Source organism: Lactuca virosa, chromosome 4 (assembly GCF_052849685.1).
Source record: "Lactuca virosa cultivar CGN04683 chromosome 4, Lactuca_virosa_CGN04683_v6, whole genome shotgun sequence".
Classification (NCBI taxonomy): Eukaryota; Viridiplantae; Streptophyta; class Magnoliopsida; order Asterales; family Asteraceae; genus Lactuca; species Lactuca virosa.
This window is the reverse complement of record NC_136429.1, coordinates 272,839,022-272,911,110: the sequence shown is the minus strand read 5'-3', so window position 1 is coordinate 272,911,110 and position 72,089 is coordinate 272,839,022.

Below are 72,089 nucleotides of genomic sequence, written 5' to 3'. Positions count from 1 at the left end.
CCTAGCATAGTAATGTTATCTCTGTACTAGTGTATAGTATGTTCTCTTGTATAGTGACTAGTGTGTATTACATTTCATTATAGTATGTTTGTAATGACTTGTAAATGTACTGACTCTTGTATGCTTTGTTGTACTAGTAATAGTGAGTAGTAATCTCTTAAACTATACCTATTATAGTTTACTAGTAATGTTGTTTGTATGTCTTTTCTACTCAAAGGTACTGAACTGAAGTAAAAGCCTTTATGTCTAAACACATATACATGATATATAACTAAGGTTTCAAAGACATTCGGACAAATAACAGGATACTCTAAGTCCACAACCAAACAAGGACACATGAAATAAAATGAGCTATCAGTCCTAAGCCCTTCAAATCTTACTTTTATAAATATATTTTTATAGACGTGAGCTTGACAATAATATAAGTTTAAAAAGAGTTTGATAAAGGATTTTTAGCATTTAAAAGAGTTGTAAAATGTTTTGAAGTGTTTGAAATCCATAAGTTCAATAATAATTTGAAAGTAATAGAAAATCTTTCTGTATGTTCTAGTTATTAATCACATGTGATTAATATAATAACTAGAATGTTTCAACTTGTATTCCCCCCCCCCATAAAAGCATTTAAAATCATTTCAAAGGTTGATTAAGGGGTATGAACTCACCTACAGTGAGTGGTTTGGATGGAAGTGATGGATAGGATGCTAAGTGTCAAGTGAGGACTTGAGCACACACACGGATCCTATTTAGCATATAATGGCACATATGTGTATCTAATTAGTGATTAAACAACTAGTTAAGCAAGTATAGACACCCTAGGACATGGAAAACACTTTGATTCAAGTGCTAGAAGTACAAAGGGTTGTATCTAAGGGTTGTAGGGCCTCCCATTGGAGTTTACGGCCCAAAGTGTTTACGGCCCATGGGTTTACGGCCCAATGAGTTTACGGCCGTAAACTCATGGTATCATGTTCCATTTTGTGTGTTTAAGGTCCTATGTTCTTCCTTGAGGTGTTCTAGACTTAGATCCAAGGCTTAGGAAGGAGTTGTGGCAACTTTGCACCACTAACTAGGGTTTACGGCCAAGGGAGATTGCCTTGGCCGTAAACACCCTTTTGTTACAGATTTCTTGATGTTAACAAGGTGATTCTAGTATACAACAAGTTAAGGATAGTGTACTTACGTTTTGAAGGCAAAAGGGGGGTGTTTTCGGCCCAAAACACTTAAGTGTTCTTGGTGTTCTTGAGAATCTTGAAGATCTAGACTCAAAAGATGAGATTTGTGGATGAATTCAAGAGTGAATCAAGAAGAAGAGATGTATTAACACATAGAGGGAAGGAATCACTTACATTTTTGAAGTTTGGAAGAAAAAGTCTCAAGATCCTAGAAAGAGAATTCCAAGTTCTTGGGCTTGGAATGGTGGAAATGAGGAAAAGTGACTAAGGACCATATATATAGCATGGTGTTTCCGGCCACCATGGGTTTACGGCCGTAAACTCATGGTTCCTGGCCGTAAACACCTCTTTAGAGGGTTTATGGTTTGCTTGATAGTTTACAACTTCAATGGACACTTCCTACCACTCATTCTTTGGATATACTAGGCTCGGAATGCTCAAATAGACTCAAAATAGTGCTAGAAGTTAGCAGGAACAAGTCTAACTTTGATTGGATTGAATGGTTTGTACAAGATTGAAATTTCGGGTTGTCACATCATCCCCCCGTTAGAGGGAATTTCGTCCCGAAATTAGAGTTTAAGCAACTAAGTTATTACAAATAACTAAGCAAAAATATGAGGATATTTCAATCTCATTTGATCCTCGCGCTCCCAAGTGAATTCCGGTCCTCGCTTGGCGTTCCAGCAAACCTTCACTATTGGGATACGGCTTTGCTTCATTTGCTTGACCTCTCGGTCCATGATCTCTACAGGTTCTTCCACAAAATTGAGGCTCTTGTTGATCTCGATCTCGTCGAGTGGGATTACAAGAGTCTCGTCAGATAGGCACTTTTTCAAGTTCGAGACGTGGAAAGTAGGATGTACGTTACTAAGCTCGTGGGGTAGGTTGAGTTTGTAAGCTATAGGGCCGATTCTAGCGAGAATCTCGAAAGGCCCTATGTATCTTGGATTTAGCTTTCCACGCTTTCCGAAACGTATCAAGCCCTTCCAGGGTGAGACTTTCAAAAGGACTCGGTCTCTCACCTGGAATTCCAAAGGTTTCCTTCGTTTGTCTGCGTAGCTTTTCTGTCGGTCTCTAGAGGCTTTCAGTCGTTTACGAATCTGAACGATCTTCTCTGTCGTTTCTCGAATGGTAGGCTGTACTCATGTCCAGCCTCGTTCCTAAGGAGCTTTGTAGCGACTGCCAGAATGTCGAAGTGAATCTACTATCTCGATCGGAGATAATGGATACAAGGACACCATGCAGTCGTACTATCTCCCGAATGTATGTTCTTGTGAGCTTCTCCATCTTGTCGGTCTCTTTGATGGGTAGGAAGTGCGCGGACTTGGTCAATCTGTCGACGATGACCCAAATGGTATCAAGTCCACCCGTTGTCTTGGGTAACTTGGTTATGAAGTCCATTATGATCGGCTCCCACTTCCACTCTGGTATCTCTGGTTGCTGTAGTAGACCTGAGGGTTTCTGGTATTCGACCTTGACCTTGGCGCAAGTAAGGCATTTACTCACGAAGGTAGAAATTTCAGCTTTCATGTTAGGCCACCAGTATAACTTTTTAAGATCCAGATACATCTTATCTGAACCTGGGTGGACGGAATAACGAGTGTTGTGCGCTTCTGTCATGACCAAGTCTCTGAAGCCACCGTGTTTCGGTGTCCAGATCCGGTCCATGAGATATAACGCTCCGCCACCCTTGAATTCCAAATTCTTATCCATTCCTCGCAGGGATTCACCCGCCATATTTTCAGGTTTCAAGGCTTCGAGCTGAGCCTCCTTAATTTGTGTGGACAGATGCGAATGGATAGTCATAGTTAATGACTTGACTCTTCGACCAGAATATTCTTTCAGACTTAGGGCGTCTGCTACTACGTTGTCTTTACCCGGATGATAACGAATTTCACAATCGTAGTCATTGAGTAATTCGACCCACCGTCGATGTCTCATATTGAGCTCCTTCTGGTTGAATATGTGTTGTAGGCTTTTGTGGTCTATAAAGATAATGCTTTTCGTACCATACAGGTAGTGTCTCCAAATCTTCAGGGAAAACACAACTGCTCCTAATTCGAGATCGTGTGTGGTGTAGTTCACCTCGTGTGTCTTTAGCTGCCTTGAGGCATAGGCGATGACCTTACCTCGTTGCATCAGAACACAGCCGAGCCCCTGGTTGGATGCATCGCAGTATACTACGAAGTCTTCTATCCCTTCGAGGAGGGATAGTATCGGTGCGGTGCATAAGGCTCGCTTCAGCGTTTGAAATGCCTTTTCTTTTTTCTCTTTCCAGTCAAAGGTCACACCTTTCTGGGTCAATGTCGTAAGAGGTTTTGCAATTCGCGAGAAGTTCTGTATGAATGTGTGATAGTAGCCAGCGAGGCCTATAAATTGACGAATTTCTATAGGCGTCTTCGGTGCTGACCAGTTCTCGATGGCTTTAATTTTGGAAGGGTCCACGTGTGTTCCTTCTTCGCTAACCACGTGACCTAAGAATTCGACTCAGCGGATCCAAAATTCGCATTTAGAGAACTTCGCATAGAGCTTCTCCGATCGTAAGGTTCCTAGGACTTGTCGTAGACGATCACTATGTTCCTCCTTACTTCGAGAGTAGATAAGTATGTCATCGATGAAAACGATGACGAACTGATCCAAGTAAGTGTTGGATTAATGTCTAAGTCCATAACTATAATTGGTAAGACTTGACCCGACCCGGCATGGTCCATTTGGGTTGCATGGCATCATGCATTTGGATAGACTATAATGAGAGAAATAACACTTAAGGTTGGTTAATATATTATAAGTTCTAATATATTAATAAGGTTATTTAATTAGTATTGATCAAGAATTAATTTGGAATTAATTAAGTGATCAAAAGGAGACTAATTAATTATATGGGTTGATTGTGTAAATCATTCATTCTTATATATGTGGGCTTGTGATCCAAGATTTCTTATGTTGGACTAAGTCCATGGGGTGACCCATGGATACTCCATGGAGGTTAAAATCCATGGAGCATAAGGAATGGGTAAAGTTATGAGTTACATGGTGTAACCCTAATAGCCACCATATAAAAGAATCCCATGGCTCAAGAAATCGTGCACTAATGTGTGAATATGAGGGCTAGACGATTTCAAGGAGTGTTCCATTTCTCTCAAGTCATTCCATGTGCATTTGGTGTTGTGTGAACCATTTGAGGTGTGACACTTGGGGAACTAGGCACTCAAGCTTCATGGAGACAAGCTACATCAAACAAAGGTATGTATTATATCCATTTGATTACCCAAGTATCAAGTATTGTATGCTAGATAGGGTAATACCTTGGAAAGTTCATAATTTCATGTATAATAGAGAAAACATAGATCCAAGGTATTTAGGGTTGTATGTGCACCATAGGATGTTGTAGTATACTAAAACCCAACAGTGGTATCAGAGCCAAGGCTTGTTTTCTTGTTATACTTGCAAAATTAGCTGAAAAATCGAATTGTATTAGTTTAAAAGTTATGCTAATTAATTGAAAAAAATTTGATGTGAATTATCTTTGTTCATATGAGTTTATTAGATTAATAGAAAAGTTAATTGATTATGTGTTTTCAATCCATTTTAATCTAAGAGTTGATTCTAAAATGTGTTTTTGTAACTTGTCCTCAAGTTATATGAAAAGTCACATTTAAGTTTCATAAAACTCATAAAAAGTTGGCAATGGTTACAAAAATGAAGAGTCTTGTCCTTATTAAATGGTTTTATGACTCCATAACTTGTCCTCAAGTTATGGAGGTTCAAGAGTCACTTCATTAAATGATAAAATGTGTAACCTTAATAAGTTCCATAAGTTACAAAACTAAAGAAAAGTTACATTCTTTTATTAGTTTAAAGTCTTCCATAACTTGTCCTCAAGTTATGGAACTTGAAGAGTTTTTTTTTTAAATTAAAACTACTTTAAACACATAAGTTATGGAAATAATTAGTTTTGAATATTTTCAAAACTTGCCCACAAGTTTTGGAATTTGTAAAGTTTTCCCCATGAATACTTTAATTCCAAGTTAGCCCTTAGAATTTTAAAAGTTAAAATTCAACCCTTATACTTTATAGTATTATAAGTTAATAATAAATATATGTATAAGAGCAAGTCAGCCTTACCGTTACTAGGCCTCATTCACGAAGCCGGTCTATAAGGGGGGTATAAGGTTACTGCCTATAAAATGGCAGTTTAATGGGTGTCCACTCTCACCCACCGCTTCCTTGACTGGTGGAGGGTCGTTAGCCGAACGGGTAGGACAAGGACTATAATTCTCCCTTCATTCAAAGTATTAATGATAAATACTAAGTAACTAAACACTTATAAATTCCCAATCTTAGTTACTTACGAAAATGTGAATAAGGTGCTAATCCATGAAATTACACTTTGCACTTTGTTTAAACCGTTAGTGGAGCGTGTGTGGTTAACCGGCACACTAACCTGGATTTAACAAAGTAGGCAAAGGGTAACTTAATATTTATCATAGTATCGGTGGAGCTCGTGTGGTTAACCGGCACATCGATTGAGGGGTAAATATTAAGGGTACCAAGTATATTTGCATGGTTACTTCACACCTTGTTTTGTGATCCTCGGCATCCCAGTCACAAAACCTGAAGGGCAAACTCGAGATTGAAACATGCCATTGAAAAGTTCAATGAATCTCAAATGATCTAGGAGTTTCAAATCCAATTAAAAACCTAATTACATTATTTCGTTTTTCATGGTGGAAATTGGTAAATCGTCATTTACCTACCTTCAACTATTTTATAACTCGGATTATGGCATCCCTCTTCCAGTTATAATAGTTATAAATAGGTTGTTGGATCCTAGCCTTAATATTTCATATTGGGTGTTATATTAAGGACTTTAGATCAACTATCTTGAATATCTCCCAAAAGATGTCTAGTTCAGACATCTATGATCTTCCCAAATCTCTTGGAACTTTACTTCCTCCACATCCTCCAATTATTCTCCCTAACCCACAAGTTCAAGGTCACTCAAGCCCTAATGGCAAGCATGGTCTATGTGTGATCACATCTTAGAGATGAAGTCACATATTGACAAGCTGGGAGAGTTGGGTGTCAAAGTCTTGAGAAAGTTGGATGTTCAATCACTTTCTAAGTCACATAGTGAGTTCCTTTGGGACTACTATGAAACAGACTATGACATGAACCTTAATGATCATATCTATTTGCTTGGTGCTGCTGAATCAGCAATGATTTGGAACGATAGTAAAGCAAATTTGATTAGAAGATCAACTTCCCAAAAACTTTATGGACAGTGACAATGGTGACACTGGAAATCCAGAAAAAGCATTCTCTTCCCAATGGAAAGGGATTGACCATAGTCAACCCGGTTGACCAAATGGTAAGGAGAAAGGCTAAGTCTGAGATAGTCCCATTACCAAAGGGTCCATATGTTTATTTTGCCAAAGGAAGGGGCGTTGATTGCAAAGCTGCCAAGTTTGCCTAAGGATGTTAAAGTCAATAAGTCTGACTCTACTTCAGGTAGAGCCCATTATCTAACTCTGTTAAGTTTCTATTCTAAGATCCTCATTACATGATGTGAGTTGGTCACATGTTGATGTTTTAAGAATCAAAGAATAGAGAGAAAGATTAAAGGAAGTATATGCTGATTCTGATCGCGTAGGTGGATTTCGATCGCATCAGAATTTTGAAGCTGTTACTTAGGAGTTATGATATATTGCTTAGGAATAGATAACAACAAGTTTTTCCGTATGCATTTGCACTATAAGGATAAGTTTTTTCCGGAAAGTTTTGAAATAAAATAAAAGTTTTTAATTTTATATTTATTTTAAATATCCTTACAAGTGGCAATTGTGAAAAATGGTTGTTTATATGATTCCATTGATAGCAATATTTGAAAAAAAATGGACTTGATTCTTTCGTTTGTGGTAGTGTCATAATTTACCAAATAAGGAAAGATTCTCATTCCCAAGGCTTCAGTTGGATAGAAACTTAGAATCATGCAAGTTGAATAGTATGATGAATGAGAACTTTCAAGCATTGGAAAATTAAGACTTGTTCACATGGATGTGTGAGTCAAGTTAAGGACTAAAGGGATCGAGTACACATTCTTGTGCACTGGTCAAGTCCACCACAAAGCTCGTTAAGACTATTCGTCATGATTTACTAAATTTTAGTAAATATGGTTATACTTACAAGTTTAAGTATAATTCTAAAACATTGGAAAAGTCTCAATGTATGGCAGAACGAATGGGAAGAATCAAATTAGGCAGACAGATAAAAGTTTCTCAAATCTGAAAAGATGGGAGAGTACTTTAGTATCATGTTTTGTGATCATCTTAATGATTAAAGAACCACATCACAATTGGTCTTCTAAGGACATCTTAGTACATTCTTATGACTAAGAAGAGGAGTCATGAATTGTTGAAATGGATAGATCAGGAAGATGAGTCATACTTCGTTCCAAAACAATTCTTAGAGTCATACTCCAAGATTGTAACTTGAGTGACATATCTTAAAGAAAGGTTTAAAACACTTGTCAAATGTAAGAGTAAAAGTGTCCTACTCTTGTACATTTGAAATTGGTAAGTTGTGATGTTTTGGATAAAACAAAGACCAACTAAGGCCAATTGTGTGAAGTGTTTGTCTTGATAAAGAATCTGCACTATCTCTTGAATATTTGGCAAGATAGTCTTATATGTCAAGAGGATATTGGGAGTCTTAAAGATCCTAAAAAGAATTTCAAGAACTAATCAAGAATAAAACCTGAGGTTCTTCACTAGCACACGACTTGAGGTTTATAACCTATCGTGTTCACATATTCTGTGCCCATTCCAGTTAAAGTTGGCTTTGCATAGGAGTTCTGAAAGTTCTCAATTGGTTGCATAACAAACTGGAAGCAATGACAAGCCCTGTACTGCCAGGTGGCAAGAAGTTAAGATTGCATAAGTTCAGTCCATATGAGTTTGGATTTGTCATTATCCTTGTCTTGTGACTATGGTTTTGACGATTCACATGGATAAGAACACATACACCATAAAATCTAAGGGTCATAAGGTTTCTCTCCGATTCATGAAAATGATGGTGAGGAAACACTTCCACCAAGTAGATTTGAAGCAGATGGCAAAAGGTCTAAACAATTGAGACTATGATTACGGCATCCCTTTTTATAGTTCTGAAATTGTTTAGACACACATGCATGCTATCTAAGGAAAGGTGTATGATTTTGATAAAGTTTTATCAAAGCATCTCGTATCAAAGCTAGTGGGATCATAAATGTTATGCTAATAATCATCATGTTAGTGGGAGCATGATAATTATTGTTAGTGTTGCAAGTTAGCAATGTTAATTATAGAAAACAAAAGTTTCAATTCGTGAGGCTGTAGGGATTAAAAAAGTTGTTTTGCTATAATTAAGGGAGAGGATATACTTCATTTCAGTTCTAAAGGCTTAGATTGAGACCTTAATCATCTTTAGTCAAGAATATATATATGAATTTCATGTTGGATTGGTTCAACTTAAGGAAATTCTACATATTGCGTTCTCAAAATTCGATTATGATTATGGCATCCCTCTTCATAGTCAAATTCTGAAAACATGGCAAATAAAAATATTGTAGCAAAAGACTGGTCTGGAATCATGTCTTTATGTGAGACATCATGAATCGTGTACCATTTGCTTTGGGTACAGGATCGATTGCATGGGCTATAATATTTGTCATTTCTAAATTTTTCCAAATGCCCAGAGGCATTAAGAAGGGAAAAGGTCTAGAATTGGATATGACTAAAATGATTAAGCAATTGTCGAGGACAATCTGAGGTTTACCAAAGATTGGTTGCTCAGGGACAGTTGGAAGTATAGTGCTAATTTTGGAAGGACCATATTGACATATTCTGAAAAGAGGCATCTCTTATTCAGAAGTGATAGTCAAAATGAGAATATGGAGTTGTCTCCATAGGTGGAAGTTATCTGTGTAAGATTAGAAAACTTAATGCAAGAAGCATGTCCAAAGCAATGTACTTTGAATATGAGACTTAGTTTCCATGGAGTTGATCTCCATTGGAATACCTTATAATGACTGTTCACAAGTCTTTGTGACTTTGTACATATTCATTACAGGAGGGTCAGTGCATATAAATTTAAAATCTAAACAGATTTCGATAAATGATAGGAATTTGAAATTCTCACGTTTTTCGATAAGGATTTGGGAGTGTGAAATTAGAATCATTGAAATTATGTTCAATTGGTTTATTTCACAAAGTCAGGGTCATAGGCAAACATAGAGTGCATACTTGGTGTATGGCAAAGCTATTGTTTAAGAAAAACATAGTGTACATGCTTGGAGCATGGGACAACTAGTGTTTTTAATTCAGGTATAAAGTTGATAAAACCGAAACAATAAATAATGAGTAATCAGTATGGTGATAAATAAAAGTGTTTATTTATATTCATAGGATTTGATACCATATTTGATTCATTTATTCTTGTGCTTCACTTTGCATGTTTTGACTTCCAAAATAACTAAGTCGCTCTTCCTGAATGATTAAGTTATTCAAACCATACACAGTCGGTCATATGTTGGAAGTAGATATGAATCAAGACTCCCATGGGTTGGTTTGTAGAGGTCCAAGTTGGTGGACAAAGTGGTGCTACAACACTCATGAGTGCTCATAAGTTTTGAGTATTGGATTCAACCCACGCTCATTTGAATCACTTCATGGATTTTATCACGAGTGATCATGAGACGATAATATCTTATATTCTTCAAACCTAGAGATATGAGTTGTTACTATGAGTTGGTTGTACATTGATTGCACGAAAACGCATTCGGTAACTCGATGTTATAAAACGTGCCTTTGTGTATGATTCAACAAGTAGTAGAACAAGCCATATGAGTCGAAGTTTATCCATTCCTTTTACCTTCGGGATAAAAGCGATATTTGTGGGCCCCTCGATGATTTAAAGATGATACATGTGAGTGCTTGGCCAAGCCAGGACTGATTTGATTTGTTCAATCAGTCAGTCATCATGAATCGGAAATCGGGAAACAAGAAATGGACAGAGAGAATGATTGATAATCCATGTCTCAGTCCATATGATATCTAGAATGGAGGAATATATGATCCCTTATCTAATGGACAAGTCATTGACAAAGGTCAGAGTTCATCGACAAGGTCAGAGTTCGACAGAAGCTTTTGAGAGCTATGATTGCTGATCGGTTCCTGAAGTCATACGCAATAATACTTTTAGACTTATCCAAGTGGGAGACTGTTGGATTAATGTCTAAGTCCATAACTATAATTGGTAAGACTTGACCCGACCCGGCATGGTCCATTTGGGTTGCATGGCATCATGCATTTGGATAGACTATAATGAGAGAAATAACACTTAAGGTTGGTTAATATATTATAAATTCTAATATATTAATAAGGTTATTTAACTAGTATTGATCAAGAATTAATTTGGAATTAATTAAGTGATCAAAAGGAGACTAATTAAATATATGGGTTGATTGTGTAAATCATTCATTCTTATATATGTGGGCTTGTGATCCAAGATTTCTTATGTTGGACTAAGTCCATGGGGTGACCGATGGATACTCCATGGAGGTTAAAATCCATGGAGCATAAGGAATGGGTAAAGTTATGAGTTGCATGGTGTAACCCTAATAGCCACCATATAAAAGAATCTCATGGCTCAAGAAATCGTGCACTAATGTGTGAATATGAGGGCTAGACGATTTCAAGGAGTGTTCCATTTCTCTCAAGTCATTCCATGTGCATTTGGTGTTGTGTGAACCATTTGAGGTGTCACACTTGGGGCACTAGGCACTCAAGCTTCATGGAGACAAGCTACATCAAATAAAGGTATGTATTTTATCCATTTGATTACCCAAGTATCAAGTATGGTATGCTAGATAGGGTAATACCTTGGAAAGTTCATAATTGCATGTATAATAGAGAAAACATAGATCCAAGGTATTTAGGGTTGTATGTGCACCATAGGATGTTGTAGTATACTAAAACCCAACAGTAAGGACGGCATACCCTATTCATTAAGTCCATGAATACTGCGGGCGCATTAGTCAATCCGAATGGCATCACTACGAACTCGTAGTATCCGTAACGAGTTCAGAAGGCTGTCTTCGGAACATCCTCCTCAAGCACTCGTAACTGGTGATACCCGGATCTCAGATCAATCTTAGAAAAGTAGCTCGCCCCTTGCAGCTGGTCGAATAAATCGTCTATGTGAGGAAGAGCGTAATGATTTTTGACCATAAGCTTGTTGAGTTCCCTGTAATCAATGCACATGCGGAACGATCCGTCTTTCTTCTTCACGAATAAGGTCGGTGCTCCCCAGGGTGAGAAGCTTGGTCTTATAAAGCCCTTGCTGAGCAGCTCGTTAAGTTGACCGGACAGTTCTTGCATCTCTGCAGGTGCTAGACGATAGAGCGATTTGGCTACGAGGGTAGCCCCTGGAACTAAGTCGATCCTAAATTCGACTTGACGTTGGGGAGGTAAACCCGGTAGTTCTTCCGGAAAAACGTCGGGGAGGTCGCGTACTACGGGGAGGTCTTTTAGGTCATTTGCTTTCTGGTTCACATCAACTATATGAGCAAGGAATGCACAATATTCCTTTCGTAGGTATTTCTGGGCTTGCATGCACGAGATGATACGAAGATTTGTACTAGGTTTGTCTCCGTAGATCAACAGGGTTTCGTTATTTGGTAGGTTTAGACGGATTGCTTTCTCGAAACACAGAATATCGGTGCGATAAAGACTCAACCAGTCCATGCCCACAATGACGTCGAAACTCTTGATTGCCACGGGTATGAGGTCGATTGGAAATGAATGATAATCTAGTGTGAGGGTACAACCTATGTAAATCTCGTTAGAACTCTCTGTCTTTCCGTTAGCCATTTCTACAGCGAGGGTTTCTTTTAGTGCTTGCGGTTCTTGATTAAGTAAGTGTTTAAATTTTTGATTCACGAAGCTCTTCTATGCCCCACTATCAAATAGGATACATGCATATGAGTTATCGAGGAGAAACGTACACGTGACTACTGTGGGGTCTGCTACTGCTTCATTGTGGCCAATAGCAAGTAGTCTCCCTGCTCCTCCCGCATTCCCAGCATTAGGACAGTTTCTTTTGAAGTGCCCTGTCTCGCCACACCCGTAGCAGGCCTGGCTTACTCCTGCACCGGGGACCTGGGTGATGGGTTTGGGTGGTGCTTTGCAAAATCGGATAGTGTGGCCCTTCCGGTCGCAGTTGGTGCAGTGCAGTTCTCTGCAGGGGCCGTTGTGATGGAAATTGCACTTAGTGCACTTGCGTAGGCTCCCTGCATATGGCTTTCCTGGTACAGGGGCAACAGGAATTGTGGCATCACGAACAGCCACAACCTGTTGGTTCCTGGAAGAGAGCTGAGTAGATTTGCCCTTCTTTCGGTCCCAACGCTTTCTCTTGTTGTCGGCCACTTTGGTTGGTGCTGGGACAGCAGTTGTAGTTGTTGTTGGAGGAGAAGGAACCTCGTGATCGATAAGCCTTTGGGCCAATTCCTTGGCACTATCAAAGGTCGCAGGGTTCGATGCTAGAACGTTCCCTCGATACGGGGGCACCAAACCCCAGATGTATCTCTCGATTTTCTTGCTTTCGGTGGGGACCATGTTGGGACATAGTGTCACCAGGTCGCTGAATCTGGCCGTATAAGCCACTATGTCGGAACCCTTCATCTTAAGGTCCCACAGTTCCTCTTCGAGTTTCTGAACTTCGCCCCTTGGGCAGTACTCCTTTTCCACTAGATCCTTAAGTGTCTCCCAACCCATAGCGTTAGCTGCTACCAGTGAGAGTGATTTGACATGCCCATTCCACCATGTCAGGGCCCTTTCGGTGAAGGTGCAGGCAACGAATTTTATCTTGCTTCCTTCAGGACAAGAGCACATCTCAAAGATTGCTTCCGTTCTTTCGATCCATTGTGACAGCGCAATGATCCCTCCGGTTCCATTGAAGTACGCTGTTTTGCAGATGATGAAGTCTTTATTGGTACACTCTCGTGTACGTGGTTGGATTTCACCATGGCTAGAGTTGGTGCCCGTTCCAGCTCCACTAGCACCACCAGAATTTACTTGAGCCATGGCTGCGGTCACAGCTGCGGTCATAGCTGTCTGAAACATCACCGCATCGAACTACGTAGGGGGTGGTGGTGGTGGAGTTTCATTTACAGGCGTGCCTCTGGTCGGACGCTTGCGAGGCGGCATCTTTTACTGAAAGTTGATAGGGATGATGATAGTAGTTAGAATCAATTGTAAGTATGATGAAAGTGACTCATGGACTAAATCGTCATAGTCCAACCATCAGATAGGGACTTAACAATAGAGTAGGGAAACACAAGAGTAACGACTTTCCAATAGATTAGATAACTGCCAATATTACTGGTATTAATGATGTAAATGAGTTCGGGAAAAATGACCTAACAGTAGGTCTTACATCAAACCATAAGGGAAATGTTGACAGCTTAGAAACCCCGTTAAAGTACTTGAAAGATGGGAATATTTTACAGACAAGTGCTACATAGGAACAGAAAAGAAAGGATGTTCCTTAACCCAAAATAAAAGACGAGCCGACATCTTCTACCGGCGACGGGTATCCCTTGGGCGAACCCTCAGATCTGCCAGCTGACGTACAACTTCTTGAAGATGTCGTTCATGCGCCCTCTGACGCACTCGGAGTTCTATGACTCCAGCTCGGGATGTAGTTAGTTGTTGCTGCAGAGCCTCATTGGTTCTCCTAGTCCTTTCCATAGCCTCTTCAAGTTGGCGAATGCGGACCGTGTTAATGCCAGAGTTGGCGTCAACTTCCATCACTCGGTCGATGGCTGCACGACCTTGCTCGACATTCCGAGCAATCCTACAGACCATAATGGGTAGGACTCAGTCAGCTGAGCCTCCCTCGCTTATATTGTAAAAGCTTCGGTATCTGTTGAAAGTTAAGGGCTGACCCTGCTCATCACTCCAACGGTTCAAGTTTGTCGCCCACAAAGGAGTGGGGCCTTGAAATGCTGGTCGGGGGTTGAGGTTTGGGATTGGAGCCTCTTGGGGCAGGTTGTTGACTTCTGGTTCGGAGTCAGAACCATCCGAAAAACCTTGTGCGAGGTGATCATCCAAAGGGATTGGATGATCCTCTTCTGGCTCATCATCGAGCCACCCACCATTGCCTTGGTTGGGAAAATACGGATCGCCGGGGAGATGGAAGCCAGCCATGTTATCTACGCGAGAATAGGGGAAAAGGAATAGTTTAATAGACGTACTAATTATGATAATTATAAGATGGCCCTTACTAGTTACTTCAACATTTGCGTAGTGCATACCAGTTATATGTAACCAAGGCAGGATAGACCTTCGAATAAGTGACCCTAAATCTAAGTCCACAACCAAACAAGGAACAGGAGGTAAAGCAAAGATCACAGATTCTAAGTCTATAACACCCTAGTTACATATAACCTTAGCGTATCCACTCTGCAACTATTGACCTACTAATAAATACCTTTTTAGTTTGCACACAAGTAATTATAGTAACACAAATTACTCCTATAGTATTTTAAGTTTATGTTCTGTTCTAATGTTTTCTTTGTAGTGGTATTGGTAAGTTTTTAGACTTGTTGCAACACCACAACCATTCTTAGGCACATGCTAGTCACTCCTCGGAAAATATAGTTGATCAGGCTATATCCCCCTAGATTTGACTATATGTCTCTAATCCTAATTGTGTTGTTCAACAATCGTAATACTTTTGTTCTGTCGTAGTGACAATGATTTTAGTATGAATGCAGGTAGGTATACTTTGGTTAAATATTTTATTATATAACAGTATAAACTCTTGGTCAGAGTATTTTAATCCTGATGTGTTTATAGTTTGTATATCTTTTATGGGTTGATATACTTGATTCACTATAAACAATGCTCTGATACCAATCTGTCACACCCCAAAACCGGAACGGCGGAAACGTTCTGGGGCGGAGGACGTCATGTACAATATCATAACAATGCAAAATAGTAAACAAGCAACAACATTCATTGCATTAATAGAATAATTTTAATACAAGCGTGTTCTGTATAGTTTATAAGACACCAAAAATATGAGTCAAAATAAAAGATGAGTCTTGAATGTGCTCCATCTTCTCAAAAGCTTCATCGGTACCTGTCTACTGATGACCTGAGAATACAAGTTATTTTGAAAGAGTTTATCAGCATTAAAGCTGGTGAGTTAATAAGTATTTAGTTTCATTGTTTGTATGAAAACGCTTGTAAGTTTGAATAAAATGTTTGTAAGTTTTCAATGTAAATGTTTGTAGTAAGTAATTGTATCTCCTAGAAAATCCTATATTTTCTACTAAGAGTGGCCTTCTACCAAGGCACCAACGTTCTGTATGTTTTTTTCGTGTAAAAGTGTGTATTTTCCCAATTATGACTATCATTAACTAAATATAGTTTAAACATTTATGAATATGTGAGAAGATCACAAAGTAAATGTAATAGGCAAAATAATGTTTTACCTCAGCAGTAACACTGCTGGCTATAAAGTAATAAAATGCAGACTCAAGGTAGTATTAAATGTACAATACACCTCGGGGAGTCTTTTTGCCTTTAATCCTTAGTCGGTTAATTAAAGGTTTAAATGTGAACTCGTATGTACCATGCTGATCGATGACTGAATAAATGATGACCCTCCGGTGTCATATGTAGTGAGGTGACATTTTGTCACCCCTTGGCCTTATCGGCTGGGACTGTAGCTAGCAGTCGGGGTGTGGGAGTGTCTGTCCCGTATAGATCTATACACACAATGCCCGCTCTCCCTCCAGGAGACTCTGGTTACAAAATGATACAACACAGTCTTGTTGTATCCTAAATTAGTATGTCACATTCTAGTTATCGTATTCTTATGTTTGTATAGTAGATCATAGCGTAGTAATGTTATCTCTGTACTAGTGTATAGTATGTTCTCTTGTATAGTGACTAGTGTGTATTACATTTCGTTATAGTATGTTTGTAATGACTTGTAAATGTACTGACACTTGTATGCTTCGTTGTACTAGTAATAGTGAGTAGTAATCTCTTAAACTATACCTATTATAGTTTACTAGTAATGTTGTTTGTATGTCTTTGCTACTCAAAGGTACTGAACTAAAGTAAAAGCCTTTATGTCTATATACATATACATGATATATAACTAAGGTTTCAAAGACATTCGGACAAATAACAAGATACTCTAAGTCCACAACCAAACAAGGAACATGAAATAAAATGAGCTATCAGTCCTAAGCCCTTCAAATCTTACTTATATAAATATATTTGTATAGACGTGACTTTGAAAATAATATAAGTTTAAAAAGAGTTTGATAAAGGATTTTTAGCATTTAAAAGAGTTGTAAAATGTTTTGAAGTGTTTGAAATCCATAAGTTCGATAACAATTTGAAAGTAATAGAAAATCTTTCTGTATGTTCTAGTTATTAATCACATGTGATTAATATAATAACTAGAATGTTTCAACTTGTATTCCCCCCTATAAAAGCATTTAAAATCATTTCAAAGGTTGATTAAGGGGTATGAACTCACCTACAGTGAGTGGTTTGGATGGAAGTGCTGGATAGGATGCTAAGTGTCAAGTGAGGACTTGAGCACACACACGGATCCTATTTAGCATATAATGGCACATATGTGTATCTAATTAGTGATTAAACAACTAGTTAAGCAAGTATAGACACCCTAGGACATGGAAAACACTTTGATTCAAGTGCTAGAAGTACAAAGGGTTGTATCTAAGCGTTGTTGGGCCTCCCATTGGAGTTTACGACCCAAGTGTTTACGGCCCAAAGTGTTTACGACCCATGGGTTTACGGCCCAATGAGTTTACGGCCGTAAACTCATGGTATCATGTTCCATTTTGTGTGTTTAAGGTCCTATGTTCTTCCTTGAGGTGTTCTAGACTTAGATCCAAGGCTTAGGAAGGAGTTGTGGTAACTCTGCACCACAAACTAAGGTTTACGGCCAAGGGAGATTGCCTTGGCCATAAACACCCTTTTGTTCCAGATTTCTTGATGTTAACAAGGTGATTCTAGTATACAACAAGTTAAGGATAGTCTACTTACGTTTTGAAGGCAAATGGGGTGTGTTTTCGGCCCAAAACACTTAAGTGTTCTTGGTGTTCTTGAGGATCTTGAAGATCTAGACTGAAAAGATGAGATTTGTGGATGAATTCAAGAGTGAATCAAGAAGAAGAGATGTATTAACACATAGAGGGAAGGAATCACTAACATTTTTGAAGTTTGGAAGCAAAATTCTCATGATCCTAGAGCAAGAATTCCGAGTTCTTGGGCTTGGAATGGTGGAAATGAAGAAAAGTGACTAAGGACCATATATATAGCATGGTGTTTACGGCCACCATGGGTTTACGGCCGTAAACTCATGGTTCCTGGCCGTAAACACCTCTTTAGAGGGTTTATGGTTTGCTTGATAGTTTACAACTTCAATGGGCACTTCCCACCACTCATTCTTTGGATATACTAGGCTCGGAATGCTCAAATAGACTCAAAATAGTGCTAGAAGTTAGCAGGAACAAGTCTAACTTTGATTGGATTGAATGGTTTGTACAAGATTGAAATTTCGGGTTGTCACATGATCTTACTTATATTGATTACCCAAATGAGTACTAGTGGGACAATAAGTATAAACAATGGGGTCGTAGGGTTTTAGAATATTCAAAAACAATTGGCAAGCTTGTGTTTGTGCATCCATCTTCTGGTGAACTATTCTACCTTCGTATGTTTCTTTCACATCAAAAAGGATGAAAATATTATGAAGATGTTCGTACGGTTGCTGGTTCTCTCCATCAAAATTTTAGAAGTGCATGTAATGCGTTAGGACTGATAGGTAATGACATGGAATGGATGACTGTATTCACAGAGGCATCATTATGGGCAACATCATTTCAGCTCCGGTCTATATTCTTTCATCTATTATTATTTTGTGAGGTTAGTAACCCATTTTCCTTATGGGAAATTGCATGGCGTAAAACGACCGATGACTATATTCATAACATGATAATTGAATTCCCAAAAAAACATTTCCATATAGATGATGAGGTTGTTCAGCAACAGTTGCTGTTTAAATTGGAAAACATGCTCCAGTCTTGTACTCCTTCGAAATCTTTAACTGATTTCAATATGCCCATGTCGTGTGCCTCTGCCCTTGCTATTTTAAAAAACCGTCTCCTGTTTGATGAAACCTATTATGATAAAGATTCTTTAAGAAGAAAATACTTAGAATTGGTTTTTCGGTTAAATGATGATCAGAGAACTATTTTTGAAACTGTTGTTTTTTCAGAAAAAAAACATGTATTAATATTTTTTATGGTCATGTTGGGACCCGAAAGGCGTTTCTATGGACAACACTGCTTTCATACTTCATATCACTTGGGAAGGTGAGTTTCGCCGTTGCCGCCAATGGAATAGCATCTCTTGTATTACCTTTTGGAAGAACTACACACTCTAGATTTAAGATTCCTATAGATATGACAGAAACAACGTCTTGAAACATAAATAAGAAACCACTACTTGGAAATTTATTAAAAGCAACATCAATCATCATATGGGATGAAGCGCCAATGAGTGATAGACTCTTCTTTGAATATTTAGATCGATCTCTAAGAGATTTTTTTTATTGTGACACAAAGCCATTTTTTCACACCCCAAAACCGAAACGGCGGAAACGTTCAGGGGTGGAGGACTGCATGTATAGTATCACAGTAATTGCATCATAGTAATCAAAGTAAACACAACCATTACATTGAATAAGTAAAATATTTACATATGTTTGGTACATAGTTTGTATACAGAAAAAGTATATATATATATATATATATATATATATATATATATATATATATATATATATATATATATATATCCAAAAATGTAAAAGACGAGACACTAAGATTCGTCTTCTCAAAAGCCTGCTGAAGTAACTGTCTACTGATTTCCTGAGAATACAAGCAGTTTTGAAAAGAGTATCAGCATTAAAGCTGGTGAGTTCATAATCATATTTTTGTAATGAAATCCTGTCTAAATTTGTAAAATGTTTACATGTTCTCAAGAAAATCCAATAATTTCTTTACTAAAAGCTTGATAATACTAGTTCCTTTTATGACCACTTAGCTCATAATAGCCACGTATAAACCAATATCGAACAGAGAGTTGATTATGTTGATCTACCCTAAGCCCACAACCAAAGAAGGAACATGAAATGAGGCGGTAACCACACATTCCACAGTCTATCAGATATTCTTCATACATAACCCAGATGCATAAACTAAAGAACCATAGAATTAACTATGAATGTTTGTTACTGTATCCTTTTGTAGTGTATGAAAAAAGTTAGTTTGTACGCTTGGTTACTACCAGATGTATTGTATGGTGTATTCTGTATGAAAACTTTTGTGTAGAACATTCTGTATGAAAAGCCTGGGCTACCACCAGTATGTATAGTAGTTGTATTTCTTAAAGTAAAACCATGTATTCGAATTCCCTGGAATCCTCCATATGTAATGTATGATAGTTCTATTAATGAAAAAATGAAGAAATGAATTTCCATAAACAAATGGTTAGTTTATACTATTGTGATTTTGGTATAACCATGCTTGATATGACCTAGTGACCCCTACGACGTTTTTCAAGTGTTGGGTGTTAGGACATTTGTCACCCCAGGCATGCCTGCCTAACTGTAACTATCAGTTCAGGTGTGGGATTTTCAGCCCCGAATAGATCTGTTCACAAATGTCACGCTCTCCCTCCAGGAGACTCTGGTTATACTGTGTTAGGAATTAGCTCCGTACCCCGAAGGGTACAAATTGAAGTAGTGCCTCACAACCCTGTATTAACTAGTTTACGTGTAGTTTTGTATCGTTCTTTTGTACTTGAAATCGTATGTATATTTTACAGAGTAATAATAATTTATACTTAAATAATTATTTACTGTGGTACTCTTGTATTCAGAAAGTAGTAATGTATACCATAAGCTATATCTGTCATAGTTTAAATGATTGCTAATGTATAATACTGAAATGATAACACTGTGTATTGAAATCCCAAACTATACCTATTATAGTTTGCAAGTGTGTTAATACTCGGTTCATGTATTGTTCTGAAAACTATGCAATTATAGTTGTGAGTTGAAAAATTCCCTTATGCTCGGCATGTTACAAAAGGGATAAAATATCTAAATACTTTATAAAAAGTGGTGATCTTTTGGTTGTATCAATTGAATAAGTTTTAGTCCTTTTGAAATTTTGTGTATAAAGTTCACAAAAAACTATTTGTGCTTGGCTTGTATTCCCCCCTCAAAACATTAAAATAGAGAAAGCGAAGGGGTATGAAGTTACAGTTGGATGCGTGTATGTACCGGACAATGAGACTGGAAATGGGACCCTCGAGTCTGTTGTACGCGTTAAGGTGTTATAAACACTTGTTTTTGGTTAAGGAACGTTACCGAGGCTCGATCGAGGTATAAAAGTGGGTTTGCAGCAAGATTCATGATGGGGCTGATTGCGGCCGTGAAAGGACTACGGCCGTGACATGTTCTCGGCCATTAACGATTCTCTGACTTTGAAGGGTTTACGGTCTTTGAATGGTTTACGGCCTATTCTTGGTGTTCTTGGTGAAATATGAAGATTTGAAGGGTTTACGGTCGTGAACTCAAGAATGAGGAGTGTTTGATTTGATGAAAGGATGAATGTTTGATGCTCCAAAACAAGTTCTAAGGTGGATTGAGTGAAAGATGAAGAGAAAACTTCAGTTTTCGGTTCATGTTTTTAGAGAGAGAGAGAGAGAGTAGTGTTTTCGGCCAGAAGAGTAAAAATGAGGGTGAAACACGTATATATAGGTTGGGTTTATGGTCGGTGGTGGGGTCCACCCAGCCGTTCACGGTTTACGGCCGTGAACACGATTGCGGCCGTGAACACCGGGTTGCTTCGAGACTTGGCTGATTTTCGAAGAAAAACTTCATTTTTCGCACGATTTTAGACCCGACACTTATATAAATTTAATTTATATAATCGACGTTGTTTTCAACCCTTACAAGTTTGACAAAAAGAATAAAATTCAAAATTTTATTTAACGGGATTTGACTTTCGTTGACTGAAAAAGATTCGGGTTGTCACATCATCCCCCCGATAGAGGGAATTTCGTCCCGAAATTCTAAAATGAATACAATTATGGACTAGGGAAAGAGATGTGGATACTTCTGTTTCATCTAGTCGTCGCGCTCCCAAGTGAATTCAGGTTCCCGCTTGGCATTCCAGCAAACCTTCACTATCGGGATGCGACTTTGTTTCGTTCGTTTCACTTCCCTATCCATAATTACGACTGGCTCTTCCACGAAGTTAAGACTCTCATTGACCTCGATTTCATCGAGTGGAATTACATGAGTGTCGTCGGATAGACACTTTTTGAGGTTTGACACGTGGAAGACGGGATATAGTGTTCCATGCTTTCCGAAGCGTATCATGCCTTTCCAGGGTGAGACCTTTAACAGGACGCGGTCACCAACCTGGAACTCCAAAGCTTTTCGTCTTTTGTCGGCGTAGCTCTTTTGTCTATCTCTTGAAGCCTTTAGTCGTTGCCGGATTTTTACGATCTTTTCTGTGGTTTCTCGGATGATTTCTGGGCCAGTGAGAGTGCTATCAGGGACTTGACATTTGGCTAGCTATGTGTCGCCCACCTCAGCCCAACACAGAGGAGATCTGCACTCACGACCATAGAGGGCTTCGAAAGGAGCATCCTTGATGCTAGTGTGATAGCTGTTGTTGTAAGAGAACTCGACCAATGGCAAATGTATATCCCACGACTTACCAAAGTCGATAACGCATACTCTCAGCATGTCTTCTAGGGTTTGAATGGTTCTCTCACTCTGCCCATCGGTCTGTGGATGGTAAGTTGTCCTCATATCCAGCTTAGTTTCAAGAGCCTTCTGCAGAGACTGCCAAAATCTCGAGGTGAATCTGCTATCTCGATCAGAGATAATGGACACAGGCACACCATGCAGTCGAACTATCTCTTGGATGTATATTTGGGTCAGTCTCTCCATCTTGAATGTTTTTTTGATTGGCAGGATGTGGGCAGACTTAGTCAATCTGTCGACGATTACCCAGATGGTGTCATGGCCACTCGGGGTCTTGGGCAGTTTGGTAATGAAGTCCATTGTGATTCGTTCCCACTTCCACTCAGGTATTTCTGGCTGTTGAAGTAGACCTGAGGGCTTTTGATACTCCACCTTCACCTTGGCGCAAGTCAGGCACTTGCCCGCGAAGGTAGCAATTTTTGCTTTCATGTTTGGCCACCAATATAGCTTTTTGAGATCCAGATACATCTTATCTGAACCTGGGTGAACGAAATATCGAGTTTTGTGGGCTTCATTCATGACCACATCTCTGTACCCACCGAACCTTGGTGTCTAAATCCGATTCATGAAATAATGAACCCCGTCACCCTTGATTTCTAAATTCTTTTCCATTCCTCTCAAGGCTTCATCCATCATGTTTTCTGGTTTCGAGGCTTCCAGCTGAGCCTCTCTGATTTGTGCGAACATATGGGCATGGATGGTCATTGTAACTGCCTTCACTCTGCGACCTGAATATTCTTTTCGGCTGAGGGCATCTGCTACTACATTGGCCTTGCCCGGATGATAGCGAATTTTGCACTCGTAATCATTGAGTAGCTCTACCCATCGTCGTTGCCTCATATTAAGTTCCTTTTGGTCAAAGATATGTTGTAGGCTTTTGTGTTCGGTGAAGACAGTGCACTTGGTACCGTAAAGGTAATCTCTCCAGATTTTCAGCGCAAAGACCACTGCTCCCAACTCAAAATCGTGAGTAGTATAACTGACTTTGTGTGCTTTCAGCTGTCTCGAGGAATATGCAATGACTTTCCCTCGCTGCATGAGCACACAGCCTAGCCCCTGATTGGATACATCACAGTAGACCTCGAAGTCCTCCGTCCCTTCTGGAATAGACAAGATATGTACGTTGCATAGGGCCTGCTTCAATGTTTGGAACACAGTGTCTTGATTTTCTCCCCAACTAAAGGTTACACCTTTCTGAGTCAGGGCGTTAAGAGGCTTAGCAATCCTGGAGAAATTCTGGATAAAACTGTGATAGTAACCAGCAAGACCCAAGAATTGACGGATTTCTGTGGGTGTCTTTGGTGCTGACCAATTCTCGATCGCTTTAATTTCGGAAGGGTCCACATGTATGCCTTCTTCTCTAATCACGTGACCGAGTAAAGTTACTTTTCGGATCCAGAATTCGCACTTGGAGAATTTCGCATATAGTTTCTCCTCCCTTAGAGTTCCCAACACTTGTCTCAAATGATGTATGTGATCTTCCTCACTTCGAGAATAAATAAGTATATCATCTATGAATACTATCACGAACTTGTCTAGGAATGAGCGACACACCTGATTCATCAGACCCATGAATACCGCTGGTGCGTTGGTTAGACCAAAGGGCATTACTACAAACTCGTAGTGACCATACCGATTTCAGAAAGCTATTTTCGGAACATCACTCTCTAGGACTCGTAGCTGATGTTACCTTGATCTTAGGTCTATCTTTGAGAAGTAGTTGGCTCCTTGGAGTTGATCGAGGAGGTCGTCGATTCTGGGTAAGGGGTAACGGTTCTTGATAGTAAGCTTGTTCAGTTCGCGATAATCTATGCACATCCGAAAGGACCCATCCTTCTTTTTCACAAATAAGACCGGGGCTCCCCAAGGTGAGGAACATGGTCTGATGAATGCTTTGTTGAGTAGTTCATTGAGCTGGCTGGATAACTCTTGTATTTATGTCGGCGCTAGACAATAAGGGGATTTGGCTACGGGAGTAGCTCGGGGGATTAAGTCGATTCGGAACTCGACTTGGCGCTCGGGAGGAATTCCGGGAAGATCTTCGGGGAAGACATCAGGAAAGTTACAGACTTCGGGGATGCTCTCGAGGTCTTTAACTTCCTATTTTTTGTTAACGACATGAGCTAGGAATGCATGTCACTCCTTTCGCAAATATTTTTGGGCTTTGATGCACGAAATGATACGAAGGTTCGTGTTAAGTTTATCACCATAGATAATGAGGGCTTCGCCAGATGGCAGATGGAGGCGAATGGCTTTTTCATAACAAAGGATAACAACACGATCGGGGCTCAACCAATCCATGTCAATGATGACGTCGAAACTTTTAATGTAAACTGGCATGAGGTCGATTGGAAAAGAATGGTCGTTTAGGGTAAGGGTACAGCCTATGAATACGTCGTTAGTGCTCTCTTTCTTTCCGTTATTCATCTCGACGGTGAATGTTTTGGTTAAAGGTTGGGATTTATGCTTTAGTAGATGTTTAAATGCATGACTAACAAAACTCCTCCCTGCACCACTATCGAAAAGAATACATGCATAAGAGTTGTCGTGTAGGAACGTACCCGCAACTATGGTGGGATCAGTGACTGCTTCCTCTTGGCCCATAGCTAGAACCTTCCCTGTATTGCCTGCAGTTGTTGCTTTGGGGCAATTCCTATGGAAGTGACCGGTCTCTCCACAACTATAGCAGGCTTGGCCTACTCCCGCTCCGGGACCTTTATTGGCTGGTTGTGCTGGAGTCTTGCAAAAACGAGTTGTGTGTCCCTTCTTGCCACAACTGTTGCATTGCAAATCACGTCAGGGTCCGTGATGATGAAAATTTCACTTGTCGCACCTTGGAAGAGTACGAGCATATCTACTGGCAGGTGCTTGGGCGGTAGGAACAGCAGCAGGAGTAGTAGCAGCGTGGACTTCCACTGTTTGTTGTTTCTTGGAAGGTTCCTACGAAGACTTGCCCTTGCGCTTGTTCCAGAACTTTTTCTTACCACCGCTCTCATTTGGTGGTTCAGGAACGGCTGCTACAGTTTCATGATCAACCCCGTGATCTATTAGAGTCTGCGCTAGACACTTGGCGCTGTCAAATGTGAGAGGTTTAGTAGCCAAGACATTCCCTTGAGTTGGGGATGTCAATCCCCATATGTACCTCTCAATTTTCTTGCTTTCCGGGGTGACCATACAGGTACAGAGAAGAGCCAGGTCGCTGAACCTAGTAGTGTATGAAGCAATGTCAGAACCTTTCATCTTCAGGTTCCAGAGCTCGTGCTCCAACTTTTGCATCTCACCACTTGGGCAGTACTCAGCGAGCATCAGTTCCTTCATACTTTCCCAACTCAGAGCATTGGACACTGCAGAGTTAGGGATTTAACTCGGCTGTTCCACCAAGTTAGTGCTCTATCGGTGAAGGTGCAGGCAACAGACTTCACCTTGCTTGCCTCAGGGCACGCACAGATCTAGAAAATGGATTCGATCTTCTCGAACCAGCGAGTTAGGGCAATGACACCTCCATTGCCGTCAAATGATTTGGGTTTCACGTTCATGAAATCTTTGTAGGAACACTCCCTCAGGTGTCCCTGGAACCATCAAGATTAAGGGGATGAGTACCACTACCCGACCCGCCAGTGCCGACATAATTGATCTGCAACATCGCAGCAGCCACAGCTGCTGTAACTGCTGCCTGGAAGATAACGGGATCGAACTGAGGAGGTGGCGGCGGTGGAGGATCGTTGTTCTTTCTGTTGGGACTCTTCTTGTGAGTCATCTTTTTCTAAAAGATACAAGGGGAAAATGACGATAAGACTTCTAAATTGATCAAGAGTCAGATACTTTCGAACAAGATGTATCTTAATCCTACATTGTTAACAGAGATCTACAATAAAGGCTTACTAACATCAACAAGGAATTGCAGGGATTTCATTTGTGAGGATTTGTACTACATGTAACAATTCTGTGTAGTGTTATAGAATTATAAAATACTCTTATAGTATTTTAACTATGTACTTCATTAGTATCGGATTTGGTGAGTTTTAGACTTCTCGCAACACCACAGTCACTCCCAAACACATATTGGTCATATCTTGGGCAAGTATAGTTGATCAGGGTATATTGGCCCCACATATGATTACATAACTATTCAGGTTTAACCATAGTGCCCAACTTGTCCTAAATACTTTTATGTAGTTCTTACTATGTTACAGCTTCTTGTAAAATACTTAAATTTTAAAATTATTCTTTTAGTTTCAGAGGGCTTCGGCCCCTTTAGTGTTTATAGTTGTGTACCATGTAAGGTTTGCAATACTTAGTTCACTATACACAATAGCTCTGATTTCAATCTGTCACACCCCCAAACCAAAACGGCGGAAACGTTCAGGGGTGGAGGATGTCATGTCTAGTATCACAACAATTGCATCATAGTAATCAAAGTAAACACAACCATTACATTGAAAAAGTAAAATATTTACATATGTTTGATACATAGTTTGTAAACAGCAAAGGTATATATATATATATATATATATATATATATATATATATATATATATATATATATATATATATATATATATATATATATATATAAGAGGAGACACTAAGATCCGTCTTCTCAAAAGCCCGCTGAAATACCTGTCTACTGATTTCCTGAGAATACAAGCGGTTTTGAAAAGAGTATCAACATTAAAGCTGGTGAGTTCATAAGCATATTTTTGTAATGAAATCCTGTCTGAATCTGTAAAATGTTTACATGTTCTCTAGAAAATCCAATATTTTCTTTAGTAAAAGCGTTATAATACCAGTTCCTTCTATGACCACTTAGTTCATACTACCCGCGTATAAACCAATATCGAACAGACAGTTGATTATGTGGATATACCCTAAGCACACAACAAGACAAGGAACAGGAAATGAGGCGGAAACCACACATTCCACAGTCTATCGGATATTCTTCATACATAACCCAGATGCATAAACTAAGGAATTATAGAATTAACTATGAATGTTTGTTACAATATCCTGTTGTAGTGTATGAAAAATGTTAGTTTGTATGCTTGGTTACTACGACGTTCTTCAAGTGTCGGATGTTATGACATTTGTCACCCCAGACATGCCTGTCTAACTGTAGCGAGCAGTTCAGGTGTGGGATTGTCAGTCCCGAATAGATCTATTCACAAATCTCACGCTCTCCCTCCAAGAGACACTGGTTATACTATGTTAGGATTTACCTCTGTACCCCGAAGGGTACAAATTGAAGTAGTGCCTCACAACCATGTATTAACTAGTTTACGTGTAGTTTTGTATCGTTCTTTTGTACTTAAAATCGTATGTATACTTTAAAGAGTAATAATAATTTATACTTAAATAATTATTTAGTGTGGTACTCTTCTATTCAGAAAGTAGTAATGTATACCATAAACTATATTTGTCATAGTTTAATTGATTGCTAATGTATAATCCTGAAATGATAACATTGTGTATTGAAATCCTAAATTATACGTATTATAGTTTGCATGTGTGTTAAGTACTCGGTTCATGTATTGTTCTGAAAACTATGCAATTATAGTTGTGAGTTGAAAACTTCCCTTATGCTCAGCATGTTACAAAAGGGATAAAATATCTAAATACTTTATAAAAAGTGGTGATCTTTTGGTCTTATCAATTGAAAAAGTTTTAGTCCTGTTGAAATTTCTAAGTATAAAGTTCACAAAAACTATTTGTGCTTGGCTTGTATTCCCCCTGAAAACGTTAAAATAGAGAAAGCGAAGGGGTATGAACTCACAGTTAGATGCGTGCATGTACCGGACAATGAGACTGGAAATGAGGACCCTTGAGTTTGTTGTACGCGTTGTTAACGGAATCCTAATAATAATTAAACACATATTCGTATTTAAATTAGCAAATCCATTAGTTAAAGTGTTATAAACACTTGTTTTTGGTTAAGGAATGTTACCGAGGCTCGATCGAGGTAGAAAAGTGGGTTTGAAGCCAAGATTGCAGATGGGGCTATTTGATGCGGTGAAAGGACTGCGGCCGTGAACTGTTCTTGGCTGTGAACGGTTCTCTGCCTTTGAAGGGTTTACGGTCTTTGAATGGTTTATGGCCTGTTCTTGATGTTCTTCGTGAAATATTAAGATTTGAAGGGTTTATGGTCGTGAACTCAAGAATGAGGAGTGTTTGATTTGATGAAAGGATGAATGTTTGATGCTCCAAAACAAGTTCTAAGGTGGATTGAGTGAAAGATGAAGAGAAAACTTCAGTTTTCGGTTGATGTTTTTAGAGAGAGAGAGAGAGAGTAGTGTTTTCGGCCAGAAGAGTAAAAATGAGGTTGAAACATGTATATATAGGCTGGGTTCATGGTCGGTGGTGGGGTCCACCCACCCGTTCATGGTTTATGGCCATGAACGGTTTACGGTCGTGAACACGATTGCGGCCGTAAACACCGGCTTGCTTCGATACTTGGCTGATTTTCGAAGATAAACTTGATTTTTCGCACGATTTTAGACCCGACACTTATATAAATTTAATTTATATAATTGAAGTTGTTTTAAACCCTGACAAGTTTGACAAAGACAATAAAATTCGAAATTTTATTTGACGGGATTTAAATTTCGTTGACTGAAAAAGATTCGGGTTGTCACACATTTAGTGGAGCCTCAATATTTCTTGGTGGTGATTTTCGAAAAACACTTACAGTCTGCCCAAAAAGTACACGTGCTCAAACTATTGCTTTGACCTTGCCAAATTCATATTTGTGGCCTTAGTTTAAGATATATAAGCTACAACATAATATGAGGTTAGTGACATCAAACCCTGAAACAGGTGATACATTGCCAACAACAACTTTTGTACAATGGATACTAGATATTAGAAATGGAAAATTTGGTATACCAGATTTAGATGATCCTGAAAACACAAAATGGGTACAGGTACCAGAACCATTGTTAATACCTGCAGGAAAAAATTCACTTCATGATCTTATCCATTTTGTTTATGGAAATGAGCTGCTACAGAACTCATCACTTATTGATCAGTCAGTTAGAGAAGTTGTTTGTCCTACCAACGACAATGCTGATTATGTTAATAACCCCATTACATATATCATAAGTGGTGGTGAAACGGTATACATTAGTATTGACAGTCTCCAACCAAATGGGAAGCACGCGTCAGAATTAGAAGGACTGTATCATGTAGAATACCTAAACCAACTTAGTTTTACAGGCATACCACCTCATATACTCAAACTAAAACTTAACACCCCTATCATGTTTTTTAGCAACAGTAATCAAAAGGAAGGTCTATGTAATGTAACGCGTTTAGTCATTTCCGAATTACTTCCTTCCATCATAGAGGCAACAATAATGACAGGGACATGTATTGGAAAGAGAGTCTATATACCTCAAATAAAGTTCATCCATAAGTCTATTGATCTACCTTTCTCCTTCATACGGAAGTAGTTTCCGATAAAAGTTTCTTATGCCATGACTATAAACAAAAGTCTAGGGCAGTCGTTAAAAAAGGTATTTATTTGTCCCAACCTATTTTCTCCCATGGTTAGCTATATGTATGTCTATCAAGATCATCATCCCCAGATTCCCTTAAAATTCTCATAAACTCTAAAGAACACGGGCTCACCAATCAAACAAAAAATGTGGTTTTCACAGATTTACTTCGTAGAATAAACACTGATCAAGTTGCACTACTGCAAAGAAACGTCTATCATAAGTTCTTATACATAATTACTCTCAAATATTTACTTTCAAAATATTGATAACATGAAATTTATAATACATATACAGTAATAAAGACTACTTACAATACATATACAGTAACACATGGTTTTGACATTATTATTTGTAGGTGAAAAAGTGAAATGACGATCACAATATTTGAGTTAGAGTTTGGTTTCATAGGAGATGCTTTACAACTTCGGATACTACATAGATGGAAACCATGGTATCGTCGACATGAAACCTGGTTCCTTGCTGTAGACAGGCTGGTAGGTATAGATTGTTTTAAATAACATCATAACAGTCACTATAAGAACAACTGCTCATATATATCAACCGTTTTAGGGTGATGCTATACACATTGTGGGATAGAGAACAAATCAAGAGTATATAGAATATGTACTAAACATTGGTGGTTGTTACACAATATCAGAATATACTTATCCTGAGGTAGATCAACATCAAAATTTTTTACAGAGTCACATATACATGGATGTAGGCATCTCTTCTGTAATTGTGTCAATTCCAGAAACAGTTACAATAACTACTACCTTGTTTTGCTTCGCCTCAAAAGCAGAGCTCATCGACCTTGGTGAAAACCCGCCTTACTGCCTAGGTATAGTCTATATACAACAATTACAGTACATATGTGTACTTTGAATTCCTATACTGTAAATATTCCTGTTTTTTCCATACTACTTATAAAAAATGCATATATGATGTTTTCGATTATTCACACAACATATTTTATTGGCGTACTAACAAAATAAGAGATTGCAAGAAACGAAATGGAGAATCATTTGTGTTGTTACTTGTTGCTGATGAAAGGTATATCCAACTTACATATAAAACATGAAAAATACTTCTACTATAACACCTATTAACATGTATTTTATGTGTGAACATCAACGATGATGAGCTTGCAATTAACCTCTCAAAATAATTTATTGACATCCCTGAAAAGTTTTACCGGGAACATCTCATTCCACCACCTGCAACTATGGTGATTTACGTTACAAGCCTACGGACATCAGTAAGAGATGGTAATACTAATGAAAATAAGCTAATACTAACAGCACATACCTTACTTGTTTTCTTATTTAAAATATGTCTAAAATACACTTATATAACTTTTACATATTTGTCAATAACATTCAGGTTCGGCTCATCAAGTGCAACTCACGTCTTTGTCAATCCCCCAATTACAGAAACAACAGCTTTAATGGATAGATAGATAACATATTTAATTACAATCCTCATTATAACAGTCAACCATATTAACCTACAACTCAAAATAAAACATATAGATTCGTTGGTCCTTCAAGACCAACATCTGTTCCATCTGGTATACCAACAACATTGTATACCATCAACAACAAATCTCAAACCAAACTATAGGTTTTCTGTACATTACTCATATATTTTTGTTTGTACTCTATAAAAATATTCAAATACCATACGTTCTATACATATAGGATAAAACCTTCACTGTGAAAGCAACACTAATGAAATTCACTTCGAAAGACTATTGGTGCCAAGTACTATGCCCTGACTGCAAAGATCTAATATTTGAGAGCGGTAAAAACTGGTATTGTAGTGCCCATGGAATGCCTGCAACACCCATTTTACTGTGAGTGTCATTATGTAAAACTGAAAATCATATGATATCTAACATTGGTTGATAAAATCTAAATATGCATAGATACCGACTTACTACAACAATCACCGACTTTAGTGGGTCCATTACTGCATCTTTTTCTGATAATGTTGCCCAGAAGCTAATTGGAGCGACCTCACATTAAATAATTTTTGATAAAAACTGATCAATAGAAAGATTCTACCTTCAATCAGTCACTTGGAACAGTTTCACTCCCACCACACAAGTCACATGATTCAAAAAGCCTTTCTTTTCAAACCATAGGTATGGACATACCATTTCTATATATAACAAAAAACATTAACTTTGTTTTTTGAATATGAAGATAAAGCTACAGCTCCAAAGAATCGAAAAAGAGGACATAAATCACTATAAATGTTATTGTCTTCTACAACATCAGTATACTATACTGAAGCTCTTTTGTATAGTACTACAAAACAATAGACATAATAACTATGGTTTGTAATAACTCTTTAGTAAACAAAACAACAACTATTATTTGTATTAACTCTTTTAGTAATGCATATTTAGATAAACTTACACTTTACACTCCTCCGCCTACATTTTTTATTTTTCCAAAAAACCATAATTTGTTAAAATTCTTAGAAGAAAAATCAATGCATAATCTATCTCTTTATATAATGCAATAATTAAAAAAAACATATATACAGTTTGTAATAAAATATTAATCATTAACTATTTTAATAATGCATGTTTACATAAAACCACACTTCATATGAAAAATTAATGCATAATCTATCTCTTTACATCAGAATATAATAAAAAAACATATACTATTGCTAAAAATATATATAGATTGTAATAAAATATTATTCAAATAACTGTTTTTATAATGCATATTTACATAAACTCACACTTTATACTTGTCCATATTCGTAGAAGAAAAATCAATGCAAAATCTATCTCTTTATATCACGAAAGAATAAAAAACATATATATACTTGAAAAAAAATTATTATGAAAATTATTAACCAATTCTGAATGTTGAAAATAGATATATTTCTTAATAAAATATTACGTTATTCAGATTAGATAAAAGTTAATATCTACATATCTACGTATAACATTAAAAACATATACATATCCATCCAAATCACAAAAAAAAAAAATTCATTATAACCTTCTCCTCCTAAATAGGTATAACATTGCCACTAAATTCTCACCTTAAGTATACACGTCATAAGAGCAACCACAATACTTTGCCACCACTTACTAAACAACAGTAAACATTCACATAAATTAATTGTATAAGAAACACACCGTTACTCCATATATACACACATTAAAATGCATACTACGCTACAAAAATATGAAGGATATCCAAGTTCGACAGATTCCGCAAGAACTAATTGCCCATCTATGAGAAATTGGCGACATAATGGTGGCAATTTAGGTAACAATTGAAAAAGGAGTCAAGATCCACAACGATTTTAACATCTCCAACATGATTGTAAATGTGAAGAAGAGGATTGCAACCTACAAAACCATCATGAAATAGCTCCCAGACAACTATGCATAAGCGTCTGCTCTTCAGATAGTGAACTTGTCTCTTTTGCGTAACTAAGTACATGCAAATGTATGTAATATTTGATAATCTTTTGCTTATATCAGTAAAGGTGATGATGTTTATCCACCTTCTTTCTATGTAATCAATCCTAGTCATAAACAGGTTCATATCTTTTATTTTGTTTGTGTATAACATTTTATTATTAAAATAGTTATTTACAATGCGTTACAACATTTGTTAAACACAAAAATAGAGTCCAACTAAGTCGAAACACATAAGGAGCAACACCTGACCCCGCATCACGGGGGGCTCATACCTAGTTTAATTTATACGTAAGCTAGTTAATTAAAGAGAACAAATCATATTAAAATAAATGACCAAAACGTTTTTAATTAATTTCATCTATTTTGTTTGTTTTAGAAATATCATGAGAGTATAGTTCATTGACATACCACTCATTCAATCAGTTGAGTTGTGTATTAATAGGGTGTATGTCTAACTAAGCATACACCCAATATCAAGAGAAGCTTAACATTTGGTTCAATGTAACCAAACCGACCTAGGTAAATTAACATGCCCCAAACACATCTGTGTTATATAATAGAATGCTTCATTGAGAAATAATGAGGTTAAACCTCATATAAATAAGTATACATAAATTACCTAATCTAAAACCAAAAGGGATTGGGGCTAAACCCTAATTACTAACATCCCCCTGCGGTTTGATCGGGAGGGGGCGATTAAACTAGAAAAACAAAAACATAAAGCATAACATAAATGAAGACATCGACAACGACGGTGGGATAGCTCTAAGAATAACGGCTAACAACAACAGCTCATTGGAGAAGGAGAAAGAAGAAGCGACAGCTAGCGGTAGCAGCTCCTTTGTAAAAGAAGAGAGGAGCGGCGGAGGCGATGATCATCAAGTCGACGGTAGAGGAGTCCAGAGAAAATCAGTGAAAAGAAAGAGGGCTCGAGCAGCGGTGGACGGAGCCTATTCCGACTGATTCGGAAAATAGATATGAAGAAGATGCAAGTTAACGAGAAGGCAGAAAGCTTAGAGGTAGGAGCCATCCGGCGAGGAAACATAAGCAAATGAGGCAGTAGAAGAAATCGATGTAAGAGCTCCAATTTGGTGTCGGTGGCTTTTTTATTATTTAGGAGGAGAAAAAAATAAACGAAGAAAATATGAAGAATAATGAAGGCACCTCTGACGACTATTAGAGAAGGTCGTCGGAGGTGGAAGGCGGTGGTTGTAGGTTGTGGTCAGCAGCATGGTTTTAACCTAAAGCTCTGATACCATGGTATATAATAGAATGCTTTATTGATAAATAATGAGGTTAAACCTCATATAAATAAGAACACATAAAATACCTAATCTAAACCCTAAAGGGCTTGGGGCTAAACCCTAATCACTAACAGTCTGAACTGCCTGAAGGTAAATGATGAATTCACATAGGGATAAGGTGATCAATAGATTGAAACAATTAAACATCGATATTAGAAAAATCTAAGGTGTAATATGGTTAGATCGTAATAGTAAGTAAGACATAGGAGAAGTGACTAATGACGTTACATGTGTACGCACTTTTGTACCTTTGCAACCATGAGCATTAAATACGAAAGGACTGAAACATGCTTGATAAGGAGAAGACAACAATTTATGGGAACAAAGAAATATAGATCGCCTAAAGAAAATACACAGGTACCCTCGAATAAGCAACATTCAATACTCGTTACATTTAATTCAAACCTAACTTTATCAGAGCGTTTTCACGGGAGAACCTTCTCGGTGAATGGCTTATGATTTGTGTGTGTGTTGTCAGGTCTAGTTTTCAAATCAATAGGTCAAGAGCAGAGTTCGAAGTCTCTAACCTCCTGGTGTGAATTTCATCAAGTGGCGTCATCTGTAGGACCCCGCAAGAAATGGCCCCCAAAGTAACCTTGTTGTTGATGTGATTTCAATCACGAGAATGCAAACTTTAGATCGACATAAAAAACGACACATGTCACAATGGTAGTAAAATAAAAATATGCTACACGTCATAATCATGCTATCAAAACTATTGTGAACCTAGAAGAACCTGCGGTAGAAGAACAAGAAATAGAGGAATTCGATGCTTTCACAAAAAAATAATAATAATAAAGCCATGAAAACGCGACAAGAAGAAAAGAAAGAGCAAACCACGCAAGACATAAGAGATTGGGATCATGTTTCCGTCGACACTTGCGGCACAAGTGATTCTGATGGCGATATAGTAAAAGGCAAAGCGTTCCAAAAAAAAGAAGATACTGCCAAAAGATTAAAAGCCCATCAAATGTAAACAAGAGAAGTTCCACATGAGTGCTAGAAGCCAAAGAGTAATATAAAGCTTTCAAAAATCTTAACTTCGAATCCCAATTCACTGATGGCATTAACAAAACACCGATCGTAAATGGATTGAAAGGACATCGAGTACGGCCATATGATGGAACTAGAGACCAAGGGGATCATGTTTCTAACATCCAATGCGTGATAAAAATGTTCCATGTGGACTCAATACCATGGAGCCTCTACTTTGTAGGAACACTCGACAGTTCTAGTCGATGTTGATTGGCTAGCCTACCACCGAAAAGCATATGAACGTTTGACAAATTGTGAAATTTTTTGGAATAGATTCATACATCAATAAAGGTTTAAAAAACGAGAACATGTTATATTGTCATTCAGACAACGAGAAGGAGAGTCCAAAATAGCTTGTTTCAAGCGGTGCAACCAACTAAGTTGGATGATGTCTACTCGGAATGATCCTATGACCGTAGCAACCTTTACATATGGTTTACTAGAAGGAGAACTATTAATAAAAATTAGTTGGAAGGGAGTTTCAAAATTTAGAGGAGATGATATGAAAAATTAAAAGGTTTTTTTAGGCAAGAAGTAGAGAAAGCTAATAAAGCCCAAATGGAATGGAAAATTTCATTTACAACTAAAAGAAAAGAATGAAATGCCTATCGGTTTAATAATCAAAACTCAAGAAATAATACTCAGTTGTAGACACCAAATGTTGTCTCATAGAAAAAGAGGAATGCAGAAAGATATATTTGGCTATTTGCCCCTTCTCGCCATAAAGCATACTAAGTCTACCCATCAAAAAACATAGTTATGGGAAACATTAATGAGGGAAACAGGTGATATCCTTGGGATCCTAATCAATATTGTGATTTCCAAAAGAAACCTGGTCACGCTATGATAGATTGTGAAAGGATCAAAATAGAAAAAGATAAAAGAAAAAAAACTACCCAGACAAGGGGAGATACAAGCCCCTATGAAAGAAAATGTGGTATACGATGCCAAAATAATGATGATTTGTAGAGGAAATGATACGATGGGGGTCAAGAAGTAGATATGAGTAAGCATATAATTCACTCAACACGATCCTATACCTCCTAACTACCAAGGTACCGAACCACTCCTCATAAAAAGTAATGTTGGAATAACGTTAATTATTATAATATATAGTGATAATGAAAGTTTAGTCAGCATCATTTACGAACACTGCATGTCATAATTACTAGAAGAGATTAGATGTTTTGTCAGACCACCTTCATCCATAGTAGTAGGTTCCGCCAATCAATCGGTATGGAATGAGGGAAAATTATCACTCCCATTCACATTGGAAGATTTTACAGGAGGGCGAAGAAACCAAAATCCTAGCAAAGGTCCTAATAGTAAGGGCCTTATCACCCTACAACATGGTCCTTCGAAGGACAGATATCTGTCAGCTATAATTCATTCCATCTATAGTTCATAGACTAATAAAATTGCCAACCAAAGAAGACACGAACACAGTAAGAAGCATGTCGTTGAATCCCACCGAACACAACCATACATCACAACATAGTATAAAACCAAAGGAGGTAAGATCCTTGATGTTGATTAAGCTGTGCAGATCGGTTTAGAGTTGTCAAATTATCTAAAAACGTATTGGAAGTGTTGATGAGAAGGAATTTTGATGTATTTACTTGGAAACTAGAATGCATGACATGAATTCCAAGAGTAGTAACTAAACACCAACTAAATATCAACCTAAATCATACGTTGCCAAGCAAAAGAGGAGAATAATGTAAAAGGAAAGGAACTAAGTGGTTAATAAGGAAGTGATCGATCTTGTAGAAATAGGGGTAGTAAAAGGGCTATGCAAATCTTGAAATAGTGTCACACCCTCAGCCGACGACAGAAACGTCAGGGTGCGTGATGTCACTAGTGTATCACAGTCAAACATACATTGAACAATATATAAACCAGAATGTTTATTACAGTATTGAATAAACATGTCTTACATCATTACAATAATCATTGCATATCCTCAATGATGAAAATAGTTGCGACAAAACATATTCAATATCTAAAGTACAAAATAAGTGATTCATAATTGATGGGATTGAAATCTTGTGCCTTAATTACCTGAGAATACATGTTTTAAAGATACGTCAACAAAATTGTTGTTGAGTTCTACAAGTTTTTACATATAATACCTTTATGACCAAAACTGTATGTTATGTAAAAATGGTGAAAACCGAATTGTAAAAAGAATGGTACTTTTTCCGACTAAAATTATAAAACAGATCATTTATACCATTTCCATATAATTCAATAAAAATGTTGTTTATAAAGATGACTCTTTATGGTATAAGTTACTAAACAGTGAAAAGAAGTATCAAATGATTTATGAAGTAATATCCCCTTGGTCCGTCCGTTAACTGACACCTATCTGTGAACAAAAATACTCCTACGACATACGGTCCCTTTTCAACGTATGTGAGTATTTTATCGACATATAAATACCATTTCGATTCAATACGTGCCTTAAAGCTTCTAATGTATATCATTATATTTGAAACTACAACTAGATATACAAACATCGGGGTCTATAATGAGTCTATAACCGAACAATTAGACGGATCAACCCTTGTACCTGCATTATAAGGGGCATGCCGAAAAGCTTCACCAACGCTCCATCGATATCGTGAAAATAATAAGTGACTGAACGTTAACGCCCAATTTGTAACACCCAAAAACCAAGAACGGCGGAAACGTTCGGGGGTGGAGGACGTCATGTACAGTATCACAACAATGAATAGTAGTAAACAAGCAACAACATCATCCATTGCATTAATAATATAACTTTAATACAAGTGTGTTCTGTCAAGTTAAATAGACACCAAAATATAAATCAAAATGAAAGATGAGTCTTGAACGAGCTCCATCTTCTCTAAACCTTGCATCGGTACCTGTCTACTGTGTCCTGAGGATACAAGTTATTTTGAAAGAGAGTATCATCTTTAAAGCTGGTGAGATCATAAGTATTTTAATGTCTGTATTTGTATGAAAGTATTTGTAAGTATGTGAAGTGTAAGTATGTAAAAGCTCGTGAATGTTTGTAAAAGGTTTGAATCTCCTAGAAAACCCTATATTTCCTACTAAAAGTAGCCTTCTACCAAGGCATCTAGTATCTATGTGTGTGTGTCTTGTAAGAGTATGTATTTTCCCAAATCTGACTATCATTAACCAAAAATATAGTTTTTACATTATTGTTTATTGTGTGAAGATCACAAAGTAAATGTAATGGGAAAATGAAATAGTATTGTAGTGTTGTATTAAGTAACTACTGCTGTACTAACTACCTTAAACCAATTGTAATTTAAAGTACCATGCGATCGGCCTGTATCCTGCTACCGACTCTATAGAAAAACGACGATGTAAGACGTCGTAAGAAATGACGTTTGGCACCCGTAGACTTGCAAGTCCCACTGTAGCGAGCAGCAAGGTGTAGGATAGTCAATCCAGTATAGATCTATACACAAACTCATACGCTCCCCAATTAAGGAGATTCTAGATACAAAATGGTCATGGCAGGTGATGCCATGCCCCGTTACGTGGCTCACATAACTGAAGAAATGTACATGTAATGTATGTTCTAGCTGTATTGTATGTTCTCCCTCTGTCTAGCATGTATTGTAATGTACTGTGTGTACTAGCTGTATTGTGTTCTATCTCTATCTAGCATGTATTGTAATGTACTGTGTGTACTAGCTGTATTGTGTGTTCTCTCTCTATCTAGCATGTATTGTAATGTATTGTGTATACTAGCTGTATTGTGTGTTCTCTCTCTATCTAGCATGTATTGACTCATGTATGAACTGACTCATTATATGATTCATTGTTCTAGTAATAGTATTAGTAACTCCCTAAACTACACCTATAGTAACTTACTAGTAGTATGATTTGAATGTATAAACATGTATGTATGCCTTTGCTACCTAAATGTTTTGAATAGAAAGAAGGAACTTTTATATCTATATACATATACATAATATATAACTAGGATTCAAACGACCTTCGGACAAATAACCGATACCTTAAGTCCACAACCAAACGAGGAACAGGAGGTAAGGTGAGTTATTAGTTCTAAGTCCTTTCAATCCTACTTATATAACTATATCTATAAAGATATACATTTAATAGAAAATAAGTGTAAAAGAGTTTAAGTAAAAGTAATTGACATGTAAAAGAGTTTGTAAAACAGTTTGAAGTAAAACAGTTTGTAGTAAAACAGTTTGAAAAGTAACAAATCCACTTGCATGGTAGTTATTAATCACATGTGATTGATATAATAACTATAATTGTTCCACTTGTATCCCCCCCCCCCCCCATAAAAGCATTTAAAAACATTTAAAAGGTTAATTAAAGGGGTATGAACTCACCTGTAGTGAGTGGTTTGGATGAATGGAATGTATAGGATGCTAAGTGTCAAGTGAAGACTTGAACACAGACAAGGATCCTAGTAAACATATAATAACACATATATGTATCCAATTAGTCATAAAACAACTAATTAACCAAGTTTAAGACATCCTAAGACATGTAAAACACTTGATTTAAGTGCTATAAGTCCTAAGGATTGCATCTAAGGGTGGTAGGACCTTGTATTTGAGTTTAGGGTTCAAGGGTAAACTCCTTTGGAGTTTACGGTTTTGTGACCATCACCCTTTAAGTTTACGGCCGTAAACTCATGAGTTTACGGCCGTAAACTCATGGTACATCTACCATTTTGTGTTTTGAAGATCTAAAGGTCATAAGAAGCATTCCTACTTCATGTTTAAGCCTTAGGAAGAGATTAGGGCACCATTTCACTCCTTTGTGGAGTTTACGGTCCTTGGACCATTTGTCTTTGGGTTTACGGCCGTAAACCCAAATGGTTTATGGTCTTTTGATGTTTTCAACTACTAAGCACATCAAGGAAGGGGTATAGGCTAGTTTCCAAGGCTTGGTAAGGACTAGGGCACACTTTGGCCCTTTTATTAGGGTTTACGGTCCAAGAACATCTTGGACCGTAAACACCTTTGATCTAGTGTTTCCTTGTGATTTCTAGATGTTTTAGGAGTGTAACAAGTCTTATAATACACTAGGATAGAAGTACTTACTAGGTAGAAGCTTGAAAAGGTGCTAAAAGTCCAAGAACACTAGTGTGTGTTCTTGGTGAAACTTGAAGATCTACACTTTTGGAATGATTTCACGGATGGAATCATGTAAGATCACTAGATTAAGTAAGATATCAACTTTTTAAGGATAGAAACACTTACAAAGTTGAAGATCTTGAAGAAAAGTCGGATGATACTTGAGAGAGAAATGGGTTTTGGATCTTGAAAATGTGAAAAGTGGTAAATAATGACTAAGTGTCATATTTATACCCCCTTTTAGGGTTTACGGCCGTAAACACCTTTGTTTAGGCCGTAAACTCCAAACTCTTGGAGTTTTGGGACATTATTGCTGCACAATAAACCCTAGGGCATCCTCCCTCCTGTTATCTCCTTAAGTACTAACTTCTAAACACTCAAACTTATTCCAAAAAGCTTGAAAGTTAGCGAAAACTGTTTTGACTTCTATTGAATTGAATGGTTATACAGGACAGAAATTTCGGGTTGTCACACAATTCGACTCGTCAAGAGAGGGTTGTAGCTAGCAACCGTAGGCAGGGTTGTCAGCCCATATAAATCTATTCAACCGATTTTATACCTTCCTTTCCATGTTCCGTTTGGGTAAACGGTTATAAAGTAGTAGGTTTATACTAACACTTGAGGTTATAGTGGATTAACGAGAGTAACTCAAATAGGAATTCTTGGGTTTAACAGATCCCGTCTTTATGCGTAATTTTTTAGTCCTAAACTTTTGGCTAAAAGTTTATTAGACTACTATTATATCCTATCGTTTTCAAAAGACGATAATCCAAATCTTAAATTCTATAATTTACAAGATATATCATTTCCGAAAAATTGTATTAATTTTTGTGACAAAAATAATATATATATATATATATATATATATATATATATATATATATATATATATATATATATATATATATATATATATATATATATATATATATATATATATATATATATATATATATATATAACATCTTGATTTCCAGGTATTTCCTTTATGACCCTTGGTTGGTGATTGTATTGCAAAGTTGGTCCCTAATGGCAATTTTTTAATTTTTAAGCATGGCTTGCGTATGCTGGGCATAGATTGCTAGGGTGCAAACCCTAAAATTTAGGGTTTGGGCCCTATTTAAGCAACATTATAGCTCCATACCCTTTCTTAACTCCAACCTCCATTCCTCCTTGACCTCATTTCGAAACCTTAAAGTGTGTGAGTGTAATTTGAAGCTTGGAGAGTCATTTTGGTGCCATTTTGGTACTCTTGGTGGTCAAGGAAGAACCTAGAATTGGTGGCGTTTCACTCAACACCTAGGATCCAACATCTATACTCCCTTGTGCACCTCTGGATGTATAAATCTCCAACCTTGACGAGTATTTCATTTAGATCTAGTTTTGGCTTAAAGTTGACACCTTTTTGTCCTAAATCTTGATCCTTGTTTGTATGGATTATTCAAAGATGTTTGAGTTGTCCTTTCAGATTTTTTAGGGTGTGTTTAGCCATTGAAATGTGATATTGGACATTAGTTTCTTTCCATGCATGATCTAGGTTGTCTTAAGGGGTCAAGAAGCTAAGGGTATTGATGCTAAGGTCTTAATAGCCATGTAAAACCATAAAGTTGGAAACTTTATGGTTAAGAACACCTTTTAGGGTCTAGATATGGATTTTGGATGAAAGTGATTAAGGATTAAGCACTTAATGGATTGAGTTAGTGGCAGCCGCGTACGCTGGGTGTACAAAATGGTAAGTCATGCGTACGTGGTCAGCCCTTCGATATTTGGTCAAGTAGGCAGTACGCCCCGTGTACGTGTTGAGTATGCCTAGCGTACTCACCGAGGTGACCAGGTCGACTCTGTTGACTATGACCTGGATTTTGACCAAGGTTTGACCTAAGGGGTAATTTGGGTATTTTGATCTGTATTCTGAGATTTGGTTTTTGCATTTATAAAGGTGTCTGGTAGATTTGTTTGGAGTAGCGTGATATTTCAGTTTTCTCATCGGTCTATGAGGTGAGTTTTCTCACTCTATACATGGGTCGAAGGAACCAATGTTGGCCCATTATTGTGTTATTTATGATGATAGTTGTTGTGTGGCTTACATGAATTTGTATGATGGGTTGATATAGACCCCAGGGTGGGGCCCACTATTGTATGATCGGTTTGAAAGATACCCCAGGACGAGGCCCCAGGACGTGGCCCATATGTGTTAATCGGGTTGAAATACATCTCAGGGAGAGGCCCCATGGTGGGGCCCATATATGTATGTCAGGCTGGTTATATCCTAGGGTTAAGCCCAATTATATGTTTTGGTATGTGGTACTTCGGGGAACTCACTAAGCTTAGTGCTTATGGTTTATGTTTATGGTTTCAGGTACCGCTCATTCGAAAGTGAAGGGCCCAACATGATTGTGCAACATCATCCCCTCATGATTTCCACATTTAGAATAATTGTACTTTGATGTTTTGGATATTATGATTTGGTTTTCGATTTTGAAACGATTAATGAATGAATTGATAGTCTTTCAATGAAAAACTGTATCACTGATTTTAGGCTGCTAGAAGTTGGTATCAGAGCCTTGGTTTGAGGGATTCAAGCATACTTTCGAGTGTGTCAGAACTCAAATTAAGGAAATGATAATATTTTTAAAGAAAAACGAAATCGAACTTCTAAAAAGATTTTTACTAAGTAAAAGGGGTGTGATGCGTGCAATCAGCCGAGCTCAAGTAAGTGGTTCCCAAGACTACCCATACCTATGTATTATGAGTAGTATGCTTGATATGAGTATTACATGCTAGATTAGGGATAAAGATACATTAAGGAACCATATTATAGAACTGCCTGATTTGTGTGATGCCTTATAGCCTAAGAGGAGTTGATGCTATATATTACTTGGATTAACATCGGCTCAGTTAATTGCTAAGTGTATGCTTTTAAAGTTGTATATGATTACAATTATATTATGATTGATTTGGCCAACTTTCTAGTTCCTTGTTTGGTTGTGGCCTTAGGGTAGAATCATCATTGAACAGTCTATGTGATCTTATTTTGTGTATAACTTTCATGCATAAGGAAACTTGTGGTTTTGATTGAGGTTCTTAGTATTGTGAGCTATGGGAGTTGAGAATTCCTATGAGAACCTAGGATATGTATGTGTTGGGTTTTATGTACTATAAGACTCCTATGGTGCACATACAACCCTAGATGCTTTGGATCTAAGTTTTCTCTAATTATACATGCAATTTCATTTTCCAAAGCATATACCCTAACTAGCATGCAATTGGAGATATACAACATAAAAACTAGTTAGAAGAATACCTCTTATTTGTAGCTTGTTGTTCTTGGACTTTCAAAAGCTTAGCACCTCAAATGTGATGCCTCTAATATGTCACAAACACCAAAAGCAAGAGGAGGCTTACGAGAGAGAGGCTAGGAAGCACAAAATCGGTTATGGTTCTCCTTTAGGATGCCCTTAGCCGATTTTAGGTGTTAAGGGGTTACTTTTATAGTGTGGCATTGCTAGGGTTTCTTCCATGCAAACCCTAATTCACCATGACTCTTCATATTTCTTAGGCCCTTTGTATTAAACCTTCATGGACTCTCATATAGGTTTAGCCCATCCCTAATCAAGATGGATCATGAACCCAAACTATAAGTAAGACTGATTTACTTAATCAGTCCCCGCAAATTTAATTAGTATCTTTTGATCACTAAATTAATTCCAAATTAATTCTTGATCAATAATAATTAAATAATATGATTTGTCAATTAGTATATTATTCATATAGTATATTAATAAATCACAAATAACCTCTTTCTCAAATATCCATTCTTTTAAATTGCTCTTGTGAAGGCAACCCAAAAGTACCATGCTACTATCGGGTCAAGTACATACCAATTATCATTATGGGATTAGACACCTAATCCAATAGTCTCCCACTTGGATATGTCTAATAACTATAACTGCCAATGTAACTTCAAAAACCGATTAGCAATCGTAGCTCGTAAAAGCCGTTGTCGAACTCTGACCTAGTCAATGACGGGCCCTTTAGATAAGGGATCAGATAATCCTCTGCTCTACAAGATATCGTGTGGACAAAGACATGGAATAAAGTCATACTCATTGTCCAACAGTTTGTTTCCCGATTTCTGATTTTTTTTGACATAGAACTTAATTGAACACATCAATTGAGTTCTGACCGGGCCCGACACATAAGTCAAAACAAAATCATTGAGGGGCCCAAGATATCGCTTTTAATCCTCTTAGGATAAAAGGAACAGATAAACTTCGACTTATATGCTTGTACTAACTACTCGTTAAATCATACACAAAAATACGTTTTATAACATCAAGTTACTGATGTGTTTTCGTATAATCAAAGCACAACCAACTCGTAATCAATAACTCATATATCTCAGTTTGAATATTATACGATATTATCGTCTCATAATCACTTGTGATTAATTCCATGAAGTGATTCATGTGAGCATGGGCTTAATCCAACACTCAAATCTTATTTCAAGAGCACTCATGAATGTTGTAGCAAACTTTTGCTATGTCTAAACACCTTAGACAATCTTACAAACCCATTCATGACAGTCGAGCTTCATAACCTACTTCAAAAGTATAATCGACTGTGGATAGTTTGAATAATATTATTATTCTGGAAGTCAAAACATGCAAAAATTGAAACAATAGTAAATAATTGACACAAGATAGTAACTTTACTTATAAATAAAACTCCTTTTATTCAATCATCAAATGTTAATTACATTTTAGCTATTACGAGTTTCTAAATATCTATCTAATTACTAAAACTAATATCGTCCTTCAGCCCGATACTCCTAGCGTGCTGCAAGTGCTTAACCCTACTCAGTCCATTTGTAAGGGGATCTGCTGGGTTCTCCTCTGACGATACCCTCTTCACTACGAGGAGTCCTTCTTCTACTCGATGTCTTATAAAGTGATATTTTCAATCGATGTGCCTGGCTCTGCCATGTTCCCTTGGTTCCTTGGTTAAGGTGACTGCACCCTCGTTATCATAGAAAATCTCCATAGGCTCATTTACAGTTGGTACAACTCCAAGGTCTACGATGAAGTTCTTCAGCCATATCGCCTCCTTCGACGCTTCGCTTGCTGCTATGTACTCCGATTCGCACGTTGAATCAGCTACAGTCTCCTGATTGGAACTTTTCCATGTTACTGCTCCTCCATTTAGGGTAAATACCCAGCCCAACTGAGAGCGGCAATTATCCCTGTCGGTCTGAAAGCTGGTGTCACTATACCCTGTCACTCATAAGTCATCACTCCCACCGAGGGTAAGGACCCAGTCCTTAGTCCTTCGCAGGTACTTAATAATGTTCTTAACTTCCGTCCAGTGAACTTTACCAGGATTCCCTTGATATCAACTAACCATGCTCAAAGCAAAGGCTACATCAGGGCGAGTACATGTAATAGCATACATGATCGAGCCAACTGTGGAAGCATACAGTATTCTACTCATTTCTGCTATTTCGGCATCGATACTCGGACCGTGAGTCTTACTCAGTTTGGTATGTCTCTGGATAGGCAATTCTCCTTTCTTGGAATTCTGCATGCTGAATCGTTTCAACACCTTGTCCAAGTAGGTACTTTGACTAAGTCCGATTAGTCTTTTACTCATATTTCTCAATATCCTTATCCCTAGAATGTAAGCAGCTTCCCCAAGGTCCTTCATAGCGAAACAGTTCCCAAGCCAGGACTTAACATCCTGTAAAAAGTTCGGACGTCGTTTCCTATGAGCAGTATGTCATCTACATACAATACAAGAAAGCTAACTATACTCCCACTAGCTTTGACATATACGCATGACTCATCCTCACTTCTGGTTTTAATCCATAAATGGATCTCTCAAGCTAATACAATATATTAGGGTACTTTGCATCAACAACACCCACTGGCTGACTTATGTAAACATTTTCAGCCAATTTTCCATTAAGAAACGCGATTTTGATATCCATTTTCCATATTTCATAATCATGAAATGCAGTTATGGCTAGCATAATCCTTATAGATTTAATCTTCGCTACTAGTGATAAGGTCTCGTCATTGTCAACTCCAGGAGTTTGAGTGAAGCCCTTCACAACCAATCGCGCCTTATAAGTGTGTACTTTCCCATCCATGTCGGTCTTCTTCTTGAAGATCCATTTGCACCCGACTGTCTTACGACCTGGTACATTGTCAACCAAGTTCCAAACTTAATTGTCATACATGGACTGAATCTCGTTGTCCATCGCCTCTTTCCATTTTGCAAACTCGGGGCCTACCATGGCTTCCTTGTAGTTGTTAGGTTCATCCAAATTTACCAGTGTGCTATCACTCATAAATGTATAACCATCTATAGTAATATGGAAACCATAAAACTCAGGTGCCATTCTAACTCTACTGGAACGTCTCAAAGGAAAATCCGGGTATTTTATTGAAACGATCAGAGATTTGTTCAGCGGCGGTTAGAAAATCCGGGTATTTTATTGAAACGATCGAGACCTGCAATGCGTATGCATGAGACCAAGGTTATTAGCTGTCGAGGCGAAGTGCGTAGCGAGGTAATGCATGATGCACATGTTCATGAAAGGATGGGTGTATCCACGACAGGTGGCCGCCGACCAAGGAAATCTATTACGGTCAAGAATTTTTCCGAATTGCTGATGTTTGGGTCAAGGTGGATGGGTCATTGAGGTTTGGAGTCGAATGTCGAAGTATCAGTTCGATTATTGGATTGTTATCTGCATTTCGGGAAGAATAGCAGTTGTTTTGGGCAACCAACTTTAGGGTCGGTATGAGTATTCTTGCATAGGTCTTAAGCAATAGAGGAGGGAGTTTCGAATTGTCGTCAACGTGTTCCGAGTCATTGATGATTCCTCTGTATTTCAAGTTGAGGGTTGGATTATTTCGAAGTTGCGAGTTGTGCGAGAGGAAAATCGGGGGTTGAGTCAAGATATTGTGAGATTCTGGGAGGATACATTCTGGTATCCGAGTATGATGCCATGGGTGGCGGATTAGTGGTTGAGTCAATGCATCGTGAGGTTTTGTGATGGCGTACCGAGGTATTTGAGTTGAGGCCCTAAAATTTCAGATTATTTTGAGACTTGATTCATGAGATGGCAAGTGGAGTATCAAGTGATAACGGTTCTAGTGGGAGCCCTTCAGCTATCTGTCATCAAGTGGAAGTATTGTAGAGTGTAAATTGCAGCAAGAAAAGTGTTGATCACAACGGTTGTCGCCAGGAGTGGTGATGATTAACCTGGGTGGGTGTGTGTACCTATGTATGTTGAGTCATGGAGTATTTAATAGTGAACTCAGTGGAGTGATGACTCGAGGATGAGATTAAGGGGGATAAGTGGGTGAGTGGATCCGAGTGGGGGTAATCACTTCAGATTATCCGGGGAAAACCATGGAGTGAGCCCATGACGAGTCAGTGAGAGAGAGTGTTGTGATACTACGGGGAGCTGTAGTGTTCACCAGTTAGGGAGAGAGTGTTGTGGTACTATGGGGAGCCGTAGAATTCATGAGTTAGTGAGAGAGTGTCGTAGGCCTGCGGGGAGTCGTAGCCTTCACGAGATAGTATGAGGGAATGTTATGGTACTATGGGGAGCCGTAGTATTCGCTAGTCAGAGCATAATGCAGAAGAGTTTTTTTAGGCTTGGGTAGCCTTATTCTTTGAGTTTCGGGAATCTGGTGGTCGGACCAGGGGCGAGACTGGGGTTTCAATGCTTGTCGGGGATCGTTATATTCTGAGTCAAGTTGTGGTTATCGCAATCGAGATGAATTGGAGGAGTGATGTACGCGTGGATGCGGGTCATGGGTCATGAGTTGATTGCTTCATTTGGATGAGTGGTTCCAATTCAGTGTAGGACCAGACGCTTAAGTTTGAGTTTGGCTTGGGTGGTGAATTGGGCAGGCGAATGAGATTCTGGATTCAGAGATGGGTTTCATTTTGTGGAGTATTGGGTTTCACCTGATGTCTTAGACCTGAGTGGGTCAGTTCTCTTGTATGGAAAGGACCGTGAGGCTTATGGAACTAATGAGTAGTAGACAACAGAGGTCAAGGGTGAGTTAAATTTTGTATTCGCTTGAGGTAACGCGAACTTCGTGACTTGTATGTCACACTGGGCCGAGATAGTTGGTGTGAGAAGGAAGCCAGTGAGACGTTTAGGATATGCAATGGGTAACCATTGGAGGTTCAACTGTGGGGATGAGTGTTGACCTGGTGCTCAGTGTTAAAAGGGATATATGAAACGGAGCTGAGGCTTATGATTGTTAGATGTCAGAGGATGCTTCTGAGCAAGCATGATCATTTTCTTGTGTTGAAGGCAGGGTGTTGAGAGTTCTTTGTTCAGATGGGATTTTGATTGCACTACAGTGGATGGGTCTCTGGTTTAATGTGACCCTTTCGCTCCTTGGAGTATGATTGGAGCGCTTAGTATGTCTGGTATGAGCGATCGGTGGCAAATTTTTGGGCTTTGACTTGTTTCTATCAGTCGCTACGAGAGAATCAGAGGCGCAATGAGTTTTCATTCAAGGTCCGTTATTCGAGGAGCGAATAACATGATGATAGTTTCAGAGGGCGGTCGGCCAGTGAGACATGCCACTAGAGTTTTCAGATTCTGGTGAGTCAGAAGGGGTATCGTAGCGGCAGAAGGGTATGTCCTCTTCCGGGATTGGGGGTTCCTGTTTGGTTTCAGGTGTCTTTGCAGGAAGTTAGTTGTGTGGTATGAGATCCTTCGGTGGTACTTTTCGGGTTGTTGGGTTCAATCTATGTGGCGATAAGAATCGATTTCGAGGGCGAAATCTAATTCAAGTGGGGGAGAATTGTAACATCCGGATTTTCGGATACATTAAATGTGTGTTTAACCTTGAGAATTATAGAGTGACTCGACGAGTCGTGAGTCCTACTCGCCGAGTAGGGCCGAGTTGCTAGCGTGGATTTAATGAGTGGACTCGACGAGCCAGAGAGCTGACTCGCCGAGTAGGTGCTGCGTAGAGAAACCCTAATTTCCCGGGTGTTGGGACCTATATAAAGTCACTTATAGCCTCATTTGCGGCTACACTTCCCTGAGAACAAACCCTAGACGACCTTTGACCTTTGAGAGAGAGTGCTTGGCTAATTGTGAGTGTTTGGGGCATCTTCTGAAGAGGAGAGAAGAATTCCTAGCCAAGGGTCAAGAAGGTGCTGCTAGATCTGAGATTGTTTCTCTTCAGAGCTTCTGGGAAAGGTTTAAAGCTTGCACCTCTATCATTATTTCGTATAGATCTCATGATTTTATGAATCTAGGGTTTTTCCACCCAAATATAAGGACCTTGAGTGTTTTATGTTCATTGAGAGGGTTGAACTACAGATTTTGACCATGTGAGGTCCCTAGAGTCCAAAAGTCCCTGCTTTATCCAACCATAATAGTGATCTTGAGTGAAAAAACCCTTTTTGAGGTGTGTTTTGGCATTTTAAGCTCAAAATTGTCACACCCCAAAACCGGAACGGCGGAAACGTTCAGGGGTGGAGGACGTTGTGTACAGTATCACAACAATGCAAAGTGGTAAACAAGCAACAACATCATCCGTTGCATTAATAATATAATTTTATACAGGTGTGTTCTGTCAAGTTTTATAGACACGAAAAATATACATCAAAATAAAAGATGAGTCTTGAACGAGCTCCATCTTCTCAAAAACCTGACTCCGGTACATGTCTACTGGCGACCTGATAATACAAGTTATTTTGAAAGAGTTTATCAACTTTAAAGCTGGTGAGTTCATAAGTATATTAGTGTCTGTATTTGTTATGAAAGTGGTTGTAAGTCTTGTAATGTATAAGTTTTGTAAAAGTTTGTAATTGTTTGAACTCTCCTAGAAAACCCTATGTTTCCTACTAAAAGTATCCTTCTACCAAGGCATCTAGTGTCTGTGTGTGTGTCTCTTGTAAGAGTATGTATTTTCCCAAATCTGACTATCATTAACCAAAAATATAGTTTCTACATTATTGTTTATTGTGTGAATATCACAAAGTAAATGTAAAGGGAAAATGATATAGTATTGTAGTGTTGTATTAAGTAACTACTGATGTACTAACTACTTTAAACCAATTGTTATTTAAAGTACCACGTGATCGGCATGTATCCTGCTACCGACTCTAGTAAAACGACGATGTAAGACGTCGTAAGAAATGACGTTTGGCACCCGTAGACTTGCAAGTCCCAATGTAGCAAGCAGCAAGGTGTAGGAAAGTCAATCCAGTATAGATCTATACACAAACTCATACGCTCCCCATTTAAGCAGATTCTGGATCAAAACGGGTCAAGACAGGTAGTGTCATGCCCCCGTTAAGTGGCTCACATAACTGTAAGTAATGTATATGTATATGTATATGTATCTGCTAGCTGTATTGTGTGTTCTTTCTCTGTCTAGCCTGTATGTTTTGTTTCTCATCACTGTGTATTATGTTTGTTTCTCATCACTATGTATTATGTTTGTTTCTCATCACTATGTATTATGTTTGTTTCTCATCACTATGTATTACTCATGAATGAACTGACTCAATGTATGTTTCATTGTTCTAGTAATAGTATCTTCCTAAACTATACCTATTATAGTTTTCTAGTAATAGTATCTTCCTAAACTACCCAAAGGCATTGAACTAAATGAAAGAAGTAACATTTTATATCTATACACATATACATGATATATGACTAGGATTCAAACGACCTTCGGACAAATAACCCGAATACCCTAAGTCCACAACCAAACAAGGAACAGGAAGTAAGGTGGGCTATCAGTCCTAAGTCCTTTCAATCCTATTTATATAATTATATCCATATAGATACACAGAATATAAGTTAAAAGAGTTTAATAAAAGTATTTGATATGTAAAAGAGTTTGTAAAACAGTTTGAAGTAAAACAGTTTGATAACACAGTTTGAAAAGTAAGAAATCCACTTGTTTGGTAGTTATTAATCACATGTGATTGATATAATAACTATAATAGTTCAACTTGTATCCCCCCCATAAAAGCATTTAAAAACATTTAAAAGGTTAATTAAGGGGTATGAACTCACCTGTAGTGAGTGGTTTGGATGAACTGATGATATAGGATTGCTAGGTGTCAAGTGAAGACTTGTACACATACAATGATCCTAATTAACATATAATAACACATATATGTATCTAATTAGTCTTTAAACAACTAATTAACAAAGTTAAGACATCCTAGGACATGTAAAACACCTTATTTAAGTGCTATAAGTCCTAAGGATTGCATCTAAGTGTTGTAGGACATTGCTATTGAGTTTAGGGTTCAAGGGGACCCTTTATTGGACTTTACGGTTTTGTGACCATACCTCATTGAGTTTACGGTCGTAAACCCATGAGTTTACGGCCATAAAATCATGTTTCTTTGACCATTTTGTGTTTTTAAGCCTTAAAGATCACAAGAAGCATTCCTACTTCATTTTTAAGCCTTAGGAAGAGATTAGGGCACCATTTCACTCCTTTTAGGAGTTTACGGTCCTTGGACCATTTCCCTTTGCGTTTACGGCCGTAAACCCAAATGGTTTATGGTCTTTTGATGTTTTCAAGTACTAAGCACATCAAGGAAGGGATCTAGGCTAGTTTCCAAGGCTTAGAAGGGAATAGGGCACACTTTGGCACCCTTTTTGGGGTTTACGGTCCAAGAACATCTTGGACCGTAAACACCTTTAATCCTTTGTTTCTTGGGTGTTTTCTTGATGTTTAGAAGTGTAACAAGCTCTATAATATTCTAGGATAGAAGTACTTACTAGGTAGAAGCTTGAAAAGGTGCTAAAAGTCCAAGAACACTAGTGTGTGTTCTTGGTGTTCTTGGTGAAACTTGAAGATCTACACTTTTGGAATGATTTCACGGATGGAATCATGTTAGATCACTAGATTAAGGTATATATCAACTTATTAGGGTAAGAAACACTTACAAGTTGAAGATCTTGAAGAAATGTTGGATGATACTTGAGAGAGAATTGAGATTTGGATCTTGAAAATGTGAAAAATGGTAAAATATGACTAAGTGTCATATTTATACCCCCTTTTAGGGTTTACGGCCGTAAACACCTTTGTTTAGGCCGTAAACTCCAAAATCTTGGAGTTTTGGAATAATATTGTTGCACAATAAACCCTAGGGCATCCTCTCTCCTGTTATCTCCTGAAGTACTAATCTTAAAATACTCAAACTTATTCCAAAAAGCTTGAAAATTAGCAGAAACAGTTTTGACTCCTATTGAAGTGAATGGTTGTACATAATAGAAATTTCAGGTTGTCACAAAAATGCCATGTATGAACGTAAAGCTTGTGACTTTACGTGATTGATGAACCTTAGGAGTGCAGATCTAGAATTCGGAAAGGTTCTCTGCCTTGAAAACAATTCAATGAGATATGAGTCTGAATGGACTTGCCGAGTCAAGGGGCCGACTCGACGAGTCGGTGAGGGTTTGTCCCGATGGGTTTGATTGTGCGATAACTCGGCGAGTTGGGGTTCAACTCGATGATTTGAGCTGGACTTTCTTGAGACTTCTGAGGAAACGAGGGGACTCGACGAGTCGCAAGAGTGCACTCGACGAGTCGGGTCAAACATGGACTATTGACTCGAGTTTGACTTCTGTTGACTTTAGGGTTTGGTCAATATGAGTAATGGAGACCATGGAGGGGTAAAATGGTATTTTACCCAATTCGAGAGTTAGAGAGAGAATAATAACATTTGGTTACTTAGAGTCGACAATCGAGTATTAATTGGAGATATTTACCCTATGTGTTAGGCAGTGGCTAGTTCGAGATTCGAGTTCGAGGATAATTTCTTGCTGCTTGTAAGGTGAGTCCTCTCACTATACTTTACCTAGAGTGGTACGTATGTGTGACCGGAGGGTCTTATGTGCTTACATTGAGTATTATGTTATACTGCCTTATGTTTTATGATGTGCATTATGTCTTTGTGATTTATGCTATGCGGAGCTTTACAGACCGGACCAGAGGGTCCAACGAACCGTGGGACTGGAGGGTCCCACTGAGACACATTGACCGGAGGGTCTTACAGTGATATAGCCTCGAGTGGCTAATGAGTTGTGTGTGGTATTTTGGGGTACTCACTAAGCTCCTTGCTTAACGTGTTATGTGTTATGTGTTTCAGGTTTTCTCAGGATCGCGGGAAGGCACCGGCTTGATTGTACACACCAGTGAAAGACTTATATTTTTGAGGATCCTGGATTTTAACCAAACAATTATGGAGTTGCAAATTGTAAATTTAATAAATGAGATTTTTGTGAAATATGTTATGAGAATTATGTGATTTTAAATGAAAATTTTGTTTGAAAATTTTCGGTGTTACAACTGAGGTGGTACTCAATACCACTAAGGTAATTCAGCAAGTTGCGAGTCGCGCAAAGTCGGCGGAAGAGTTATGCAGATCATCGATGTTCGAACCTCGAGTTTTAGGTGGGAGATTTGGTTCTTATGAAGGTGTCACCTTGGAAAGCTTCCGTTCAATTTCGGAAGCGGGACAAGTTGGGCCCCAGATTCATTGTTCCGTTCAGGATTTCCACCCAGGTGGGCAAGGTTGCATTCCGGCTTGATTTTCCTGATGAGCTCGGCCAGATCCACAACACCTTCCATGTTTCTCAGCTTTGGAAGTGTGTGGCCAATGAGTCCCTACTTGTTCCTTTGGATGAAATTCAGGTTGATGATCGTCTGAATTATGTGGAGAGACCAGTGGTAATCTTAGATAAGAAGACGAAGTCCCTGCACAACAAAGAAGTGTCTTTGGTCAAGGTCCAGTGGCAGCATTGGAATGGTTCAGAATGGACGTGGGAGCTCGAGGCAAAGATGCAAGAGCACTAACCTTATTTATTCGAGGCAACAGACTTGAAGGATGAAGTCTAGTTCAAGTGGGGGATAGCTGTAACATCTTCATTTCCAGGTATTTCCTTTTTGATCCTTGGTTGGTGATTGTTTTGCAAAGTTGGTTCCTAATGGCAATTTCATAATTTTTAGCATTGCTTGCCTACGCTGGGTGTACATTTCGTACGCTCACCGTACGTAGCCAGGCTGCAAACCCTAAATTTTAAGGTTTTGACCCTATTTAAGCATCATTATATCCCCATACCGTTCCTTAACTCCAACATCTATTCCTCATTAACCTCATTTCGAAACCCTAAAGGGTGTGAGTGTATTTTGTGTTAGAATCTGAAAGTGAACCTCTAGCAATCACTATCCTTGTATGTTCTATGGCAAGCCTGTTCTAAAGTCAGATGGTGTTTTGAAGTCAGAATCAGTTCCGGAGTCAATCAGTTTTCCATAGTTAAGATGGTGTCCGGAACAAAGTCTATGTTCCGGAGTTGTTATGAACTTTTGTCCGCATCAATTAATTGTATTTGTCATTTAGCTTGATTTAACTTTTCATAGGACTTAGTTTCTTTTGTCAAACTTAGATAATCAGAGGTTCAGAAACATCTCTATTATCCGTTCCTATGCTTGTATTTGGTTTGTACAATGTATTATGTTCTCAATTTAAAGGAGCTTTCTATGATAAATCAAGTGACGGATTGTTCAAACAAATATACTAATATTCTAGTTTACTTCACCTTCCAAGTTATTCTCTCAAACATTCTTCTTGTTCCTCATTTATTATCTTTACTTTGATTAATATTTTCACTCTTCATTAATATCTTGAATACTTTGTTGAATGCATTAACTCAGACTTAACTGGTCTTGCCAGACTTGACTGGAACATTCCTTAGTAGCAAACATTGATCTTAAGCATTAACTCAAGGTTTGAGTTCTCAAACCTTATCCCTGCGCATCAGATCTACTTGCTCTCATATTTTGAAGCTTGGAGAGTCATTTTGGTGCAATTTTGGTACTCTTGGTGGTGAAGGGAGAACTAAGAAGTAGTGGTGTTTCACTTAAGGCCTTGGATCCATCATTTAAACTCCCTTGTGTACATTCTGGAGGTATAAAGCTCTAACCTTGATGAGTATGTTGTGTTCCCAGACTATCTCCCTTGCCAGAACCGGGATGTAAATCAGCTATCTCTGTCCGATATGATAGATGTCAGTATGTTGTGTGCCCAGACTATCTCCTTGACGTAAGTCTTGGCTACATTTTCCATTTTTTCCTTCTTTTTGATGGGTAGTAAATGGGCAGACTTAGTCAGACGATCGATTACTACCCAAATTGTGGCGTAACAACTAGGCTTCTTGTGTAGTTTCGTGATGATGCCAATGGCAACTTGCTCCCATTTCCACTCGGGTATTTCTGGTTGTTGTAGAAGAACCGAGAGTTTGTGGTATTCTGCCTTGACATTAGCGCAGGTCAAGCATTTGCTCACGTAGGTGGCTGATATTTGCATATTTAATCATATATTTCATATAATATCTTAATACTTTTTGGTTGTTTTTTTCTCAATTTATGAACAAAAGGTACTTAATTATGTTAAAATTACATTTTCAGCCTTAAAGACATGCTCGAGTGAAAAAGGAAGCAGAACTAGCAATTGGAGGCTTGGGAATTGAAGTTTGAAGAAATAAGGCTTAAAAGAAGAAAAACTTGACGAGTTGGCCATCAACTCGACGAGTAGGGTGGAAGATTCGCGATTCAATAATGTCTTGCCATACACACATGTTAAGTGAAAAACTCGTCGAGTTGGGTCTAAAAACTCGACGAGTTGGTGCGTAATTTTGGAAAATCTATATAAATCGTTTATTCCCGAAACCCTAAGACATGTTGGAGATTTTTGGCGACTAATTGACGATCATAAGGATTCTTGGAGTTCCGGTTTTCGAGAATCCAACTAGAAGACAATTTGGAAGAGATCAATGGCAACAAACATTACTCTTTTTCTTAATCTTTTGCATAACCATGTTTGAATCATTAGATTTTGATTTTAAGATGTTATTTGTGACAACCCGAAATTTCTATCTTGTACAACCATTCAATTCAGTCAAAGTCAGACTCGTTTCTGCTAACTTTTAGCACTGTTTAGAGTCTGTTTGAGCATTCTAAGCCTAGTATATCAAAGGATCAAGTGTTAGATTGGGTCAACTGAAGTTCAAAACCATCAATCAAGCCATAAACCCCTTAATGAGGAGTTTACGGCCAGGACACATGAGTTTACGGCCGTAAAATCATGGTGGTCGTAAACTGTAGCCTATAAGTATGAAGCTTGGGCCATTTTTCTTTACTTTCACCATTTCCAAGGCTAGGAACTCGAAAACTCTCTCAAGTGTTATAGGATCTTGCTTCAAAACCCTCAAAAATGTAAGTGATTTCTTCCATCTATGTGTTAGTACATCACTTATTCTTGAATCACCTTTGAATTCATCCATGAATTCCATCTTTTGGGTCTAGATCTTCAAGATCCTCAAGAACATCAAGAACATATAAGTTCTATGGGCCGAAATCTACACTTCTAAGCTTCTAAATCGTAAGTACCCTCTTATATACTTGCTATCTAGTTAAGACTCTTGATTCTAGCCTTGAAATCAAGCTTTTCCCAGGACCAACAAGAGTTTACGGTCAAGAACATCTCCTTTGGCCGTAAACACTTAATATGGGTGCATTTGGACCTTAAACTCTTCCTAAGGCTTGGACATGAACCTAGAACCCTTCCTCAATGCTTTAAGCCCTTTAAAATACTCATGGCTGTAAACTCCCTAGAATGGCCATACACCCTTAGTATGCAATCATATGTGATTGTAGCACTTCAATCTTAGGGTTTCCTAGTCTAATAGGGTGTTACCTTTCATGATTAGTTGTTTATGCACTAATTATATACATATATGTGTCATTATATGCTAAATAGGATCCGTGTGTGTGCTCAAGTCTTCACTTGACACCTAGCATCCTATACCACTCTTTCATCCAAACTACTCACTACAGGTGAGTTCATACCCCCACATTTTCTTAGTGTTTTCTGTTTTAAGGGGGGGAATACAAGTCTAACACAAAGTTTTTGTGTTATAAACAAGTGATTTCAAATATCTTAACAAAATGGATTTCAGTTATCATTAAATCAAAGGGTTTTCAATGATGTTTCTAAATGACATCAAGTCACCAAAATGAATTTCAAAATATCAAACTTCTTTTAAATATTTTATAAACTTATATTTTTTCCCAAAAATCATACTAGTATACATATATTTATATAAATAAGATTTAAAAGATTTAGGACTAATAACCCACTTTGGTTCCTTTTCCTTGTTTGGATGTGGGATTACAAGTATCAGTTATTTGTCCGAGTGTCATTTAAATTTTACTTATATATATTTATATATGTATACAACTATAAAAGTTTGTTCATTTAGTTTCAATTACCCTTTCTAACAAGTTGAGCAAGGGGTTTGTAACACTCGTGTTTCTATCCTAGGCATTAATATTAAGGTGATAGTCTAGGTTAACCTTTGTAACTCATTTTGAAGAAATGAAAAAGGAATTATGTGAATTTTATGTGTTTTATGCTTAATTACTAGGAGTTAATTAATTAAGAATAAAAATGAGCGTCAAAATTAAATTTTAGATAAAGCCGATATCTATTAAGAAAGTTATAGGGGTCGTGACAAGGATTACGGATATATAAAGAATGCCGAAATCCGAGTTATAACGAAGAAGTTATGACCTGTCGAAGTTTCACGACAAAACCGGCTCGGTGCTGAATGTCGTAAAAAGTGAGTTTTCGATAAACTACTTTTTAGCCTTAGTGATCTAAACGAAAATCGTAGTATTCGTTAAACCGAGAAGTTCTATAAAAAGAACGCCCAAATCTGACTTCGTATGAGGAAGTTATGATTTTTTAAAAAGTTTCAGCTTAGTAGTAGACAGCTAAAAACTCGAATTTTAGATCGAGTGATTTTTAGCCGACACGACCTAAACGAGAATCGAAGGTCTCGTAAATAGTAGCACAACGGTAAAAAGTCTGACGAAAACGGACGTCGGATGAAGAAGTTATGAATTTTTAACGGATTTCCTGTCCAGGTCTGTTAAAAAGAATAATATAAAAATTAAATTCAAAATTAGCCGACGAAGTCTAAACGGAAGTTGTAGAGCGTAATTTTACCTATGCGTGCATATAAAGAACGTCAAAAACGGAGCTCGTATGCGAAAGTTATGGATTTTAGAAGTTTTTGCACAAAAACCGAGAAAATTCGCATAGTCACGAGTTGCCACGTCACCCTCGCCTCGCATGTGCCACGTGTCCGAAATGGTGAGTCATGCGAAGCCACGTGTCGGATTCTGATTTGACCGAAGGGAGGCCCAATCTGAACCTCGCACACCACGACTCCGAGCCTCGCACATGGACTGCGAGTCCGCGGTCCAATCAGCAACCGCCACCGAGGCCCTCGCACGTGCTGGCATCTGCGCACCCTTGCCTGCGGACCCCACCACCAGAACCGACTTCGGACCAGTAGACCTCGGTCCAGTAGGAGGCTGCCAGCAAGCCTTCGCAGGTGCGAGCCTCGTGCGAGCCTTCCCCTGCGAACTCCGGATCAGCAACGCGTGGCCTCTTCTCAGCGGTTGGATCAGGAGCTTTGGCCCCTATAAATAGGGGGCTGCGAAACCTCCTGGGGGTATTTTGAAAACTTGTCAGTTTTAGCCCCTTTCTCCATATTTCTTTCATATTATCATCCCCCGAAGCCCCAGTATCAATTATAAGCCCCGGAATATGCCACGAAGTGCCCGTGAAGCCCGAAAAATTTATCTTTTCGGTTTCGAAGCCCGACTTTTGCAGAGCCCGGTTTCTCAATAAAACTCTCGGTTTTATTAGAAACGAACATTTTAGGAAACGAATTGCTGCCCGATTATCATCAAATCAAGTGAGTGTATAGTTACTTTCAATTTACACATAGATATGAAGTATTTACCTTAAAATACGTGTTATGTGTAAATATGTTAATTGTTTATTTGAGGTGACTATTGAATTGATGTTTTATACAAGTTTTAAACTGTATATGTATTTTATCTACAAATATGTCGGGTAAAACATGGGTAGACAAAATAGTCGGTGGGTGTTAAAAATGATGAGAGGCCTCGGTGTCGGTGTTGTTGTTGGTTTTATCGTTGTAGTCGTCTAGCGGAGTATAGATGACGATCACGGACCTTTCTAGACAGTCCAGTGGTACACTAGCAAGTTCGCAACTTGTAGGTGTTGATGAACTAAATGTTCATTGGTGTACTCCAATCCCCCTCATGGTTGCCTTTAGGACATGTATGGCTGAGGAGTCCCCTTAGCAGTAGTGTCCAACCCGATGATATTCCTTAGGCTAAGTCCCTTGTGTTAGGTGTTTAGGGACGTAAAGTGAGGACAACGGGAATGGGTAATCAGGGTTATTGTTGATTGGTGAACTTAATATGTTATTATTATTGTGGGTTGAAAACCTTATATGCTCACCAGGCTCCCAAGCCTGACCCACTCAGCTTTTTATGATTATAGGTTGTGGACCCCGAGCATAGTCGGAGGACGATGAGAGATTTTTGATTATAGGCCAGTAGTTGTAAATAACTGTTGAAAGGCTTATAATGTCTTGTTTATGCTTTTGATCTGTATCGGAACATGACATCCCGAGTTTTGATGTATATATATATGGGAAATATATACTTTTTTAAAGAAGGGTTTTGATAAACTTTTATCATATGTTGTTTGGGGACCAATTCCGCAACCTCTTTTGAAAAGATTTCTCTGATTTTATTTTAAAAAGCATAAATTAAATCGGTCTTTTCTGGCCGAGAAATTAGCGGATGTCACAGGGTTGCATTCATGAATACTAAGTATCAATACAGAAAGTACATATAAATTATAATAGGTATAATTTATGATTCACAGAACAATAATTCATGATTCAAGCATACTAGAGTACATTGTTTTACAAAAACAAAGATTTAATTCAAAACTATCCAAGTGTATACATTCTTTCAGATACAGATTAAGAATATTAATTCAAGAACATACTATTAATCATTTATTTCAAAATGATTGAGTTTTCATAACTATTATACATGTAGCGTTTATATGATTTTATGAGTCAAGTAGTACAGATTGTTTAATTCATTTAAACAATATAGTAAAGTCCTGACATTATAACCAGAATCTCCAGCCGGGGATCGAAACAATGTGTGTATAGATCTATATTGGGATTGACAAACCCGCACTCGGACTGCGAGCTACAGTCAGGCATACACGACTGTGAGTGACAAATTGTTATCAACATGTGTTCAGCGCACTCATAGTGTTGGGTCACGGCATCTAGTCAGTATGGTGATAATAACTCATTAAAATATATTAACAATACGTTAGTGTATAATTAATTAAACTTGTGTACTATTTCAAAGTACTAGTTTACAAGATGCAGTTATAGTCTTACATTACAGTTTACAATAACAGTTGATGAATTCAGACATACTCTCAGATACACGTTTACAAAAAGATTACAAATACAGAACATTGGTTTACAAATAGAACAGTTTTATGCAACAAAAACTACTTTTCACAATACAGCAGCAAATATAGGATTTTCTGAAATACAATTTACATATTCAAGAAACAGAATCCATTCTTTCAGAACATAAATACTTATGCACTCACTCAACTTTATGTTGATACTCTCTTTTCAAATTACTTGTATTCTCAGGGAACGAGTAGACAGGTACTCCCCGAGCTTTTGAGAAGATGGATCTATTATGTCCTGTCTTCTTCTCTTGTATAACTATTTAGTTTCAGTATACAATGGTTGTTTGTACTCTGATTACTATAATGCATGTGTTGTGATACTACAAATGAAGTCCTCCACCCCCAGACGTTTCCGTCGTCTGGTTTGGGGGTGTGACAGATTGGTATCAGAGCATTGTTTATAGTGAACTCAGTATATCAATTCATAAAAGATATACAAAGTATAAATACATTTGGGGCTAAGAGCTCTGACTACAAGTATACTTTTAAAATTTTAATTATTTTTACAAGAAGTATACTAACACTTATCTACAAGTACAATATTATAATCAGAAGAACATAAAAGTATTTGAATGTTGAACATTACAGTCAAACCTAGACAGTTATGTAATCATATCTGGGATTAATATAGCCTGATCAACTATATTGATTTGAGATATTACCAACATGTGTTTGGGAGTGATAGTAGTGTTGCGACATGTCTAAAACATATCATACATATTCAGAAGAACTCTAGAACAAAACATAAAGATTAAAATACTATAGGAGTATTTTAGGCACTATATACTAATAATAAACATGTGAACACAATAGAAAAATTAAGGGTAGAACTATAAATATTAAGGGTATATTACAATTATATATAATTAAAGTTATATAGACTTAGAATATGTGATCTAGCTTCATTTCATGTTCCTTGTTTGGTTGTGGATTTAGAGCTAGGTCATTTAATCAAAGGTAGATTATATCCAAGTTATATATAATTAGTATACACTTTATATTTATAGTGATACCTAGAAAAAGTATATATAATATATTACTTGTTAACTATAGATCTCTCTAGTAGAAAATTGTATTCTTAATCAATCGTTACTAACTATATTCTATATCTCTTATCCCCATTCTCGCTTAGATAATAATGGTTGGATTTCACATACCCGGAGACTAGTATTTCCCCAATCAAGAAAAAGATGCCTCCTCGTAGAAATCCCAGACGTCACAATGTAAATGAACCACCGGTGCCACCTCCGCCACCACCTCCTCAGTTCGACCCCGTTATGTTCCAAGCGGCGGTCACGGCGGCTGTAGCTGCTGCTATGGCTCAAATCAATACTTCTGGTGCTAGTGGGTCTGGAACTGGTACAAATCCTCCTAACCAGGGTGAAGGTCATGGGAATTCGCGAGAGTGCACTTATAAAGATTTTTCCAATGTCAAACCCAGGGCCTTTAATGGAACTGGGGGAGTTATGGCATTAAGGCAGTGGATAGAGAAGACAGAAGCAATTTTCGAAATCTGCTCCTGTCCTGAGAACAGCAAAGTCAAGTTCGCTGCTTGCACTTTTTCGGAAAGAGCTTTGACGTGGTGGAATGGTCACGTTATGTCACTTACTCTGGTAGTGCCTAATTCGATCAGCTGGGAGAATTTCAAAGCTATGCTTATGAGGGAATATTGCCCGCGAGGCGAAGTCCAAAAACTTGAGCAGGAACTCTGGGGTCTTTCAATGGTTGGTTCTGACATATCGACCTATACTAGTAGATTCTGCGATCTGGCAATTCTTTGCCCGTATATGGTTGCTCTGGAGAGTAAGAAGATTGAGAGATATATTTGGGGACTGTCGCCCCAAATTCAATTTAGTGTTTTAGCTCAAGGCCTATTACTTTTGACAGTGCCAAAGAGCTGGGACAATCTCTTATCGACCACGGAGCCCATGAATATTCAGTGGTTGCAGTACCAGAACAACCAAAGGGAAACAACAACAACAACAATGACAACAACAGCAAGAAGAAGGATCGGAACAAGAGGAAGGGCAAGTTCTCACAGGATTCATTAAAGAAGCAACAGCTGGTTACATTTAATGCTGCTACTGTACCCGCTGTTATTCCTGTTAATCCAACACCAGCCAAGTCTTATGTTGGTAACCTTCCGAAGTGCAACAAATGCAATTTTCACCATAATGGAAGTTACAGAGAAATGCAGTGTCGTAACTGCAACAGAAAAGGGCATACTGCCCGATTCTATAGAGCACCACCCCAACCACTTAACCAAGTACATGATGTTGGAGTAGGTCAAGCATTCTACAAATATGGTGAAGTGGGGCATTTCAAGAAAGATTATCCTAAGGCTAGAAATGTTGGTGGAGTCGGGAGAATATTAGCCCTAGGCCATGAAGAAGCGGTAGCAAACCCTGCCATAGTTACGGATACGTTCCTTCTCAACAACACATATGCATGCATTCCATTTGATTGTGGTGCTGAGAAGAGCTTTGTGAGCTATGATTTCAAACATTTACTAAATCAAAACTCCCAACCATTAAAAGAAACATTCACATTCGAAATGGCTAACGGAAAGTCCGAATTCACCAACGATATTTACATAGGATCTACTCTTACCTTGAATAACTTTTCGTTCCCAATAGACCTTATGCCGGTCTCTATCAAGAGTTTCGACGTCATAATAGGTATGGATTGGTTGTGTCCTAATCGTGCTGACATCATGTGCTATGAAAGAGCCATTCGTCTGAACTTCCCAACTAACGAAACTCTTCTTATTTACGGCGACAAACCCGGAACGAACCTCCAGATCATTTCCTTCATCAAAGCGCAGAAGTACCTTTGCAAAGAGTATTGTGCTTTCTTAGCTCACGTGGTAGACAAGAAGCAAGAAGTGAATGACATATCGAGCATTCCTGAAGTCTGCAACTTTCCCGAAATTTTTCCCGATGATCTTCCATGAGTGCCTCCTGAACGACAAGTTGAGTTCAGAATCGACTTAATTCCAGGGGCTACCCCAGTAGCCAAATCTCCCTATTGTCTTGCACCTTCTGAAATGCAAGAATTATCCAGCCAACTTAACAAACTCCTTAGCAAAGGTTTCATAAGACCAAGCTTCTCACCCTGGGGAGCACCAGTCTTGTTTGTGAAGAAGAAGGATGGATCATTCCGTATGTGAATAGACTACCGCGAGCTGAATAAACTTACCATTAAGAATCGATACCCTCTACATCGCATTGATGATCTGTTCGACCAACTTCAAGGTGATAGCTACTTCTCAAAGATAGACTTAAGATCCGGGTATCATCAATTACGAATTTTGGAAGATGACATTCCCAAACCGCGTTCAGAATTCATTATGGTCATTATGAATTCGTAGTGATGCCATTCGGATTGACGAATGCACCTGATGTGTTCATGGATCTAATGAACAGAGTGTGTCGTCCATTCTTGGACAAATTCGTCATAGTCTTTATCGACGACATTCTTATCTACTCAAGAAGTGAAGCGGAACATAGCCAACATCTTCGTTAGGTTTTGCAAACTCTTAGAACAAAGAAACTTTATGTGAAGTTTTCAAAGTGTGAATTTTGGATCAGGAAGGTTGATTTCCTAGGTCACGTGGTCAGTTCCGAAGGAATACACGTCGACCCTTCCAAAATTAAGGCAATTGAAAACTGGTTAGCACCCAAAACACCTACAAAAATTCGTCAATTCTTAGGTCTTGCTGGCTATTATCTCAGATTCATCCAGAATTTCTCTCGAATAGTTAAACCTCTTACCACCCTGAAGCAAAAGGGTGTAACTTTTAGCTGGGGAGAAAAACAAGAAACAATGTTCCAAATGCTGAAACGAGCCTTGTGTAGTGCACCAATCCTGTCTCTTCCTGAAGGGACAGAGGATTTCGTAGTGTACTGTGATGCTTCTAATCAAGGACTTGGATGTGTTCTTATGCAAAGAGGAAAGGTGATATCCTATGCCTCAGGACAGCTAAAGACACATGAAGTCAACTATACAACACATGACCTTGAGCTAGGAGCAGTGGTATTCGCTCTGAAAATCTGGAGACATTACTTATATGGCACAAAATGCACAGTATTCACGGACCATAAAAGTCTCCAGCATATCTTCAATCAGAAAGAGCTAAACATGAGACAACGACGATGGGTAGAGCTACTGAACGACTACGATTGTGAGATACTTTATCACCCTGGTAAAGCTAACGTAGTAGCTAACGCCCTAAGCAGAAAATAATACTCGGGACGCCGAGTAAAGTCGTTAACCATGACAATCCATTCACATCTTTCCACACAGATCAGAGAGGCTCAACTCGAGGCCTTAAAACCTGAAAACGTGGCAGGTGAAACTTTGAGAGGAATGGATAAAAACTTCAGAGTCAGGGATGATGGAGTCTATTGTTTCATGAACCGGATCTGGACACCAAAGTTCGGTGGTTATCGAGATGTGGTTATGAATGAAGCACACAAAACTCGATACTCCATTCATCCGGGTTCAGACAAGATGTACCTGGACCTCAAGAAACTATACTGGTGGCCAAACATGAAGGCCGAAATTGCTACCTTTGTGGGAAGTGCCTTACTTGTACCAAAGTCAAGGTAGAAAACCGGAAACCTTCAGGTTTATTGCAACAACCTGAAATACCGAAATGGAAGTGGGAGCGGATTACAATGGATTTCGTAACCAAGTTACCGAAGACATCGGGAGGTTATGATACTATTTGGGTAATCGTCGATAGATTAACCAAATCCGCACACTTCTTGCCAATCAAAGAGACCGACAAAATGGAGAAATTAACAAGCACTTACCTCAAGGAAATCGTTAGACTACATGGTGTTGTTCCAATATCTATTATTTCTGACCGAGATAGTAGATTCACTTCTCGTTTCTGGCAGTCTTTATAAAAATATTTGGGAACTAGGTGTTGAAAAATGTTTTTATACGTGATCATCACTGAAATAAGACGAATTGGTTTTATATTATCTAACAAATATTATCAGTTATTTCAGGTTGCGTGGATTCGTGCTTAATTATGAAATAGAAAAATATGCAAAAGACGAAATACGCAAAGACGGAAAAATAGACGCAATATTTGGTCGTTTGAAGACAAAACAAATCAACACTAAAATTGTCAAGAATTTAAAAACCTCAAGGGTCAAAAATGGAAATTCAATTCACAATTGGATATATATATATATATATATATATATATATATATATATATATATATATATATATTATAAATATATATGTATATATATTATATTGTATATATATATATGTATGTATATTGTATATATTATATATATATATATATATATATATATATATATATATATATATATATATATATATATATTGGAAAGAAATCATCACAAAAGCAAAAGTACCAAACATCATGTGTGCTTCCAACCTTTACAATCAATCACTTCATTACTTTTCCTTAAACAAACAAGAGTTGCTTGATTCCTTTGCATATATATAGATGCATGTTTACATGAGTTTTTGTGTGTGTTTTGTGTTTCCTTGTAATATATCATCTATTACTCTCTCATCTCCAGAAGAATAAACACATAGCCAACCTCAAAATACTCTCCAAACACCCTCCAAATACCCTCCTTAAACCTCCTTCAAAAACCCTTTCAAATCACCACAACCATCACCACCTTGCTGTTTTTCGACATCAGAATTTGCAAGTTAAGAAAAAATTCACCGAGCACAACTCAACAAGATAATACGGGAGAGATTTGCACCGCAAATTATTCAGGACCTTACCTACATCCAGGAATTTTCCTCGATTTTTTTGACCACTACAAACCCCAGAGAGACGCGAGAGAGAATTGGATATCCAGAGAGATTTACTACGAAAATCTATATTCATAACCACCCAAAGCTCTTTCAACATCACCCTCTTTGTTACCTTATACCACCAAAACTACAACCTTATTCCACCTTCTACCACCCTCCAAATACCCACTTCAACCTCATCAAATCACCTTAAAAAAAACCCATACCCACATACAAAAAAACATTACCCGTGTATTTTGTATCGTTTTGTAAACAATTCATTGTTACATAAAAAGAACTTATTGTTACTTAGCGGATTGAACTTTGAACAAATAGAGACACGGTCTATTAAGATCCAGTCCAACCCTAAGCCTGTTAGTCATTTATTTGACTAACAACTTGACAAAACAGTCGTTCCACAAGTCCCGTTCTAACACCACCTACTATATATATATATTTATATATTTTATTAACGCTTTATGTCATTTAAATACTGTCATTTATTTCATTTATAGCTTTCAGTCATTTATAGCTTTCCAGTATTTATTTATTCCGCACTTCTTATCTTTCCGCATCTAATCTCATTAAATATATATATATATCTGTCACCCAGTAACTGGTAACCGAGCCTTTTATTCGTGGTAATCAGATTGGTATATATTTCTAACAATTGGTATCAGAGCTTGTGTGATTTACCTTGAAATTTTTGTCGAAAACTTTTGGTTAGCGTTTATAAACCTTCCATAAGCTTTTCTTTAAAAATTTCATTTTAATATCACTTGTTCAAAATCCTTAAAAAAAAATTATTAAAAAAATTAAAAAAAAAATTTTTAAAAAAAAAAAATCTTAAACAAAAAAATTCAGAGCTTGTCTGATTTACTTTGAAATTTTTGTCGAAAACTTTTGGTTAGCGTTTATAAACCTTCCATAAGATTTTCTTTAAAAATTTCATTTTAATATCAATTGTTCAAAATCCTTTCAAAAACAAAAATTTTATTATGTCTTCTGCTAATTATTCCAACATGAACTCTGTTTCTATTGCTAACAGCTTGGGATCTGGTTCACGGGCACCCATACTTATTCCTGAAGAGTATAATTCGTGGGTTGGCCGTATGAATCTTCATCTTAACACCATAAGTGAAGATGTCTGGAATTGTGTAGAAGGAACATATGTTGCTCCAGAAAATGTGGCTACTCTTGCTACAAATCAAGCCACTCTTGCTGAAACCGAAAAAAGGCTGCAACTCCAAGCCAAAAAGGAACTTGTGTCTGGAATTCCCCACAGTATTCTAAGTCAAATGGATGACATAATACTGTTGACTGCTAATCAAATCTGGGAAAATTTAAAAATTCGTTTTTGTGGAAATCAAAGAATTATTGGAAACAAAAGAACATCTGTTTTAAATGAATTCGATAATTTCAAGATGCTTTCATCAGAAACCATCCATGATGCTCATGATAGGTTCAATTTTATCATGGTAAAAATGAACAATTTGGGTATCAAAAAGACACAACACGAGATAAATCTCAAGTTTCTAAACAATCTTTACGAAAGCTGGAAGATGGTTAAACTCATCATTCAGGGAAATCTAGCCATTCATACTGAAACTTTATACAATTTGTATGGAGAACTTCAATCGTATGAATCCTCGATTGACCCACCAACCACTACAGCTTTTGGAGGACCACTTGCTCTCGTTTCCACATCTTCTCAAAACCAAACACCTTTTAATGAACAAAACTTCAATCATTTTAATCACACATCTTTTCAAAACGAACCCTTTTGGAACAATTCTTTTGATCAATCTGATTTAAATGATGAAGCAGACTACCAACAACTGTGTGCTTTGGTAGCAAACACAAACCTCCAGAGATTTATTCCAAATCACGGTCAATCGAATTTTAAACCAAATTTTCAAAACCGACCATCATTTGGACAAAATAATTCTGGATTTGAACTAAGACCTCAACCTGTTCAAAACAACTCAGGTTTTCAACCAAGACCTTATTTTGGACAAAACTTTCAAAGACCTTCCTTCCAAAACAATTCAAACCAAGGTTTTCAAAACCAGGGATTTCAAAACAATCCCAACTCAAGTCATCATAACAATAACCAAAACAACAGTTTTCAAAACCAAAACAGAGGATTCCAAAATCAAGGTTACACTAATCAAAACAATGGCTTTCAAAACAACCAAAATTTTGGATTCCAACAAAACCCTTCCCAATCTTCCCAACAAATCCAAACTCAAGCTCCTGAAAGACTTCCGATTAAAAGTCAAAAGGATGACAGTGATGAAGAAGTGATCATTTGTCACAACTGCAAAGGAACTAATCACTATGCTAGAGAATGCCGAGACAAAAACAAAACCAAAGTCAAAGACTTAGCATACTACGCTCAAAAAGCCGATGAATTAAAGAAACAGGAAAATCAAGATAAGCAAAGAGCATTGATGGCAATCCATGAACCAAACGTGGAATACTGGCCAACTTCTGAAGACGAAGCTGACAATGAACCAACACAATCAAACTTCTGTTTCGTAGTTGGTGTTGATAGACCTTCAAGAGCTCCAAACGTCATAGAACAGGTATGGTCTATGATCTCTGAACTTGGTCTTTCGAAATCAATTTTTGAGTCCCATATAACCAAGATTGAGAAAAGTCTAGAAGCTGATCTCAAAAAATATCATGACACAATGATCAATTCCGATATCTGCAAATCTTAGTTACAAACCTTGCAACTCAAATTTGGAGAATCAACAAGGATAAAGAACAAATTGGAAAGAGACGTTGAAAGAAAATCAGAAGATTATAATCACGTCTTGGAACAATTAAATCAAACCCTAATTCAGAAAAAGGATTTGGAACAAAAAAATCAGTCAGTCATTTCCTCTGAAACAAAAGATGTTTTAGAAAAGGAAATCCTTCAGTTGAAACAAAACTTTCAAGAATCAACTGAAAAATACAAAACATTAAATGAAAAACTGACTGATTCTTTAAACCAAACCAATTTTCTTGAATCTGAAAACAAAAGATTGATATGGAATATGAATTCTATCAAATTTGCTAGAAAACTAAGTGATGATGTTTTCACCAAAGCAAACACCTTAGGAACTGGCAAAATTGATACGAATTACAGACTAGGAATTGGAAGAGAATCCTTTGAAAATGAACTAGCTAAACAAGAAAACATGACAATTTGTGAAAACTATGAATCCACTCTTCCAGATCTTTTCACATCTGCTAATGATGAAGATTCAGATGACGAAACAGTTATCAATTGTAGCCCAGATGACACTGCTTTCACTGTTTCCAAAAAGTCTATCAAAAGAGTTGTAAAATCTGAAACAAACTCTGCTAGTTCTTCAACAAACCAAATCAAACATACCAATGAAGCAACCATAACCCCACTTAACAAACCAAAGGCTTTTGAAAACAAACCAAAGAAACCTGTTAAACCATACATCATACCTCAAAAACAGGTTTCCAAACAAAAACCAAAACCTTTTCAAAAACCTTTTGAAAACCGCTTTCAGGAGATCACCTTTAAAAATTCAATGAACTTTCAAAAACGACCAAATCAGAAAGTTTCAAAACATCATCTTCAAAAAGCCTTTCATAACCGCCAATCACATCCCAGATACGAAGAGAACTTTTCAAAAAAAAAATTCACATCTAGGATATCATTCACCAAATCACAGATTTTATCAACCAACGAATTTTCAGAAACAAATCACTTTTTGGGAAAATTTGATAAATAAAATCAAACCTCAACCATTCCATCCTTAAAACCAAACTCTTATAGCAATATGAAGTCAAATGCTACAAGAAGTTCGGTAAACAAAAAACCCAAAATAAAAACAACTAACAAACCAGGACCCATTCAGATTTGGGTACCTAAATCTTCTGTCTAAATTGCAGGTATCTAATGCTGGAGAACCCAAGGATGATACATGGTATATTGATAGTGGCTGCTCCAAGCATATGACAGGAAACCGAAACTACCTTCGTGACTTCAAACCCACCCAAACCAATCAAGACGTTACCTTCGGCAACAACATGACGGCAAAAATCAAGGGTTATGGAAACATAACAAATGGTAACTTCACCATAAAGAAAGTTGCCTATGTCGATGACCTGAAACACAACCTCATCAGTGTTTCTCAACTGTGTGATAACAATCTTGAAGTCCTATTCACCAAACAAAGAAGCTTGATCATGGACGCCAAAACCAAAGAAATCATTGTTGATTCTTACCGTGCCGGAAATATGTATCCACTTGACATGGATATTATCTATGGTAAACCCGATATATGTCTGCTATCAAAAGCCCCAGCAGATATCAGTTGGTTATGGCACCGCCGCCTTTCCCATCTAAACTTTGGGTACATCAACAAACTGATCGGCGATGATCTTGTTAGAGGACTGCCACTTCTGAAGCTTGATAATGAAACTCTGTGTGCTGCATGTGAAAAGGGAAAACTTTCCAAATCCACTCACAAAAGCATCTCAGAATCTAGTGTATCCGAACCACTAGAATTGCTGCACATAGACCTTTGTGGCCCTGCCAAAACCCAAACCATACAAGGGAAGAAGTACATTCTTGTTGTCGTTGATGGCTTCTCGCGCTTTACTTGGGGTCTTCTTCTTAAGACTAAAATCTGAAGCACCTGAAGAGATGATCAACTTCATAAAACAAATCGAACTGAAGCTCAAACGACCTGTTCGAAGAATCCGAAGTGATAATGGTTTAGAGTTCAAAAACAAGACTCTAGATTCATTTCTCAAAGACAAAGGAATTGAACATAACTTTTCAGCCCCATACACTCCACAACAGAACGGAGTTGTCGAAAGAAGGAACAGAACTCTATGTGAAGCTGCAAGATCAATGCTTATCTTCGCTGATCTGCCACAATACTTCTCGGCAGAAGCAATAGCCACAACTTGCTACACTCAAAATCGTTCCTTAATCCATAAACATCTTCATAAAACACCATATGAAGTCATTAACAACCGAAAACCAAACATCAAATTTTTCCATATTTTTGGTTGTCGATGCTTCATAAAGAACAATAAAGATCACCTTTCAAAATTTGAATCAAGGTCGGACGAAGGAATTTTCCTTGGTTACTCGTTTTCCTCAGCTGCTTATCGAGTACTGAACAAACGTACCAGAGTAATTGAAGAAAGTACCGATGTTCATTTCGATGAATTTTATGTTAGAAAATTGGATCGTGAACATTTTGGTTCTAAAATGATTGATAATATTTTTCAAAATCCAATTCAACAAACACCTTCTCCTGACATAG